Here is a 72,089-nt window from a genome sequence, read left to right as displayed (position 1 = left end):
TGCTCTATTTTAGCCTTGTTTTGTGCCATGCCATAAGGCATTCGAGCCAGTGTTTGTTTGGCCTTCCTACCACTGAAATCCAGTGGATTTTCAGTGGTGAGAATGTGGCTTTGAGGGCCTAAATCAGAGAGGGGTGACCCTCTCTCTTGTTGTCTTGTTTACTAGCATTTTTGGCCTACCGAAGGAGCATATGTTTATACCATTTGGAGGCCTAGTTCAGGCACTTTTTGGTGACTTCTAAGACCTTCCTAGGCTCTGACCATGGCTGGTTTGGTCCCCTTTTGCTTGTTTCTTGCATGTGTAGAGTAATTCCTTTCATGGCTTATCAAAGGGGCATGTCATTCTTGCATATATTGGCCTTGTTTTAGTGGGTTTTTGGCCATCATTCGGCATGCCATGACTCTGTTTTTGCTTGGTTTGGTAGTCCTTCACATGCTTTATATGCTTGTAGTGTAACTCATGTTCACTAGCTCACTATGCATGTTGTTTTGGCCCTCTATTCTAGCATATTTTGGCCATACTTCAAACTGATTTTGTTCATATTTTGGGCTGCCTTAGCTCTATCTTGAGGCCTTTTGGTCGAAAAATGCTAGCCATGCATACTTGTTGTGTAATAACATTGACTAGCTTTGAGTTTGGAGGTCCCTTGCATGCTTAACTTGAGCTATTTACATGTTTTGGCATCATTGGGCATGATATTTCAGAGCTTGTAGGGGTGCTACACTTCCATATTTTCCATGCTTTAAGTGCTTTTTAGAGTTGTGCATTTATACCCTATTTGCGAGCCATTGCATGAGCTTCACTTTTGTGCCTTTCAAGTCATCATCCCTACCCATTTTGCTACTGTTTTGGGCCTGCATAGGGTTTGTTTGGGGTTGGTTTCATCATTTGAGCATCGCTTTGCATGCCTATAGTGTAATGCACTTCACTAGTTTCAATGCTTGAGCCATTCAACATGTGTTGTGTGAGTTGTTTGCCTAATTCGAAGTCATTTTGGAGTCATGTTATATGCTATTTCAGAGCTGGAATATATGCCATTTTACTTTGTGTTTAGTCCTTTCAATGCATGTGCAAAGTTGTGTTTTTGTGCCTTAGGCTCGGGGCCATTGTATTGTGCGTGCTGGCATGAGTTTTGGAGCTTTGTTCTCATCATCTATGGCCACTGATTTGGGTGTGATTGAGGCCCATCCATTTCGGTTTAAGTCCATTTTGCATCAAGTATGTGACACCCGAATTTTTCTTTTAAAATTTCAATAAATAAATAAATAAAATATCAATCAATAAATAATAAGAATAATAATAAATAAATAAATGCATAATTTAGGAAATTGGGAATTAATCGATTAAATTGTTAAGGAAACAAATTGTGAGATACCACACGTTAAATATTTTAGAAAGAGGTAAGTGATGTTTTATAGTTTGGTAGTTAGGTTTTTAAATGCAAACCTAACTTTTGATTATACGTAATTTTAGGAATCATTGTGAATTACCAAAGAAGGTAATAACCCTTAGAACGGTAAAAGGGGCGAGGGGTTAGTGTTCCTCGGACGTTTCGTGGGCTATTTTCACAGGTGTTGCCACGAAGTAAAAACGTGTTCAAAAAATGGGCGACGTTGCAGCCATGGAGCTTGGGACTTGCTTAGCAAGCAAGGGAATAGAGGTTATAAATAGTGAATCACCTGTGAGCATCCAAGTAAGGAAACACATTGACAGAATAAGAGAACATTCGAGCAAGAAACGTGGAGAAGCTCTGAATAATTTAGGGGTAATTTTTAGGTGAGTTTTATTATATCTTGAGTTATTATAATGTATTTTCTATATGTCTTAAGTTACCATAATATATTTTACTAATGTTTTAAGTTACCACAATTTATTTTATATAATTTATGTTTTATGGTTAGGTTAATGTTTCATTTACGTGGATTATTTTCTGAGCTCTATTTGTTTAAATTAAAATCCATGGATATGTTTGTTTAAATTTTAGAGATTATTTAACAATGACCTTGTAAACAATTATTTTCTGTAAGTACCACCACGGGAGTCCCATGCCTTGGGGGACTTAAATAACCATTGACCCTCGTTTGACCACTTTGTGGTCCCCTGTTTGTCATGGATCCATTGACCCCTGTAGTGATTGTCACTTAGTGACCCCTGTTCTGTTCTGTTATATACCGTGGTTATAGTGATTTATTTCAGTTTTTGCCGCTTAATTAATTTGTGTCTTCAACTCAAATTATGTTAATGTTTTAGTTTAAATAATTATCCATGGCTATTTTGTGCCCCTACACTCACAGTATAATATTTCTCACTCTGCTATGTGCTTATAGCTGTTACCCCTTTCAGGTAACGAGGTTTAGCAGGATCAAGATGGAAAATGAATCACTGTGTTGTTTTTTTTTTAAATCTTTTTTTTATTTCTATCTATTTTGTTTTAACTCTTGTAATATAATAAAGTTCAAATGACTATATTTTATTCCCTTTTAAATAAGCATTTGGTACCCAATTATTTTATTTAATTTATCCGCTTGCGCTGCGACTACAAAATTATTTGAATTATTTTATTTTTATCTTGTTACGACGTCGAGACTTTGGGTACCGGGTTTGGGTCGTAACAGAGTATGCCATTGTAGTTCATAGCATTGAGTGCCATGTTGTCGCATGATTGATCACTGCATTGTGCCTGCCTTGTTCATCTCATTATGTATGTTAGTTTCCATGTGCATTGCGTATGCTAGCGTCATGAGCATTGTGCATGCCATGTAGTTTTAGCATTGTGTATGCTAGGTGCATGTTTCCATATTCATCCTTTACATGTTTGCATGGCTAAGTGGCATTGCATTAGGATTGCCTGCTAGAGTTGCAGTGGTGCATACCATGTTTGTTGCACTGTGTTTGGGATAGGAGTTAACCTAAATACGGGAAATGAGGGATGTTGCATACTCGAAGTGATGAAACATGCCTCGATTCCCGATCGCCGACACTCTTGACTACACATGATGGAGTTTAGGCATTTATGTGTTCATATGTGCATTCATTCTATATTAAGTTGTGCAATTCGTTTCCTCGGCCATCATGCATCGAGATGCTTGTTTGGTGGCCCGAGGATCGAGACCTACACTCCCTTGAGCTTGTACAATGATGGGGAAAGTGGTCGTGCACACACATGTTGAAAATACATTGCCATGCCTCTCTCTTGCTCCTTGTTGCAGAAAACCAAAAACCAGAGGCAGAAACTGGTCGGCCGACCAACTTTTCTGGCAGGCCGACCACCCCTTTTGGTTTCTCCCACAAAAGGTGGTCGGCAGGTGGTCTCCAAGGCCAATAGTTGGTCGGCAGCCTTCCTACAAATTCCCAGGGTGGAGTTTCAGCCTTCTAGAGCCTTGTGTAGTGTTCTGAGGTTAATTGCAAACAAAGGCAAGTCGGAGTGTCGCGAGGGATTTCCGAACAAGGCAATTCAAGCATGCATGCATCCTTCATCATCCAAGGCAGAGCTAAGGCAGTCTGTTTCATGTAGTTTGCATGATAGTTTAATTGCTTGCCTAGCTAATTTGCGAATTAGTTAGAGTTATGTAATAATTAGCTGTAATTTATTATTCATTTTGGTTGTGTAATAATTAGCTTAGATTAGCTAGTTGATTCTGTAATATTCATTCGGACCCTCCGTCGAGAAGGCAATGTTGTAAATAAGTGTGCGTGTGTGTGATGCATGTTTTCCAACCCCCATTTCTTTCTCCCTTTTATTTACTGGCTTATGATGGTTAGTTTTAGGGTATGTTTCAGTTAGCATCCTTATGCTCGCATGTTCGCATTCATTCATCTGTCTTGCATGCACTAGGCTCGGCGCATCATACTAACTGCATTGTATTTCAATTCTTATTTAAATAGATGTATCAAATTGCATTTCACATAACATTTTAGAATAGCCGAGCCTATCTTAGTTGCATCCTGCATGTGTTGCATTAGGCATCTCAGCATAGTTAGGATTCATACATGATTTCTAATTAGCTTCTTTCTTTGGCTTGGAGTACTCAGTGAGTGTTGATGCTTTAGCATCCTTGCATGTGTGTGAGTGACTGCCATGATAGCATGCTTGCCATGAGGCTAACTGCTTATGTGATATACCTGCCTGAATGCCTGTAGGTGAAGGTTGGATTATTTAAATTGGAACAATTCATCGATTGCGAGTTTTAAGCCCACTTAAGAGCGGCAAATCACTATGTTTTCTAAGCCCACTTGAGGGTGGCAAAATCCGCATTTTAGCCTACTTGCGAGTAGCAAACCACTTTCAAAAACAAACATGAGATGTTTTGTTCTAACTTGGACGATCTAATCTATACTTGTACGCTGTGCGCATCACATAGCAATTCTAGGCTAATAAACCAGAATAAGAGCACATATGTTTTCCAAAACAAGATATCATGTTTAGTAGTGGCCGATCTTTGATCGGGCGAGCGGGGGTGCTCATTGCATGACCTTCCCCAATCGTACCCAAGTTCTCGAGCCGAGACAACTTTGGTGATGACAGACACGTGGCCTTAGGGACGAGTCAGGGTTTCCTAAATTTTTCCAAAATAAATTATTTAGGTGGTGACTCTATATCTGGCAAAGCAGTCCATGATTGGCACTTCTTTCTAAAAATCAGTTTTTCAAAACGATTTGCCGGATTTGGACTCTTTGGTGGTTTATCAATCTCGTATTGCACTTTGCGAGATCAGATTAAGAACCGTGACGTTGAGTCCGAACTGTAGTGAGCCTAATGGACAAAACGGGATTTTTCCCGAGAAGTCCAGGGACGTCTACAGGGTGACAAATATATTTTTGTCTTGAAAGAATAAGTTGTGGGTGACGAAAATACTTTGTCACTAATAAATTCTCCCTTTGTAACAAAATCTTTTTGTTAAGTAGGCGACAAATATATTTTTGTCTTGGAAGAATAAGTTACAGGAGATAAGAATATTTTGCCACTAATAAATTGAACCTTTGTAACACGGATTGTGATTGATTGCGCAACAAATATATTTTCGTCTTATAAGGTTAAATTGTGAAAGACAAACATATTTTGTCACCAACGATAAATTCTCTATAAACGACACCGTTCTTGTATTTTTATTGATTTGGCAATGAACATATAAGTTTAAGCAAACGGAAATATTTTATCATTAATTATTTCTCTTTATTAAATTGCTGTCATTTTGTGTTTTGGAGCATTGAAACAGTGACTCGAAGACATTCACTCTCACTCTTATCACTCATTTTCACATATACAGACACTGAAGTCATGACCTAAGAAGACACTCTCTACAAACCCTTATTTCTTTCTTGCACTTGAGCCAACTCCTTTCTTACAAGCATTAAAGTCGTGACTCAAGAAGACACTTTGTATACCATTTCTTTTATTTCGCACTAAAGCCCCTGTCTTCTGTCTCACACTTAAGCCCATCGTGCATGCAAGCATTGAAGCTGTTATCCAAGAAAGACACCTTATACAAACCAACTATTCTTTCTCACGGTAAAGCCCCCTCTTGCACGCAAGCATTTTTTCTCATTGTCTGAACCAACTCTATCCTTTTCTGCTATAACACCCATTTTAGAAAAATCAAAGGCCAAAACTCCTCTCCAAAAAAAAAAAAAAAAATGTAATTAAAGTAGCTATTTTTTGTGAGGAAAAATACAAATGAAAAAAATAATAATTTGTTTCTAATTTTCAAAATTAATAGAAAACTTCACCTTGTTTACTATGGAGTTTTCAAGAATTGATTTTTAATTTTAATTTGTATTTTCTTAGTGAACATTTTTAATATTATAATATTTTTTTTTCTTTTTTACTTTTTAGATCACTTTAATTTAGATAAATTTAAAAAGTACAAAATTTATGAAAATATTATAAAAAAAATTCACTAGATACAATATATATATATAGAGTACATTGTCATTTTTTTTTTCATAAATATTTTACTTCTTAAGTATATTTAAATTAGGTGTATTTAAAAAAAATAACTTCAACTTGATTTTTTCATATTATTGTTTGCTATTTTTGAACTTTAATTTTTTTTTTGATTTAAATTCTCATAAATTATTTTTAAACGAGTTCTCGTTTGTCTTTATTAAACTTTATTTATTTATGTTTTATTTAATTTTTTATTTTTTACATTTTATATACACAACTAAAAGTAGAAAAATTGACTAAAATATAAAATAAAAAATCACTAAGGCTTATGATTCATTTAAAAATAGTTATTGAAAAATGAAACCAAACAAAACTTTTTAATTTTGTCATAAAAATAAAAAAAAACGGGTTTTCTTTTGTAGTAAATTTTTTTAATTTGGTAAGAAAAAAAATTTGTTACAAAAAGAAGCCAAATATTTGGCTCTAAGCATAACAATACACATCTAAAATTGGTGATTGGTAACAAAATTTATTTTGTCTTAAAAAAATACAAGAGTTAATTATCTAAAAGTCTTATTTATAAATGTTACTCCCTCCGTCCCAAAATATTGGTCCCTTTTGGGGAATCCAACTTTTTTTGGTAGTACACTTATTGCATTTGAAAAAAGTTGGTTTTCCAAAATTACCCTTTTGATAGTACATTTTTTGGGAATATCAATGTCATAATTGTACTTTTTAAATTGTTTATTAATTTAAAAGAAGGGCAAAATAGGAAATTTACATTATTTTTGTACTTGATTTATAAAGAGGGACTAATATTTTGGGACAATGAAAAATGAAATAAGGGACTAATATTTTGGGACGGAGGGAGTACGATAGATCAGGTCCTATTTAAGATTTTACCAATAAGTTATATTTAGTAAAATTGAGAATATTACAAGTTTTTTTTTTCAATTTTTAAAACTAAGAATATTTTCAATTTTGTATAGTAATGTTTTATATAATTGTTTCACTAACTGATAAAAAAAACTGAGTATGAGATTAAATGTTTTTGCCTTTTTAACTTTTTGGTTTGATTCAACTATTCAATAAAATCGACAAGATTATCAGTTTTTTTCAATTTTAAAACTAAGAACAATATGAGTTTTTTTCATTTTTAATTTTTTTTTTTGTTTTGCACATCAATGTTCCATCATTATACTTCTTTATAGACATAGAAGTTTGCACAAAAAAATCATTTAGGTTTTTCAAAAAAACATTTGTTTTTTTTTTTTTTTTTGCACATAACTTTTTTTAGTTTTTTTAATTTGAAAATTGATATTTTAAAATTTTAAAAATCAAAATAAATAACAAATTATGATGTTCCTTTATAGATAATTATAAATGTTGAAACGTCATTGTTTAAATAATAATTGTGACTATTAAAAATTTAATAAAATTTGAAGATTTAATATAACATAAGTCCATAAATTAAGATTTTTTTTGTAAATGTCTCAAAAAAAAAAAATTGGGGGGGCTTATTATAGAAAAAAAAAATATATTTGCTCACAAAAAAATATATAAAATAATTGATAGATATCAAAATGACAATTTATTTTCTTTGAGGTCTGAGAAGCTGATGGGGTGTGGATCTTCAGGACTCACAAATTTCATCTCTGTGTCTCCTCTGCTCTCTCTCTCTAACTTCGGTTTGCTTACCGTTGCAACCCACCAAGAGGGACCTGCTCTTTGCTGAAGCATTCCTCCACAATCTGATTGGAAGGGACTCTCACGATACATGTATCTTTCTCTATCTCAGGATTTAGGGTTTTATTTTCGAATTTTAATTCTGAAATCTTTGTCTGTGACTGATGATTATTGATTAGGGTTACTTCGGATTTTTCTTTGTTGGATCTTGTGGTCTTCCTGATACTTTGACGGATGGTTTGAAATTATTGATGTTTGGATGTTTATCTATACAATACAGGCATTTCTTTACTTTAGGGTCAATGAAGATATTGAGTTCTATTTTATTTGGATTTTTGATTTTGAAGTTTTTCTTGTGGACTTTAGCATGCCAATTATTCTATGATTCATTCACAGTTGGTTTGATTGCGTATTAGTTTTACCATTGAACAAATCGTCAGCCAAATTCTATAATATCACTAAATGCTCGCCAAGGGGTCGATCCTTCCTTACTATAGGCTAGGCTGAGTTGAAGAGTTATGAAAGATTTAAGATTTTGAATCAAACTCAAACCTAAATTCCCAAATATAATTGGTTTTCCTAGTAAATCTATTCCTAAATTCCTAGGAGCATTGGTTTAAGAATTTAGGTTTTAAACCAATTATAATTTAAGTTCTGTTTATCGTATAGTTTATTTAAATTATATTTGAGTTCTATTCCTAAATTTCTAAAACCAATTTGCAGAGCAGTGGTTTTCCATATTTCTGCCCCCAAGATTCTCCACTATGCACTGAGCATTCAAACCATCAGATCTGGGTTAAGCCCATATTTCCTATGGTTTGAAGATTTGATGAGAGAAATAGAAAAAGAAAAGGAAAGGTAATCCCACCTTTTGTTTGGTTACAATGGAATGCATAGGGAAAAGAAACGGAAAAGAAAGTGGGAAGGAAATGTAATCCCACTTTTTGTCTTTTAGGTTCACTTGCACTATGTTTGGTTGGGATTTGAAAAGGAAAAGAGAAAAGATAAGTAAAATATGAATAAAATATACCTATATTTTACTTAGTTCACACATTTTATCCTTTCTTTTTCCATTTCCAATCCCTTAAACACAGTGTTGGCCTCTTTTCTTTCTCCATTTCTCAACTCAACCAAACATAACTTGGAGTTCAAATCCTATCAATTTTTTCTCTTTCCATTTCCCTGTCCATTTTCCTTATCAAGTCCTTCAACCAAACCCTAAAAAATATTCCTAGGAACAAACTAAAAAAAGAGATAAGTTCAACAAACTAAAAAAAAACTAATCATAACTAAATAAGTAAATTAACAAACTAGAATGCACAAATTTTATGTGAAAATCATAAAGGCAATCACAAAAAGAAAACATTTTACAATTCAAACAAGGTTTAGTTAAAATATGGAAACACATTTCTAGGGTTCATCAGTCTTCAAATCCATTTACAAGAAGAGATAAGTTACAAATTTCAAAGAGAGGGAGAGAGAGATCTGAGAGTACGGTACCTGGTTGGTCGGAGCAAGTCTGTCGGTGCCGGAGAAGGTGAAGCCCTTCACTTTAGTCTTCTGTGAAATCGAATAAGCCCCAATTTTAACGAGTAAAGAGGAATCCTATATATATATATATATGTACTTAAACCACCCAAATCGTTGATTCAACCGGTAACCTGTTTAACCCGGACCGGTTCTCTAGAACCGTCTGGTTTTGGTATATATATATATAGGGTTCCTCTTTACTCGTTAAAATTGGGGCTTATTCGATTTCACTAAAGACTGAAGTGAAGGGCTTCACCTTCTCTGGCGAAACTTAGCGGCACCGGTAGACTTGCTCCGGCCAACTAGGTACTACACTCTCAGATCTCTCTCTCTCTCCCGCTCTCTGGTGAAATTTGTAACTTATCTCTGCTTGTAAATGGGTTTGAAGACTGATGAACCCTAGAAATGTGTTTCCAGATTTTAACTAAACCTCCTTATCGCTTTGTTTTATCTTGTTTGATTGTAAAATGTTTTCTTTTTGTGATTGTCTTTATGATTTTCAAGATCAATGAAAATTTGTTTGTTAAAAAATAAAATTTGTGCATTTTAGAAATTTAGTAGTTTGTTAATTTACTTATTTAGTTATGATTAGTGTTTTTTTGGTTTGTTCAACTTGCATGCCGGGGTCTCAATTGTTCTTATGAATATTTTTTAGTGTTTGGTTAAAGGATTTGATGAGGAAAAGGGAAGTGGAAAGAGACAGAATTAATAGGATTTGAATTCCAAGTTATGTTTGGTTGAGTTGAGAAATGGAGAAAGAAAAGAGGCTAACGCTGAGTTTGAGGGATTTGGAAAGGGAAAATGCGTGTGTGTTAGGTGAAATGTAAGTATATTTTATTCATATTTTACTTATCTTTTCCTTTTTTTTTCTTTCTAAATCCCCCAACCAAATACAACGTTAAGTAAACCTAAAAGACAAAAAGTGGGATTACATTTCCTTCTCACTTTCTTTTCCCCTATGTATTCCATTATAACCAAACAAAAAGTGGGATTACCTTTCCTTTTTCTATTTCTATTTCTCTCATCAAATCTTCAAACCATAGGAAAGATGGGCTTAACCCAGATCATAATACTTTGATGGTTGGAATGCTTAGTGGATAGTGGACAATCTTGGGAGCAGAAATATGGAAAACCACAGCTCTGCAAATTGGTTTTAGGAATTTAGGAATAGAACTCAAATATAATTTAAATGAACTATAGTTACTACCATAAATAGTACTTAAATTAGAATTGGTTTAAAACCTAAATTCTTAAACAATGCTCATAGGAATTTGCAAAGCATTGGTTTAGGAATATAATAGGAATTTAAGAATAGCCTTACTTGGAAAACCAATTATATTTAAGAATTTAGGTTTGAGTTTGATTTAAAATTTTAAATCTTTCATAACCCTTCAACTCAGCTTCAAAGAAAATTGATGACTATTTTTATAGTAAGGATGGATTGATCCCTTGGCGAGCATTTAGTGATATTATAGAATTTGGTTAATAATTTGTTCAATGGTAAAACTTTGGCCTAATAATCTTGAGATTATGGGTTCAAGTCTCAGGCAATCACTGTGTGCACTATGCCAAATATTAGGTGTGTACTCATCATTCTCCTCCCAAACAAACATTAATGTGTACTAATTGAGCGTTGTTTTTGATTTGTTCAAGCCGTTAGTAAAAGAAACTTATGTATTCTAAGTTTTTTAATTTACATTTGTATTTCGATTTTTCAAAGGGGTTGTGGAAATGATTTGGTTTCTAACTTGTATCCACAGCATGTGGGTATGGAACATAACTTACTCGTGAATTTATCGAGTTGATACACTAAAAGAGATCATTTGAATCTTCTATGTTACCCGTTGGTTGACTTGGACTATGCTATACTTTTCTTGAGTGTTTCTTAGGTATTTGGATTCTTTATAGATGTGTATCAGTTTATGCTTTTGACATTTTTGGTGATGCAAATCCTTGCACTTGCTAGCACTTCTGTTTCTTGGTTCAACTACACCAATTTTTTTTAGCCATATTCACATTTCGAAGATCTAATATAATAAGCTAATACAATTTCCAAAAGACCATTAAACAATGCCATTTTATATAGGTTCTTAAATTCTCTCTGCAAGCTTATTTAGGAAAACGATTAGAGATGGAGAACACATGCAAAGAGGAACCAGACTCTTTACCAACTGGGGTTTTCGAGCTATATGGGGAACCTGCTATTGTTATAAATGGTGTGCCTCCGTTGCCTTCAAATAATGAAACTCTAGTCCCCTGCGACATTGGAAGGGACGCTGAATCACACAGGAATGCAGGTTTCGGCGAATGGTTGAAGGGAAGAGAGGTTCGAAAGTTGTTTGGTGATCAGTTTTATAACGGAAAAGTAACCGAGTTTGACAAAGAAGCCGGTTGGTACAGGGTGGTATATGATGATGGTGATGTTGAAGATCTCGAGTGGCACGAGTTGGAAGAAGTGCTCCTGCCTCTCGACATTACGCTACCATTGAAAGGATTGGCACTGCAGATCATTCGGAAGAGACAGAGACCCACACAGAGATCCGGAAAGACCTTAACTAAATCTAGAAATCATTGAGCCAGACTCAACTCACGGCATGTGTTGTAATTTTTAGAAGATGCTCAATTTCTCATCTGGAATTTAGATGCTAGACAAGCTGTACATGTATTCACAGTATGTGATGTAAATTTTTGTGTCTCCTCTTACCCTCCCTTCCAAGGGTGGTGAGGGGATATATGATAACCTGGTTTCCCTGTTCAAAGTTCTGTAAGAAACCAGTTTGCTGATCTAAAATATAAGGTATGGCCTAGTCAAAAAAGGACTTTGCAATTGAGATGAGCCGGCTCATTTATTTTTTAAGTCTCTGTGTTTATAGATTTTGTGTGAAAAATTAGCATAATTTTATTTTGTAGATAAATAAATGGTGTATTTTAAAAAAAATAATTGTCATTCATTTATTTTAAAACAAAATCAATGAGATTATATGACTTAGGATTGTAAATGAACAAAACCATTTGTAAACATGCTCAAGTTTGAGTTTGGTTTGATAAGGATTTGTTTAAATTCGGTTTGTTAAATTTTTATAGCGTTCAAGTTGGAGTTCGAATTCGTTAAAATTTTAATAAATAAACCTAAATATACCAAAGTTTGGCTCGTTAGTTTGACTTGTCAACTGACTTGTTTAACATTTGTTTAAATAAAAGAATAAATATATTATTTATATATTAAATAATATAAAAATATGTATAAAAAATAAAATAAATATGTTATTTATATATTTAAATAATATAAATGTAAATAATAGTTAAATTTATTTGTATGTAGATAATAACTAACTATAAATAATATATTTATATAATAGTTGTGGTAGATATTATTATTTTGATAAGATATTGACTTTTTTTTAGTATGCTTATACATATTGTATATATAATTGTATAATCAAAGTTTCAATTGTAACTTCAGTCTCATACGCAAGTATGAATGTATAATTTCTTTGGCTCATGAACATGCTTGAGTTAAGCCAACTTAGCTCAAGCTCATTTCATTGAATTTTTATTGAGTTCGGATTCAAGTCTAAGGTTGTTAAAATATTAATAAATAAACCAAAACATACTAAAACTCAATTCGACTCAACTCGGCTCATTCACAATCCTACTTCTACTATATGAGTTTAACACTCTTGTAATTTGTGGGGAAGTGGTTTTAGGAAATACTCTTCTGATCCTGGGGGACGCTCGTGATCCACCGATAGGCACCTGAAAGGAAGTAAACAATCCGGTCGGGGGTGCCGGAATTAGCACTCCGACGGAGAAGTCAGTCTTTCGTTCTAGATTACTTATATTCTAAGTTAAACACCACAATTATCACATACCTTTCTCACTCTGTTATTCCTTTATTTATACTCGTTCTTTGGGCCTCGGGGCCAGGTCCACTTTTCGCTCATTATGTTCACATTTACCCGGCTCCATAGCTCAGTACCTATTCGGCCCATCTACCCTTTGTATTCGGCATCCTGATGGTTCTGGACAGAGTCGGGCAATACCTGCCTGTTAAAGTATGCCTCCTTTAAAATTCGGCTCGCAGAATTGCCCCCCAAACACCCTTCTAGCATCAGTTAGTCGGCATGTTTGGTTCTTGATTTGAAAAAACAGAAATTCGGCGATTAATCCTCTTCCCGATGCATGTCAGGACGCGTACATGCTTTTCGGTCACTGTAACACTTTCCCGCCTCATTCGTGCTTCTCTCGTATTTATTATGATTTGAAGTTTAAGTCCCTTCGAACACATACTTTTTCGAATATTTGAACCTTCTGGACCGCCTATCGATATTTCTTCCCCGACGTATTTTCTGCAACTCCTCTCCGTCTTCTTCTCGTTGCCTTTGCCTCTCGTAAGTCTTCTTCTCTTTTCTTTGCAATCTTACTTTCCATATTTATTTTTTGCTTTAGAATATCCTTGAGTTCTCTCTAGAATGGCTAAGCATTTGAAAGACCTCCTCTTTGAGGGTCGAATTTCTGGATTTCGAAAACATTTCTCTATTCCTGATGATGTTCATCTATCTCTAGTAACGGAGAGTTCCCTAGATATGGAGAGGGATGACCCAAATACAATTGTGTTCCCTTTCCTGTCCATTGCGGATAGTGGCGTTCGCTTTCCCCTACATCTATTTCTTAGGGCCATCCTCCGCCACTGGGATCTGATTCCCTCGCAACTCAATGTGAATTTCTTTCGAATCGTAATGGGAATTGTTGAATTGAACTGGCGCCTTAGGATCAACCTCGGTATTCCTGCGATTCGGCATTGCTACGCTTTAGCCAAATCCTCCGGTCGGCTCGGGCGTTACTTTCTCAGGACCAGGGACACTGACCATCACTTGGTAACCATGCTTGCCAACTCTGGCAAACAAGTTGATGATGTAATGGTCAATGTTCGGGCAACTGGGAATTCGGCGAAGGCCAAGATCACTCGGATCCTATTCCCAGACGGAGGGGTGAACCAGGTTGCCGTGTGATTCCTTGTTTGTTGAACTTTCTTTTATTTGGCTTCTTCTCCAAATATAATCCTCCGTTTTTGCAGGCAATAAGTTGAAGAGGGTTCTGACCTCGGCTGACGACGCAGTACTTTCGGACATTAAGACTGCGCTAAAGTATTTTGGCTGTCCAAACGTACCGAAACAAGGCAGAGCCGCCCATGTTCTTCTGAGGTACGATCCTACCTATACTACGTTCTCGGCCGCAGACAACATTTCGATCCCAATCGGCAAACAACACCATACGGCTCTTATCTTCCCCAGCTTCAAGTCCCCCGAGACAGATTGGTCTCGAGACTTCCGATTTGAAGCAAGACTTAGAGCCGGAAGTTGAGGTGGTTGCCGAATCAACTAGGGAGTTCATTACCGAGGCCGAAGAGGTCAACGAAGCTCTAAAATCAGCATTTGAAACTGCCGGTCTTAGCCAGCCTAACTCACCGTCCATTTCGGGTCAGGTAGAGTTTTCTTTCGGAGACATCTTTAAGGATTTGGGGGACCGTCTCGGCGATTTTTCTAAAGGCATGGCTGGGGAAAATCTCATGCAGATGGCGAGAAAGAGAAATTTCGAGCGAATGGCCGCTCGAAAGAAGGCAAAGGCCGCTCGTTCTGAGCCTGCCCCGGTTGAATCTTTACAACCCGTTACTGCGAAAGAAACGGGTCAAATTGTTTTGGATGAGACAGAGAGGGAGGCCGAACAGCAGGTCACGGAAGAACGACTGGTTCGTAAAGAACGGGGCAAAAAACGTACTGCTGAGGGAGACGTAGGCTCGGAGGATAGTCTTGTTGGCAAAAGGCCTCATTTAGAGGAATCCGACGTGATTGTTCCTTTTGTTGTTCAACCAAAGATCAAAAACATGCCAATCTCTAATGCCACATCCGTCATAAAGGATCCGGCCGTAGCGTTAAGCTTGGTCGCCTCAGTTTCATTGCCGGCTGATAAGGCCACCTTTCAAGAAGAGCCAGATTTGGAGTTTATAGCATTCGCGCCCAATCTGCCCTTCTGGTATGTATACAATATTCTATTTTCTGCTCGTTTGATTTGGTTTGCACACTATATTGCTTGATGTGATAATCCCGATTTGTTTTGCAGACGGCTGGAAGGATAGCCGAACTAGGCCGCCGGCAGCATGATGCCGCCGAAAGAATTGGCCGCTTAAAGTCTGAAGCTGAAGGTGAAAGGAGCAGGGCCGAGTTCGAGGTGATAAGGGCTGCTGTGGAAAATGCGCAGCCGAAGCGGAAATGGAAAGGGCTCAGACTGCTAACCAGCTCAGATCCGAAGCCGAGGATAGGGCAAACGCGAGCGAGGAATCACTCGAGTTAGCCAAGGAGGCGCTTGCCAAGGCAGAGGCTGAGTTAAAGGAGTTGAAGGCGGCCAAGGAAAAAGTCGAATCCGAAGTTTCTACGGCGCTTGAGGTTGGAAAGAGCGCCGCCTTCAAGGAATACGTAGACGAAGTCCCCAAATTCGAAAATCGGGGATTCAAACATGGGTGGCTCAAAGCCCTTGCTGCCGTTGGAGCTACATCGGTCGTGCCAACTCCATACGAGCAAGTGGACGTTGAGCCGCTTGAGTCTGATCCCAAGGATTGATCTGGGAGACATTCTAGTTTTCTTAAGTATATTCAATGTACATTTTTTGGATTTTCATATGTAAAATATAAGCTGCCAGCGCCCAGTTTATGAATGAAAATTTTATATGCTCTCAAGTTATTTTTTGTATTGTCTGTTATATGAGCGTATAGTTAGGAGAGTTAGTAGTTAGAACAAAATGTCAAGCATGCGTGAGACGGCAGACTTAACGGCCGATTAAAATTAGGGATCTGATTTAGTCAGAAACAAAATGAATTCAAGACTAGTGCTCAGATAAATCAATTCGTGGAACGGCTGGGGCACTCGAGCCGTATAGATTGATGAATCCGTCCTTGCCCTAGCTGGTTCACGAACGTAGAACGCCAAATAAAACGTAATAAATTTTTCACGCAAGAATCGATTCGTGAAACGGCTGTGGCACTCGAGCCGTATAGATTGATGAATCCGTCCTTGCCCCAGCTGGTTCACGAACGTAGAACGCCAAATAAAACGTAATAAATTTTGCACGCAAGAATCGATTCGTGAAACGGCTGTGGCACTCGAGCCGTATAGATTGATGAATCTGCCCTTGCCCCAGCTGGTTCACGAACGTAGAACGTCGAATAAAAACGTAATAAATTTTGCACGCAAGAATCGATTCGTGGAACGGCTGTGGCACTCAAGCCGTATAGATTGATGAATCTGCCCTTGCCCCAGCCGTTTCAAGCACTCAAGCCGTATAGATTGATGAATCTGCCCTTGCCCCAGCTGGTTCACGAACGTAGAACATCGAATAAAACATAATAAATTTTGCATGCAAGAATCGATTCGTGGAACGGCTGTGGCACTTGAGCCGTATAGATTGATGAATCTGCCCTTGCCCTAGATGGTTCATGAACCGAGAATGCCGTATATCAGCGGTTGATAGGCGATTGGGGCTTGTATGGGACGGTACAAGATGGGCTATTGACGCTTTATTATTAATGAGGTAGCCTTGGAGATGCTGCCCTTGTAGGGAATAAATGGGCGTGTACTTTGTGAACGAGGGTCCTATTTACGTGCTAAATGAGCATCTTAGTCCCGCTCTTTGAGGAAGGCGAAACAGGTGCGAATGTCGAATAAACTTTTCTTCAACAGCAGAGGTCAAGCGAAGACACTAGCTAAGCTGGGAGGTGCCATGAATCGAAGCGGTGAACCGTCACGCACGGGCAGTAACACGTTGAGGGGTCGGGAGAGACACCAATCTCCTCGTCGTCGAAGTAAATCGCCTAGGAGGGATAGTCAGCCACAGCATAAGTCTCTTCAATCTCATCCTGGAAGGGAATCCGACGCAACTCCTCGCCCATTGAGTTTTGCAGTCTTCGTGGGTAACAGACCGATGACGGAGGCGGATTCCATCATTCGAGACCCAAATTGGCAGTCGAGTTTGCTCGACAGATTTTTTCGCTCGAAGTTCAGCAGTCAATGGTAGGTCGTCCGGACTTCGAAGTGTTTCGTGAAGGCATTCACGGGGCGCTGAGGGGGCTTTACACGGCTTATGAGATCGGTATGCGTCTCCGCGCTACTCGTTGGGACATAGAACAGAGAGACGAACGTATTCGGAAGTTAGAAGCTCACGCCGAAAAGGCCGAGCGCGAGCTAAGGAAAAACAAGCCTGCGTCGCCCCAATCAGCCGTCCCCCCTAACCCGGTTGTCGCAGAGAGGGTTACTCAAGGGCTGATTAGTGATACGATCGCCGATTGTAATACGATGAGCATGTTTGCGATCGAGACTGCGAGAAACGTGGCCTATGAAAAGGGCTTTCATAACGGTCGACTGGTCGGAATTCAGAAGACCAAAGAGAAGCTCGCTGAAGAAGTTTGCCGATGTGAGAACCGTGGCTTTAAGCACGGTTGGATCAGGGCATCTCAAGCCACGGAAGCTCTCCGGGTGTCGGGAATTGATTCGGCGCTGCCACTCTACCAACGTAATGATTTTCCGTTTTCTGCTTTTGAAGTCGAGAAGAGTGAGGATGAGGACGACGCCGTATAAAAATACTGTGTAATTGTTTCCTAATCAAATAAAACGTCCTATTTTAAACGTTTCATTGTAATCTACATTCGGCACACACGTGTTTGGATATGTTTTCATTGTATAAACATTGTCTGGCTCAAGTAGCCATTTAATTCCGAACGGTTACGTGCTGGCTTGTCATGATCGTTCCGCCGATTAGGCTTCGAATTCGGAGACTTGTATCGGTCGGCATGATGCGTCGATGAGGCTCCGAATTCGGAGGCCTAATTGGCCGAAACGTGCCATGCTCCAGGGGCTTCGAATCCGGAATCTATGATCCCATCTTTAATTGCCATAATTAGTCCATTTTAACTCAAAAAAGCCAAAAAATTAGTACATGGAATGGCTATGGCAAACATCTATCGGCATCCATCTTTTGGAGTTCAGTATTAATGACGTTGCTTCGGGGTCACCGCAAGGATTAAAAATAGATTGCCTCGGACTTTTCACCCTAGTAATTTCACTTACTGTGTTCAGACTTGCTTTAAAACAGCTTTGTTGCATGGGGCAGACAAATGTGAATGTCAAATGGAATTTTCTTCAACAGCAGAAGAGGGGCTTGAAACCTGGCTGAGCTTGACACTGCAATGAATCGCAGCAAGAAACCCACCTGTGCGAGGGGTGGGGCGTTCAAAGAACGGGAAGAACGTCGACCTCCAAGTTGTCGAAGCAGATCACCCCGAAGGAAGGAAGAGGCCGACGTAACGCTACAACCGTTGAATTTTACTGTTTTCATGGGGAATTCTTTTCTTGTACTGGATCTTGGCTTTGACATTGTCTATGGTGTCAAGGCTCTCGACCTTGAGGATGATTGTCACGCCGATGTGAACATTGTGGGTTCAAGCGCGGTCAGATCGAAGAATTTCGAGCTACGGACGCTCTTTGGGCAGCGGGCGTCGATCCGGCGCTGCCGCTGTACCTTCACGACCACTTCCCCTCTTTTGCCTTCGAAATTTGAGAAGGGTAAGGATGAAGGTGACGCCGTATGAAAGTAGACTTTGTAATGCTCAAACGCGAATTGCGTTTTTGTAATTATTGTTTAATCAAATAAAATGTTTTATTTTAAAAGTTTGTATTTCATTGTGAATTTTTGTTAAGCATCTTATTTCGAGTGTTGGCACGTTCTGTTTCGTTTATGCCGTTGTGTCGGCCCGAGTTACATTTCCCTATTCTGATGTGCAGTGAGGGCGTTCCGAATTCGGAATGTTATTCGACTTTTGGAAGCTTTATTGACCCAATGCCATTATGCGTCAAGGGCGCTCCGAATCCGTAGACTTTATTGGCTTAACGGCATCATGTGCCGAAGGGGTTCCGATCCCTGAGGCTTTATCGGCCCAACGGCGTTATGCGCCGAGGGGGCTCCGAATCCGGAGGCTTTATCGCCCCAATGGCGTCATGCGCCGAGGGGGCTCCGAATTCGGAGGCTTTACTTGGCCAATCGTGATATCCACGAAGGGCGCTCCGAATCCGGAGGCTTTATCGGCCCAAAGGTGTCATGCGCTGAGGGGGCTCCGAATCTGGAGGCTTTACTTGGCCAATCGTGATATCCACGAAGAGCGCTCCGAATCTGAAGGCTTTATTGGCCCAACGGCGTGACGCGTCGAGGGGGCTCCGAATCAGGAGGCTTTATCGGCCCAAAGGCGTCATGCACTGAGGGGGCTCCGAATTCGGAGGCTTTACTTGGCCAATCGTGATATCCACGAAGGGCGCTCCGAATCCGAAGGCTTTATTGGCCCAACGGCGTGACGCGCCGAGGGGCCTCCGAATCGGGAGGCTTTATCGGCCCAACAGCGTCATGCGCCGATGGGGCTCTGAATCCAAAGGCTTTATTTGGCCAATCATGATATCCACGAAGGACGCTCCGAATTCGGAGGCTATATCGGCCCAACGGCATGATGCACCGAGGGGGCTCCGAATTTGGAGGCTTTATCGGCCCAACAGCGTGATGCGCCGAGGGGGCTCCGAATCCGGAGGCTTTACTTGGCCAATCGTGATATCCACGAAGGGTGCTCTGAATCCGGAGGCTTTATTGGTCCAACGGCATCATGCGCCGAGGGGGCTCCGAATCCGAAGGTTTACTTGGCCAATCGTGATATCCACGAAGGGCGCTCCGAATCCGGAGGCTTTATTAGCCCAACGGCGTCATGCGCCGAGGAGGCTCCGAGTTCGGAGGCTTTATCGGCCCAATGGCATCATGCGCCGAGGGGGCTTCGAATCTGTAGGCTTTACTTGGCCAATCGTGATATCCACGAAGGGCGCTCCGAATCCGGAGGCTTTATTGGCCCAACGGCGTCATGCGTTGAGGGGGCTCCGAATCCAGAAACTTTACGTGGCCAATCGTGATATCCACGAAGGGCACTCCGAATCCGGAGGCTTTATTAGCCCAACGGCGTCATGCGCCGAGGGGCCTCCGAATCTGGAGGCTTTATCGGTCCAGCGGCATCATGCGTCGAGGGGGCTCCGAATTCGGAGGCTTTACTTGGCCAATTGTGATATCCACGAAGGGCGCTCCGAATCTGGAGGCTTTATCGGCCCAACGGCGTCATGCGCCGAGGGGGCTTTTTGGTCGAAATGCCCTTTTTAATTAGATTTTGCAGAGGATGGGATTATATCTGCCCAACAAGAATCCTTGCATTTACAAAGGAGGAATACGTACATGCAGAATCATTTTAGAACTGAGATCATTCCCCGCAAGTCGGGTTTAATGACAATTCTCCAGTTCCAGGGCCGTAACGTGTTTCTGAGCCAATATGGAATCCTTCCGATGATGACCGTGTTAGTCGAGGATGTTTCGATTCGATATTTCAGGAGGGGGACATAATGCTGGTGCGGAGTGCCGAGAACCACGGATTTGCTCAATACCGTGTTGGGTAGGAAAGCGCAGCAGCTGATGGTAGGTGCTAGGCACGGCTTGGATAGCATGCAACCAAGTTCGCCCCATGATGATATTATACGGTGATGGGGGCTTGATGACCAAGAATTCTACATCCATCGTTCAGGAGCCGGCTCGAACGGGTAGTGTGATCTTCCCAAACGGATACTCTAGATTCGCGTTGAAGCCAAACAATGGATGGGAAGCCGGAGACAGGTCTGATTGATTGAAACCGAGTTTGAGGAAGGTTTCGTAATACATAACCTCCGAAGTGCTTCCTTGGTCTATGAAGACACGTTCAACGACGAATCGATTTACGTGTAGCTCAATGACCAATGGATCACTATGGGGGAGTGTTAAGGCCGATAAGATCGGAATCGTTGAAGATAATACTCGGAGCTTCGTGGGGCTACTTCGATAGCGTGCATTGCTTCTGGAGGGCTTGAATTACGTGTACGGCAAGTGGCGTTGGAAGGTCGTATATCATATGAATGATGCTGAACGGAGGCGAATACTGCCGAAGGGCAACAGTTTTGATTGCGTTCTTTCGTACGTGTTACTGAAGCCGACTATCTTGCACCAATTCCTCAAGGTGGTCTTTCAGAGCATAGCAGCTGTCCATATCATGACCGTGATCTTTGTGATATTCACACCGTCTGTCTCGTCTTCTCGTGTCGGGAGGTCCCACCATTTTGGATGGCCATTTAAAAAACGGAAGATGTTAGATTTGGGACATAATCGAGCTGATTGAATCTGACAGCTCTGTGTATTTCTTGTCGGCGCACTTTGTGCGCCTATTATCAACTTGCATTTGCTCATTTGTTCGGTGTGGGCACTGATTGCTTGGTCGGCGAGAATCTCGTTTCTTATCTCGTTTAGTCCGCTGGCGTGGTTCATGGCTTTGAGGAGGTACGGAACTTATTGGCTGGGCAATCTCAGGGGGGGCCGTTTTTGTGGTACTGTGTTCGGCTTTAACCTGCAAAGCGTCATCTTCTACTTTGCGGTATTCTTCTACTTTCTTCATCAACCCCCAGACAGTTTTGGGGGGGTCTTCTAGTCAAGGAACTGCGGAAAGCACTATCTGGGTGTAGTCCCATTTTGAAGGCAGTGATGGCCATGGAGTCATTGTAAGCATCATCTACAAGGTTAAAGCATTCCCAATATCGTGCCAAATATGCTCTTAGCGTCTTTCCTAGCAGGATTTGCATTGCCCAGAGAGAGTCGGCTTGTTTCGGCTGGACCTCATTTGTGATGAATCTGGCCCTGAAAGGTTTCTGTAATTGGTGGAAGGTTTTGATCGAAACCGACTCCAGTTTGTAATACCACCTGACAGCCAGTGGTCCCAAACTGCTGGGAAATATTCGGCACATGAGGGCTTCGTCATCTGCATGTAATGTCATGGCTTGCTTGTAGGGGCGGATATGATCAATGGGGTCTGATTTGCCATCATAGAGAGTAAATGACGGAGCTTTAAACTTTTTAGGCAAGATTGCCCTTGCGATCCGTCGCACAAAAGGATCATGCTGGTCCTCGTCATCTGAGCCGTTTCTTCTGCGCTTATGCCTTACGCGTGGGCTCTCTTCAAAGGAGCTGGAAGTTGTAGGTCGTCTTTTTTTTTTGGGCTCTGGAGATAGTGAGTCGGAGTCGCTATCAGTGTCTTGTTGCCGGGCTCGAGGTCGTCGACCACCTGCTTTCAGAGGTTGCTTTGGGTCTTAGTGCACGTCTTGTTTGGACTTTAGCACCTCCAGTGCCAGATCCTGACGGAGACGCTCGTTCTCAGTGATCATGTTCTCCAACCGTTGCTCGTTTTGCTTTGCCTGCTCTATGATCGCCTGCATTGCCTCATGTTTTAGAGTCGAAGGTGAACCGAAGTTCAAAGCGCGTCTTACTGGGTTAGGCTCCGGTCCGTGCGTGTTTGTTGGAGTGAAGTTGTCTATCTGTGTGGTGTCATCAGTGACTATTGGAGCGTCCTCCATCGCGTCTGCCATGGATGTGCTTGAGTATTCCCATAGACGGCGCCAATTGTGGGGAAGTGATTTTAGGAAATACTCTTCTGAACCTGGGGGACGCTCGTGATCCACCGATAGGCACCTGAAAGGAAGTAAACACTCCGGTCGGGGGTGCTGGAATTAGCACTTCGACAGAGAAGTCAGTCTCTCGTTCTAGATTACTTGTATTCTAAGTTAAACACCACAATTATCACATACCGTTCTCAGTCTGTTATTCCTTTATTTATACTCGTTTTCTGGGCCTCGGGGCCAGGTCCACTTTTCGCTCATTATGTTCATATTTACCCAGCTCCATAGCTCAGTACCTATTCGGCCCATCTACCCTTTATATTCGGTATCCTGATGGTTCTAGACAGAGCCAGGCAATACCTATCTGTTAAAGTATGCCTCTTTTAAAATTCGGCTCCCACATAATTTTTTCATTAATAATGTATACATGTTAATTTGGGTGAATTATACTTTACTCCTATTATGTTTGACCACTTTTTCATTTTGACCCACCGTCGCGTTTGCATCTATCACACTTTATGTTCACTTTTTAGTGTATCAACCACACTCTACTCATATTGTGCATTTATTACATTTTGTGTTCACCTTCAGTGTATCAATCACACCCTCTTCACTTTGTGTACCTATCACACTCTGCTTCGTTTAGTGTATCAATCACACTTTATTCATATAGTGTGTTCAGCACACTCTCTTCACTTTTGTGTATCTATCACACATGCTCGCTAAGATTGCACCATAACTGCATGAAATGTAGTTCGATTTGCATTTTTGCTTAAAACTGTTGCATCTATTTGCGAATACTTGCTTCATTACAGCTTGCTGCATTTGCATGACCATAAGTTATGTTCGGTTCCGTGCATATCGCTTTGCATTTTGCCCCCTTGCCTGCGGGCATGCCTGCGGGCACATCTCTGTTTATCTTGTGTGTTTGTCTAAGTCTTCAGCCTTGTCAAAAATGGGTTGTCTCTAGGCTTTGACATTCACTCCCGTCACTTGTGACTTCCGAGTTCTGTCAAAGAGGGGCAACTGTAGACACCCCATTTTTGACCAACCTTAAGACTCAGACGTCACCAGTTGAGCGCTTGGTGATATTGCATAATGTGCTCGTTCAGAAGTTTCAGAGTCTTGGCCGTTAGCCCTGCCTCCGGATTTCCGAACCCTCTTCTGTGCCTTGCCTCGGTTTGCGAACCAGCCTCGGTTTTCTCTGTTTCTTTTCCTAAGAGGAGGGAGAGGTCCTGTAGACCATCTCTTAGTGGCCGTGGGCTACATTTGGTGGCCGTAGGCCATTTTGCCCATTTCGGAGCCCGGTTTCCGATTTTTCGGAACCGTTGGCCGTGTGCCTCGGTTCGGGACCGCTTAACCATCTCCGTTTGCTCTAAATTTTGGCATACATCTTATTTTCTCCCTTTCAAGGGACACTGGGGTCTGAGAAACCCACTTCGTGGCCGAACGCCACTTTCGGTGCTTGGCAGCCCATTTTCGGGACCCCGAACTGCGTGTTTTGGCCCCCAAGCATTCGTTTTGCATCGGTTTTCGTTCATTTTTGGCAGGTGCCTCTGTTTCATCACCAGGAAGGTCACTGGAGGGTGGGAGGCCAGCAATTATCTTGGCAACCAGTTATATTCCATTTTCGCCCTCCGACACCCGTTTTTCGTACTTCCGAGCCAATGTTGAACACCTTGGGGCCACTTTCTTCAACCCCAAACCACATATTTGTGTTGTACACACATGGGAGGACCCTAAAAGTTTATGGCTGGCCAGAAACTCCAATTGAACCTTTTGAACCCCTCCTAAAAATGGCTTGTTCTCTCTCCTGTTTTAGAGTTTCCAAATTCGAACCACAGAGTTGTGATGAGGGGACCTGGGAGGCCACCTTTTTGTGGTGGCCGGCCACTAAGTGAACTTGACCCTTTTGACCCCTAGCCGGCCGGCTAGGGGGGGTGGCCGGCCGGCCACCTGCAACTCCAAAAGGTGGCCGGCCATAATCTTTACACTGTGGACTTTACAGCTGTATAGCTGTTTCCCCCAGAAAATATCTGTATCCGGGGGATATTTTTTGGGGGAAAGCCTTGGTCCTTTTCCCCCACCCTTTCCTTTCATGCTCCCCCTCCTTTTGGTCCTTATAACCAGCAGGCAACATTAGGCTAAAGGGTTAGAAAAATTGGTCTTCAAGCTTGCATGCAAAAATCCTCCTCCATCTCTCTCATTTCCTTGAAAACCTCCAAGTCCAACACCACCATTTCTTCTACACCACCAACCCCCACCATTCCATCCTCCATTCCAGAAGTTTGAAGGTGTTCTCCAAGGCCTAAGGAACCACAAACTCAAGCCAAGAGGCAACCAAAGTCAAGCCTTCAAGGGTAAGTAGTGTTTTTCCTTTTTTGAGCTTATTTTGGTATCTTTTCTTAGCCATATGTGCTTACTGATTTGAGCTCCGACCAAAACTGAAAAGGTCATTTTTTTGAGCTCATTTTCTTGTTTCATTAAGGTCTCAACCCTGTTTGAGCCCCCCATATTGCACTTGCTTCAATATCCCTCCTTGGTCCCCTTTTCTTGCATGTCTTGGAAGCCCATTATGCTTCCATTTTTGGGCATTTTACAGAGCTATAAAAATTCTTATTTTGACCTTCTTAACATGTTTTATTAAGGGTCTTTGCTTGTTTGATGAATGCTTTGTATACCTCATGTTATAGCCACTTTTTGAGCCTCATTTTGCATTGCATTTCTAGCATGTTTTTATACTGATTTCGGGGCTTCCATAAACTGTAAATGTGCATATTTTTGGTCCCTCTTCAATGTTGTAGAAGGGCATTTTTCAGTTTGGGCTTTGCATATACCACTTGCCTCTTTGGCCACCTTTTGGCCCTTTTTCTTGCATAAGAGCTTAGCCATATCTATATTTGTTTTTGAGGTTTTTACAGTTCTGTAAAGTGGCTTATTTTGGGCCCCTCTTCAATGTTGTTGAAGGGCCCTAACCTGTTTGAGGTCAGCAGCTGTGAGTTGCTTCATAATCTCATATTTAGGGCCATTTTTGCATACTAGTTTTGCCCTATTTATGCTTGCTGTTTGGCCATGATTTGTACTGGTAAAATGCTTATTTTGGGGCTGCCTTGCTTCTTTCTTTTCATTCCATGTACCAATTATGCATGCTTTGTATAGCTGTAGTTCATTTCATGTGCCTAATTTTGCATTTCGGGAGAGATTCCATGCATCGGGTGTGCTTTTGCCTCGTTTCGGGGTTGTTTTCCCCCACATTTCGGTGCTGAAATTCCATTAGCATGTTTGCATGTCATTCCCATATCATTTGCATTGCGTATGCCATTGCCTCGGTTTGCGTGTCCGTGTGCACGCATTTCGAGGCACTTCATTTTCATCCATCGGCCTCTTATGTGAGTGTGGTTGACGCTCTTTCATGTTAGTATAAGTCCATGTTGCATTCTATATGTCATTTTCATGCCATTGCATTGCATATGCCATTGCCTTGGTTTGCGTGCCCGTGTGCACGCATTTCGAGGCACTTCATTTTCATCCATCGGCTTCTTATGTGAGTGTGGCTGAGGCTCCCTCATGTTAGTGTAAGCCCATATCATTTTCCCATATCATTTGCATTGCGTATGCCATTGCCTCGGTTTGCGTGCCCGTGTGCACGTATTTCGAGGCACTTCATTTTCATCCATCGGCCTCTTACGTGAGTAAGGCTGAGGCTCTCTCTCATGTTAGTATAAGTCCATGTTGCATTCTATATGCCATTTTGGCCATAATGCATTGCATTCATGTATTTCCTCAGTTTGCGTGCCCGTGTGCACGCATTTCGAGGCATCTCATTTTTACAGCATAGTGCATACTAGGTTGTGTCTTAGATCGCATTCTGTTATTTTCTCGGTTTGCGTGCCCGTGTGCACGCAATTCGAGGCATCTCTTTTTTTTACAACATAGTGCATACTAGGTTGTATCTTAGATCGCATTCAGTCATTGCCTCAGTTTGCGTGCCCGTGTGCACGCATTTCGAGGCATCTCATTTTCACAGTATAGTGCATACTAGGCTGTATCTTAGTTACATTCATGCATGTCATGCATATTGCATCGTGTCCGGAATAGAAGTTAGCCCGGGCACGGGAAACGGGGTGCGTTTCGTACTCTGAGTAACGGAACGCGTCTCAATTCCCCAGTCACCGACACTCCGGATTATCCATGATGGAGTTAGGTTTTAGTTGTGTTTTCATGTGCATTCATCCAATATTGAATTGTGCATTTCGACTCCTCGGCCATCATGCCTCGGTATGCGTGATTGGTGGCACGAGGATCGAGGCATACATATATCTGTGAAAATACATTGCTATGCCCCTTTCCTGCTCTCTGTTGCAGCAAAATGAAGAATCAACAACTTTTCGGGGCTTGGCACGCTTTTCAAGAATAGTTGTAAACAGAGGCTAATTGGGGAATTCCGGTGGATTTCCGCGCAAGGCAGCCCAGACATGCATCATTCATCAGGAGCAAGGCAGTCCCTGGCTTGCACGCCAGTTTTACAGCTTTCTTAGTTAATTTGGTTAATTAATTAGGAATTTGTATATTATTTAGACTGTATTATTTGGACTGTACTATTCTTTTATTCGGGACTGTATTATTTATTCGGACCCTCTGCGCGAGGGCACAACTGTAATAAGTGTGTATGAGTGTGTTGTATGTCTTCCAACCCCACGTCTTTCTCCCTTTTATTTACCAGCTTATGATGGTTAGATTAGGGCATATTTCAATTAGCATACAGTATGACAGCATGTTTGCATCATTCATCTATTTTGCATGCACCGGGCTCGGCGCATCATACTAACTGCATTGTATTTTCAATTCCAAGATTGAATACATGTTAGCTGTAGCATTCCATATGCCATGTTTAGAATAGCCGAGCCTGCTATAGTTTGCATTCTTGCATGTGTTGCATTAGGCATTTCTGTATACTTAGGATTCAGGCATGATTTCTAATGAGTTTTTGTTTTGGCTTGGAGTACTCGGTGAGTTTTATGCTTTAGCATTCTTGCATACGTGTGAGTGACTGCCATGAATAACATGCTTACCATGAGGCTATTTGCTTATGTGATATAACTGCCTGAATGCCTGTGGATGAAGGTTGGGTTACTTAGATTGGAATAAATCATCAACTGTTTGTTTCAAGCCCACTAGATAGTGGCAAAACCATCTTTTCCAAGCCCACTTACGGGTGGCAAAATCTGCATTTTAAGCCTACTTGCGAGTAGCAAACCATCTTTCAAATAAACAAGCATGAAATGTTTTGTTCCAATTCGGGCGACCCAGTCTATACTTATATGCTGTGTGCATCACATAGTAACATAGGCTAATAACCAGAATAAGAACGCACAAAGTTTTCAAAAATAGATATCACGGTTAGTAGAGGCCGATCTTTGATCGGGCGAGCGGGGGTGCTCACGAAGTGACCTTCCCCAATCGTACCCAAGTTCCCGAGCCGAGGCAACTTTGGTGATGACGGACACGTGGCCTTTGGCACCGAGTCAGGGTTTCCTAAATTTCCCATTTAAAAAAAACATTTAGGTGGCGACTCTGTATCTGGCAAAGCAGTCCATGTTTGGCACTTCTTTCAAAATCTGTTTTCTCAAAATGATTTGCCGGATTTAGACTCTTTGGTTCAGACTTAGAACCGTGACAAATTTGAGAGTCCTGAGCTGTAGTGACCCCAATATGAACGGAACGGGAGCCCGTTCCTCCTGGGGCGTTCGGGGACGTCTACACATATCCTTTTGCCTCTGGCCAAAACCTCCTTCATCTTCTTCTTCCTCTACTTTCTTTCCCTAAAAATTACCAAACCCATCACAATATTGAAGCAAACCCACTTTCTCTCTCTAAAAACTATGAAACCCATCACAAAACTAAAATCAAAATCAAAATCAAAATCAAACCCACCCACCCACCGATCAAACACAAAAATCAAGCCCAATCAAACACAAATCAAACCCACCCAAAAAAAAATCAAACCCACCCACCGCGAGAGAGAGAGAGAGAGAGAGATCTTTCCAACAATGGCTTCCATTTTAGCCTCTTAAGACCCCAGGTATAATTTTAGCTTCAGATGAGAGAATGGTTGATTTTTGGGAAGTAGGTTGATTTTTAGCAGGTTGAAAGAAGAGAGAAGAGAATCAGCCTGCTCTTTAGCTTCGAATTTTTAGCAGGTTGAAAGAAGAGAGAAGAGACTAAAATGAGAGCAGATGAGAGAATGGTTTTTAGCTTCCGATAGAGGTAATTGTTAGAGAAGAGAGAAGAGAAGATATGTTTTTCGGGCCACTCCCGAGCCAAATAATTTTGAGTTACGAGTCTTTTTCCATATGAATATGAATTGAATTGTCTTTTAGTTGGTCAAGTAAATTAGATTGTCTAGTTTGAGCCTTGTGAGTTTAAATGACTTGTTTTTGATGATATGAATCGTCTAATTGTGAGACTCACTAAATTAGATTATTTATATAAAAAATTAAATTAATCTTATATCATTAGTTACTTAATTTGATTATATTTATTTAGAACAAATAGATGAATTACTTTTATTTTCAAAATTATATTACAGTTTAATTATTTTTTAGATAAATATAATCTGAGTAAATAGATATTAAAATTCGATCAATATAATATTTTATATGAATGAGTTGATCAACAAACTCTAAAATAATAATAATAATAAAAAAAAAAAAAAAATTTGAACCGTGGAAATAAGTTGAAAATGGATCCACAAGGTCTGGATGGTCCAATTAGCTTGGTTAATTAATTAAAGACAATCCAATCCCAATAAATATAATCCCTTGGAGCTAATGAAGATAGTTTATTCGAATATAAATGCTGTTCTTCTTTCAGCTTTGTTTAGTCATGGTTTAAAAATAAATTTATTGACTAAAAAAATATACAGTATTTCATTAAAAAGTCTTAATCTACCTCACAAATAAAATTTTCATCAAAAAACCTACTTTACCCACACTAAAAAAAATCATTAAAACATCAACAAATTAAAAATGTGCCAAATTAATTAATTTTTTTAAATGAAATTTACAATTTATCTGTATTTTAAAAATAATACAAATTCATGAAAAAAATTATATTTTTTAACTATTAATATTTGTAAAATTTACTACTAATCTAATTTTTTTTTTATTAAACCACTTATTTATAATTTACTCTTTTTCTTTTTTCTTAAACATAATATATATTTTAGTCAATAAATCATAAGTTGTTAGCTAAATCCCCAAAAGAAAAAAAAAATATTAAAGAGTAATGTTACATACTGAATTTGGTCTTTTCGAAATTGTTTGAATTTGTGTATGCCAATCATCTAGCTGGTCATCCGACATATCCCTATTAACAAAAAGTGACAATCACAGATCCGAATGATCATCCAACTTACATAATTCGGAGGATCTCAAATTCGTGTATCAATAATTTTTGTTTGTTAAAATCAAATAATATTATATGCACCAATTGGTATACCAATTAGTGTATTAACATATGATATGACATAATTTTAGAGGTTTTAAGTATTTGTAATTTATATAATAAATGGAGTAATAACATCGTAACATATGTTAGTACACTAATTGATATATCAATTGATGCATGCATCACCGATTAAAATATCTCTCTTATGTATTTGTCCATATTTGTATTTTCATCTCCATTTCCTTTTACAGGAGTGCTGCTATTAGCCCTTATCAATTATTTTGGATTTCCAATTTCTTTAGATCCCCACTTATAAATTCTAAAACTCTTAAAATTTATTTTCTCTCCCAAATAATATCAAAATTATCCTTGTAAAAATATTTCACCTATTCAAATGCATGCCCCCCACCCTAAAAAGCTTTTCTTCCAAAACCCTAATAGAATCCATGATAGTGGAACCTCCCAAAGCCAATAAAAAAAATTGTGGTGATTAAAAAGTTTTTTCTTTGTTTCATTACCAGGTTTTTTGTCAATCTATTTGATTTTTTTTTTTTTTTTTTGCTATTACCCCTTTTCACACACATAACACAATTTACTTTCATACTTTTTTGGTTGATTTTTTGTGATTCATCCATGGTTTCATTGCACTTATATACTTTCCGTGTGAGCAAAACTAGGTAGAATTTTACCTCCCGGTCAATCGGCCAATCAACCCCTAAGGGTGGTCCTATCTCTTTGTTTGACTGCTTCGATTATCTATTCCCAAACAAATAAGAAACGTTCATGTTCCTGAACAAATGAACAATGTTCAGACCTGTGTTTCTAAATTTCGGTTATATGTTCGGGAATTCAGTCTCGGAAAAATGAAGAATAATTTATATTATTTTTCCCATTGTTTTAAAGAAATTTAACCTTACAAAACCAATCTTTTCTAAATTAAGAATATCATCTAAGTTATGAACTATTTTTTAACTTTTATTGTTGTACTCCTCTCATCTCATGGACTTGTGGTTGCTGAAAAACTTTCATTTATTGTCATTGTCGGATAAGTGTATGTAATCAAATGGTTATCACTGTTATTGTTGTAGAAATGTTGCTGTTAAAGAGTTTTCAAGATTTTGAGGGTGGATAAATTTTGAAAGTGAGATTTGGGAAAGATGAATGGGCAATAATAGAGATGAATAATCTCATAAATTCTAATTCATAATGTAGTAAAGTGTATGAATTTAATTATAAAATGGGATATTCAAAAAAATTTTATATCTATTTTAATAATTTTATTTGAAATTATTATTATAATAAAAAAAAGATAAAAAATAAGAATCCAAAATAATTGATGGGTACTTATAGTCGCCGTCTTTTGCAGTCCTCATCATCCGGCCCCCTTTTCCCCCCCACGTCAGCGTCGTCGTCGTCGTCTCCTCCTCCTCCTCCTCCTCTCTCTCTCTCTCCCCTGTCAATGACTCTGTTTTCGCAGTTCACCATTTAGTCAAAAGATCGGTGCTTAAGCGACCACTTCAACTTCGAGTGCTCAGAGTACGTATCGTTCATTCCGATTCCTTCTTCTCTATCCTTCTTCATTTACATTTTTTGCGTCGATATATACCATTTTAACTACTTTATTAAAGTTGGGCAGCACTCCGTTTGCATTATTCATAATCGATTTTTTCTTTTCTCTTCTGTTTGGTTGCCGAGAAAACTATCGGAAAACAAAAAAACTAGTTTTTATTTTTATTTTTATTTTATTATATTAGAATTGTGTTTCTTATTATATTGTTAATGGAAAAAAAATGTGTGTGTGCCGAACAAATGTATCAAAATGCGAGTGAAGATTTCTGATTTTGTCTGTGTGCGTTGTGTTTGTCTATTCGAATTCATGATCAAGAAATATGATGATTGAAGCACATTTTGTATATTCACCCCAAAAAAAGGCACATTTTGTGCGTATATACATGTTGCCTGCCTTTTCTATCAGTATATAAACACATTTCTTTGTAAATATGCATTTTCTGTGTGTGTGTGTGTTCGCGCGCATATCCTAGTTGTCTGTATAGCTTATCTGTGTATGTGACCAATGTATGTTTTTATCGATTTATCCATCTATTCATCATTGAGGAATTTTGGGTGTGTGTATATTTAGCAATCCAAATAGTTGAAATTGCTCTTTTGGGATTTAATTTTATTTTTCAGTCATTGGATTGAGCTTTTACAAATGGGCGATAGTGTTCCTAGTGGCGTGTCTCTCTAGAAATAGTTGTAAGCCTGCATACATCTCGCCCCCTCTAGACATTGCTTTAGCGGGAGTTTCATGCACTGGGTCGCCCATTAGTTTGAGTTTTTCTACAAATGAACTTTTTTTATTTTTTATTTTGAGTATTTTTTCTAGGGTTCATATTTTTTCTGGCCGTAGGTTTTGTGGGAGCACCAAAAACCTGTCATGGGTCATGGCCATGGCAATGGATTGGATGTGCCTCCAAAATATTCAGAAGCTCAAAAACACGATATACAGAATAGAAGTGGAATGTTGAAGTTTGTCGCATCCATGAAAGACTTGGTATACCAATTTCCTTTTATTCTAATATTTAAATTTCCCTATATATGCTGTTCCTTTTCCTGAAAAAATCATCATTTTCCCTCATTGGATTGGTTGAATTTGGGAGGTTATCTTGACATTCATTTCTTGTGTTTAATTGCATGTCATTTCTTATCGCCATCTCTGAAGAAAGGGATAAAAAAAAGTGAAGGAAAAATGAGAAAATCATTTTGTGAAGATGCCTTTTCCAGTCGATGAGTTGTCATTTTTGCTAAAGACATTATAGTAAAGACAAAATATGCAAAAAAAGCTTGTATTAATTTTAAGCTACACCTAAAAAATGGTTTGGGTCAGACCAAATATCATAGCTATTCGCATTTATTAAGAACTCCAGTAGTCAAGGATTTGAGCTCAAATGAACTCGCCAGTAACATTTAAAATTAAAATTTTCGCGGAATATGAATTTGTAATGTAGATTGTAAATTAAAAACAGATTCTGAATTTGCATTTTGTTTCTGAATGGACATTTGCTTTTGTTTTGCAAAGTTGTTATTCATCTTGTACATGATGACTTGGCAAGCAAAGTGCATCCGCACTGGTACACGAAAGGTTTAATATAAAATATAACTTGTGGTTTCATTTTGGATTTTGCTTACTAGGATGGTCACGTGGCACAGATAAGAGGCAAGAGTGAAGAAAAACTAGCATCATATGAAATGGCTGACGAGAGAGATATTAATGCAGCACATGTTTTGGTAGAACTGGCCAATTGTGTTTCGGGTTTGCCTAAGAACTGCTTACAGTCTTTTAGAAGGAGCTCTAGTGTGTTTCAGATTCCAGAGAATAAGTTATTAACTACAGTGTTAGCAGATGGTAATAGCAAAGATGCTAATAGGTTGGGAGGAGATGGCAAGACGAAGAAGCCAACTGGTGTAAAGTTACAATTTTCATTGTCGAAGGCAAATGACGTGGAGAGAAAGCAGAAGAAAAGGACAGTCGAGAATAATTTCTCTTTGCCCCATTCAAAAAATCAATTCATTACCGAGGAGGAAGAGGATAGTATGCATGGAAGGTGTGGACTATCAGATGGATGTCGGTTGACTAGTAGATCAGGGAAAAAAGGTTGGCAAAAAATTGAAGCTTTTGTGAGTGATGATCATGATGGACTAGGCATGGCATCTTTAGAAAGCAAGAAGGCGGCAAAGAAACAGAAAACAAAAACTGATGAAACATACTTGGAAGGATGTTATGAATATGATCTTTTATGTTCTAGATCGAAACAGTTTATTGATAAACCTATTCCTGTGAAGAAGAGATCAGGATTACAGAAAGTGGATGTTCAAACTGTATGTTTAGTGCGTGCGGTAAGTGGTGATATGCTCCTTTCAGCAGATGGATCTGTGGATGCTGAGGTGTCCGTTGTGAAACCAGCAAAGAGGAAGCAATTTCCTTTGATCACTCCAACCATTCATACTGGTTTCTCATTCTCCATCATACATCTTCTTTCTGCTGTTCGCATGACACTGGCGACCCCACATGATTGCAAGGATATTCCAAATGAAAACCCTGTATTTGTCAATGGGTTTCATTCTTGTGAAAACGAGGGTGTTGTAAATTCAGAGCAGGCAGAAGAAAGGAATATACCTTCTCTTACTATTCATGAAATTGTCTGGCGTTTGAGATTGAAACCTGGAGATCCTTGTATTCTTGAAACCGAGGAGACCCTTCCGGATTTAGTCAGAGGTGTACTAAAAATATTCTCCTCTAGAACAGCACCTCTAGGAGCAGATTCCTGGAAGCCTCTCACAACGTATGCAAAACCTAGCAAAACGTGGTCTTGGGTTGGTCCTCTATGTTTTAATTCATCTAGTGATGATTGCACGTCTTCTGAAGCATGGGGTCTTCCTCACAAAATGCTTGTAAAATTAGTTGATTGCTTCGCTAACTGGCTGAAAAACGATCAAGAATCACTCAAACAAATTGGTTCTCTTCCTGCCCCGCCTGTGGCATTATTGCAACCCATCGACGGAAAGGAAAGATTCAAAGGCTTGAGAGCTCAGAAAAGTCTAAGCACTATTAGCCCAAGCTCTGATGAAGTGAGGACTTATTTCCACAGAGAGGAAATTCTGAGGTATTCAATTCCCGAGAGGGCTTTTTCTTACACAGCACTTGACGGTAAGAAATCCACTGTTGCTCCTCTAAGAAAGTGCAGTGGTAAGCCATCAGCAAGAGTTCGTGATCATTTTATGCTTAAAAACAACCGGCCACCCCATGTAACGGTTCTTTGTCTGGTGAGAGATGCAACTGCTAGATTGCCTGGAAGTATGGGTACCAGAGCAGATGTGTGTACTCTGATTAGAGACTCGCAGTTTGTTGTGGATGAGATTTCTGATTCTCAACTTAACCAAGTTGTGAGCGGAGCTTTAGACCGCCTGCACTATGAACTCGATCCTTGTGTGAAGTATGACAGAGATCGGCACTTGTGGGTTTACTTGCATGGGGAACGCGAAGAAGAAGAGTTTGAGAGTGATGGTACCTCTTCCAGAAGAAGGTGTAAATGGCTGGACAGCAATCTGGCTTGAGACGAGTTTTCATTCCTTCACATCTCTCCAGTGAGACATGTTCAGATCTGTTCTTCTCGAGCCCCTTGGACGGCTTGACCATCGACATTTTTTGAAAGAAAATGAAGTTCGAAGGTGGACCAAATTGTTGGCTTGACTTGACTACTGCAGTGGTGAGTTTTGTTCAAATTTGAATCCAGAACTCCCAACTTTTTTTATTCATAGCGTAGATAATGGCTTTTAATACAATTGATCTGTGGTGTTGTGAATGTTTGGAGAATGAAGATATAGTTTAGAATATCAGTTATTTAGATGTGCATTCTATTTAAACCAAATTTTAAACAACTTGATCTGTTTAATGACACTGTTGGTGTGTGATATATTAAGTTGGTCTCCTTTTACGATGGTGGTGATGATAATGGTGGCGACGGCTAGTGATGACAGCAGTGGTTATGAAGTAGTGGGGTAGTGGGGGCAATCGTGATGATAGAGGTGGAGAGGTAGCGGCAGTGGCGGCCACCATACCATTAGGAGTCCTTTAGGTGTCCAGAGAGTGAAGTTCTCTAGAGTGATCCTGCAGTAAAACAAAACGATGGGATTTTCACTATAAGAAAATCTGATAAGCTATGTAAGCAATCATCCATTCAAACTGTTCACATGATTTACAAAACAAATAAATGAGAGTGAGATTGGGGGGAAGGGGAGTGAAATCAAACACATTACCCTTCTAAATTTTGTTGATGACCTCTGACCTCAATTCATGAAGCCTCTTGACAAACTATAAATTTTAAGATATAATACAAAGCAACCATCCCAGCAAAAGGAAAGAATGAAATTAGGATCTTATGATTCAGTTGTTCAAAGATACACGAGTGATGCACTTTTTCAAGTGCATTCATTGATTTTTAGATATACAGGTATCTATCAAACACAATCATATTCATTTGAGATGTAATCAACTGAGAAATGTGCTTAGTTTTTGTCATTCTACTTTCATGATGGCACTGGTTTTGATGCTTGAGCTGCAAAGTTTGTTTATGCTCCAGGAAGTGGCTAATAAGCTAGCTTATTGGTTTTTTGACTTATTTGATTCACATCACCTCTATATTTTTTGCACGTCTTTTTTTAATAAGTAAAAAATAATAATAATTTGGCACTTCCCAAAACAACCACCGAGATGGAAATGGAGGGATACTGTAGTTTTCTGATGGGTTTTGCAGAGAGATGGAGAGGGATAATTGGTGCAGGGATAATTCTTGAGAGAGAGAAAAGGGAAGAAGACATGTTGGGTGATTGATGAAAATGATTTTGGAAAGAACAGAGAATAGAAGAGAAGAAGAAAAATCGAGAAAGAGAGGATGAATCACATCACCATTGTCGTCACCATCTCTTGTCTCAGCCAATTTGCATTTGAGGCTACCTGCTCGTCTGACTCTACAAATCAGCCTTTGAAAACCTCTAAATCCTCCAACTCCACAGTTCTGCTTCCACCTTTAAATCCTCAAACTCCACCATGACAGATTCAATTTATAGTTGATGCTACAACCAAATTAAATTGAATAGAATTGCATCCCACATGTTGTAGTACAAATTTAAATTGTATACCAGTAAAATGACATTGCGAAAAAAAATAAAAAAAAAAACTACAAGGAAAAGCAGCGGAGAGTAGGCCCAGACACCTAGCAAAATACTCAACCAAAGGGCCTTCTACAATCCAAAAATGTTGACAAGTCAACAACACTTCATAACAGCTCTTTAGATAACCCATCAAAAACTTCACCAAAGAAACCCGACGAAAAATAGAGGCTTTTGTTTGGACATATATATATATATATATTTTAATACTTTTGACAAACTTTTTCATATTTTAATTAATTTGTTTTTAGAAATATTTAGATTAAGTGCATTTAAAAAAATAAGCTAAAATTTAATTTTTTTTTTTACTAAAGATGAAAGAAAACTTGACAAAAATAGAGATTTTTTTTTTTTTTTGTATTTTTCTTTTGGTTCTAGAATTTTTTTTAATTTTTATTATTTTAAGAGTAATTATATTAGGTAATTAATTTTTTTTTTTTTAAAAAGTACAATAAAATTTCTAAGTATTTGAGTCATTACAGCATGGTGGAAAAAGGGTATTATAGTCATTTTACTCAATATAAATGTACGAAAAATGTCTAAAATATTTTTTTTTTCATTAAGTTTAATGACAAAAATATTATTTTTAAATAAATAATTTAAATTGAAAATAAATCAAAAAATTATTGTTTAAATTGATAAAATAAAAATTAAGAATTTATTTTGTTACAACTCACTTGGCTCAAACTCTATTATGTTTTGTTCTCAATATTTTTTTTAAAAAAATTTACTAAAAAAAAGAATAAATTACATTTAACCCTTTATATGTTTGAACATTTTTTCATCTTGACATTTAAATTTTTTTCCCATTTTGGCCCTTTATATTTTAAGTTTTTTTTTTCAATTAACTCAAAAATCTAACTTGTGTCCAAAATTAAATAGAGAATGATATATTACAATAATGTGTTATAAAAATATTTGATTAGAAGTTTTTAAACATAAACAGAGCAAATGATTGGTCTTGTTCAAATGATTATGCACATGATTGATTTTGCGATGCTAACTATGGAAGTTGAATATCGATACATGCCGGAAAGTCGAATGAATCTGAAGAAAATCAAGATATATATTATATTCGGCTCCGTCCTGGACGGAGCCAAAGCTGAATAGATTAATCGGCCATAGAACCAATTGAACAAAAATCCGAGTGAGAATCGGCATACGACAGAAGGGTCGAATGAGCAATCATGCGATGGATTAAAAAGTGGGCCCGACCCTAGGGCCCAGAAGCGAATATAAATAGAGAAACATCAACCAAAGAGAGGTATGTGAGAACAGATCCAAGAAACTTAAGACATAAGCAAACGAGAGACATATACTAACTTGTCCGTCGGAGTGCTAATTCTGGCACTCCCGATTGGAGTGTTAATCCCTTTTTCAGGTGGCAATCAGAGGATCAGGAACGTCCTTCAGGATCCAAGAGTATTTCCAAACCACTTCTCCACAATTGGCGTTGTTTGTGGAAATACTCAAGTACATCCATGGCAGGTGTAACAGAAGATCCTCCGACAATCGCTGACGAAACTGCGCCAAGAGACATACTTGGACCGGAGAACATCGCCGCACGACGGACCTTAAATTTCGACTCAGTAGCTCAGACCACACCCTCAACTTCAGTACATGAGACAATACAGACGATTATGGATCAATCAAAGCAAAATGCGTAGCGGCTGGAGAACATGATGGCTGAGAACGAGCGCCTGCGCCAGGATTTGGCCTTGGAGGTGGCAAAATCTCAGTAGGTCGCATGCCAAGACCGGGGTCGATCTTTGGGAAAAAAGGATGGTCGACGACGTCGACTCCGGAAACGCGATAATTACAGTGATTTTGGCTTATCATCCCTGAAGCCTAGAAACAAAGGATGCGTTGAGGTATCCAGCTCATCTGAAAGAAGTCCATATGTACGACATAAATAAGGGAGAAGCAATGATTCGGATGAGGAAGATAAACACGACCCTTTCGTGCGACGAATTGCAAGAGCTATGCTACCCAAAAAGTTCAAGGCACTGTCGTTCACCCTCTGCGATGGAAAATCGGACCCCACTAATCACATTCGTCATTATAAGCAAGCGATAACGCTCCATGCTGACGAAAAGCCTTCATGTGCCAAATATTTCCAAGCAGTCTGGGACCACTGGCCGTGAGGTGGTACTATAAACTGGAGCCGGCATCAATTAAGAGCTTCCACCAACTCCAAAAGTCATTCAGGGCGAGATTCATCCCTAATGAGGACCAGCCAAAGCAAGCCAATTCTCTCTGGGCCATGCAAATTAAACTGGAAGAAACTTTTCGTGAATATTCGGCCCGCTATTAGGAGTGCTTTAATCTGGTAGATGATGCTTGCAATGACTCCATGGCCATCACTGCCTTTAAGATGGGATTGCATCCTAATAGTCCCCTCCGAAGTTCATTAACCAGACGGCCCTTCAAAACCGTTTGGGCGTTAATGAAGAAGGTCGAAGAATATTGCAAAGTGGAAGACGATGCCCTGTAGGTCAAAGCCAGACGTAAAGCCGTTGAGACGGCCACGTTGGGAATTGTTCAGCCGATTAGCGTCGTGCCATCAAGAAGCCCCGAACGGCGGAATCAAGCTAAACTAGACAAAAGGCGTGACTCGTGCCAATCAAACGACCAATGTTCACGAGCTAATAAATAGTATCAAGTGGATAGCAGGGGCACAAGGCACTCAGGTAAGAAATACACGGAGCTAGCAGAGCCGATCTGTTAGATTCTGTCGAAAGTTCAACACCTTCCGTTCTTCAAGTGGTCGCCCAAGATGACGGGACCTCCCGATGCGAGAAGACGAGATAAACGGTGTGAGTATCATAAAGACCACGGTCACGACACTGATAGTTGTTATGCCTTAAAGGATCACCTGGAAAAATTGGTGTAAGACGACTGTCTTACGTAACACATCTGAAAGAATAATTCAACAAATACAGTAGCTCTACGGCTGGAGTTACCTCCTCTTGGTGTAATTCATATGATATACAACTTGTCGGCGTTATCTGAGGTGCATACAATGCAGTTGCAGTCTAGCCCCCATAGCCTAATGACGCCAGCGAAACGGCCCCATGACACTGGAAGGGTTAGTTTCGATGATAGTGACTTAGTTGGAGTAACTCACCCCCACACTAATCCCCTCGTTATCGAGCTACGCGTAAATAGATTCACCATTAAGCGTGTTCTTATTGACCAGGACAACACTTCGGAAATAATGTATTACAAAACTTTCGTCAAACTTGGCCTCACCGATTCGGACCTATCTTCGGCTGATTACCCGTTATTCGGCTTCAATGCTAACTCGGAGTATCCTTTGGACAAAATCACACTACCAGTACGGGCCGGCACCAGATCAATAGATGTAGAATTCCTGGTTGTCAAGCTTCCCTCGCCGTATAATCTCATCATGGGCAGAACATGGTTACATACAATGCAATCCGTGCCAAGCACCTACCATCAACTACTTCGTTTTCCGACTGAGTACGGTATCGAACAAATTCGCGGCTCTCAGAAATCGACACAGGCATGATATTTTCTTGCTGCAAAGAGACCAAGGGAGCTGAAAGTGCATTCAATTGAGGTACTGGATAGGGAGAGCCTCGAAGACGTTGGGAAGATCCCAAGTGAAAAGGCAACTGAAGCCCTGGATCGGGTCGAAATTGAAGGAAGTCCTGACAAGTTCTTTATGATCGGCGCTTTCTTAGATAAAGTTGAAAAGCAGGATTTGGTATCCTTCTTACTCGACAATATTGATGTATTTGTACGGTCCTCATACGAGATGCAGGAGTGGATCCATTTGTGGCCCAACACCGCTTAAACATTGATCCAAAATGTAAGCCAATTATTCAGAGAAGTCGGCGGTCAGCCGTGGAGCATACTTCGGCCGTTGTTGAAGAAGTAGATCCGCGAAGTAACCTATCCTACATAGTTGTCCAATACTGTGGTTGTAAAGAAGAAGAATGGCTCTTGGCGTGTTTGTGTGGATTTTACGGACTTAAACAAAGTTTGTCCCAAGGACTGTTTTCCCTTGCCCAGAATAGACCAACTTGTAGATGCAACGACACATCATCAACGCATGAGCTTCTTGGATGCCTACAAGGGCTATCATCAAATTGCCATGCATCTGGAGGATCAAGAAAAAACCACATTCCTCATCCCAAGAGAAACCTGTTGCTACAAGGTCATGCCTTTTGGGCTGAAGAATGCGGGGGCAACTTATCAAAGACTAGTGATTGCCATGTTCAAGGAACAACTCGGCTGTACCATGGAAGTATACATCGACGATATAGTGGTCAAATCTAAGGAAAAACACTCCCATCTAGCCGATTTGACAGAGACATTTGGCATCCTTCGAAAGTACAAGATGAAATTGAACGCCTCAAAGTGTGCATTCAGCATTAGATCTGGCAAATTCCTTGGCTACATCATTAACAACCACAGAATTGAAGCCAACCCGAGGCAAATAATGAAAATTCTAGAGCTTGGCTCCCCTCGGTCAGTCAAAGAGGTTCAGAAGCTGATGGAAATGGCCACTGCACTCAATAGGTTTATTAGCCGTTCCACAGATCGCTGCCGACAATTCTTTCACACACTTCGGCAAGGCAGAGCATTTGAATGGACCCCCCCAATGCCAGGCCGCTTTGGACGGCTTGAAGTCTTTTCTCCAATCAGTACCACTCTTGGTAACACCTGCGGCAGGCGATCCCCTCATCTTGTATCTGGCAATATCCGACCAGGTGGTCAGCACAATATTGTTAAGGGAAGAACTTGGCGAGCAGTGACTAGTTTACTATGTGAGAAAAGCAATGGCCGATGCCGAAACACGTTACCTTCTATTGGAAAAGCTTATCCTTGTTCTCGTCATGGCTGCAAGAAAACTGATGTATTATTTTCAGGGGCATACCATTAGGGTACTAACGGACTATCCCCTCCAGTCAGCGCTCCGCAGCGCGGAAGCATCGGGGCGTGTTTCGAAATAGACTCTAGAACTCGGCGAGTATGATATCCAGTTTTTACCCAGAACTTCCATAAAGGGGCAAGTGCTCACTGACTTTGTAGCCGAATTCACAGGATCCCTCGCCGACTTTAAGTCTGATCAAGTGCAAACTAAGCCCAACTGGAGAATGTATGTTGGCGATGTTTGGCAGATGTATTGCGATGGGTCATCCAACCAGCATGGCAGTGGGGCTAGCATAGTAATCATGACCCCCGAAGGGGTAATCATCGAACAGGCCATCAAACTGGGCTTCGATGCATCGAACAATGAGGCCGAATACGAAGCACTGTTAACCGGCCTATGGAATGCATTTCACCTCGGTGCGTGGCGTCTGCTTGTTTTCTGTGACTCAAAGTTAGTAATCAACCAGTTAAAAGGGGAATATGCAGCCAAAAATGACAGCATGGCAGCCTATATGAAAACTGCGAATTTTTTCTCGCAAAATTTGATCACCACAAACTGAATCAATTAACCCAGGATCAGAACACACATGCAGACGCCCTGGCTTGCTTAGCCTCTGCCATCAACTCAGAAATTAAGCGGACAATCGAAGTAGGGTTCGTCCCTGAGCCGAGCATTGCCTCTTCAGAATCAGTTCAGATCAACGTTATGGAACCGGGTCCAAGTTGGATAGACCCTATCGCCGTATTTCCATCTTCAGAGCAGCTCCCGATGGATAAGAAAGAAGCACACAAATTGCGAAATAAAGCCCTTTGATACTATTTGCATCCGTAGGGCTCTACAAAAAATCTCTCTCTGGGCCGTACCTAGAATATGTTCACCTGAATAAAGTCAAGGAACTTTTGTCTGAAATACATGAAGGTAGTTACGGTGCCCATTCAGGCGGACGTTCTCTGGCTCATCGAGCCATAATGCAGGGGTACTATTGGCCGACCATGCGAATTGATGCCGAGTGTTATGTCGAGAAATGTGAACAATGCCAGAAGTTTTCCTCCTTAACTCATCTGTCTGCCGAGATGAGTTAAACTCTATCACTAGTCCTTGGCCATTCGCTCAATGGGGGCTTGATATCATTGGACCATTACCACAGGCCCCAGACAACAAGCGATTCTTAATTGTTACGATGGATTATTTCACAAAATAGGTCGAAGCGGAGGCACTAACACATATTCGAGATTCCGACGTTAAGCGTTTTGTATGGAAAAACATCATAACGAGATTCGGCATACCACGAGTGCTTGTTTCAGACAACGGTACCCAGTTTGATTGTGGCGTGTATCGAGAATTGTACAACACTTATGGTATCTAGCCCTACTTTTTCTCGCCGGCTTACCCCAAAAGCAACTGTCAAGCGGAGGCCACCAACAAGGTTATTTTGGACGGCATCAAGAAAAGGCTGGAGAAAGCTAAAGGCAGATGGGTCGAAGAGTTGCCCAGCGTACTGTAGGCTCATCCTACTACTCCAAGGCGATCTATTGAGGAAACGTCGTTTGCTCTGTGCTTCAAAACCTAGGCAATCATTCCCCTGGAGATCGGCCTTCCAACCTTGAAATTAAAGGTTTTTGACATGGGCCGAAATGACATGATGTTGGCCTTGGACTTGACTCTGATTGAAGAATGCCGAGACCGTGCCCTTGCTTCCATGGCACGGTACCAGCAACAGCTCGCTAAATCGTATAATCAACGTGTTCAGCTACGCCGTTATACACCAGGAGAATTGGTCCTCAAGAAAGTGCTTCCCACTACTAGGAATCCTGCTAACGAAAAGTTAGGTCCTAACTGGGACGACCCTTATCAGATTAACTTAATCGCAGGGACAGGGGCATATCGGCTCAAAGACATGGATGGAAGAAGTTTGCCGCATCTGTGGAATTCCACACACTTGCGCAAATTTTATCATTAAGCTAACTTGTATGGCACAACAACATGTTTTGAATTTACGCCGTATACATCTTTCTTTTTTCAATACAATGATTTCTTTCCTGCCCAGTGAGTTATGGTTGTCAAAAAGCCTCCGAATTCGGAGCCCTATTCATGAATGACACGCTTGGGCCGAATAAGCCTCCAAATTCGGAGCGCCTTTCGTGGAAATCACGATTGACCAACACAAGAAGCCTTCAAATTCGGAGCCCTATCCATGAATGACACGTTTGGGCTGAATAAGCCTCTGAATTCGGAGCGCCCTTCGTGGAAATCACAATTGGCCAAACACAAAGAGCCTCCAAATTCAGAGCCCCATCCGTGAATGACACGTTTGGGCCGAATAAGCTTCCGAATTCGGAGCGCCCTTCGTGGAAATCACGATTGGCCGAACACAAAAAGCCTCCGAATTCGGAGCCCCATCCGTGATTAACACGTTTGGGCCGAATAAGCCTCCGAATTCAGAGCTCCTTTCATGGAAATCATGATTGGCCAAACACAAAGAGCCTCCGAATTCGAAGCCCTATCCATGACTAACACGTTTGGCCCGAATAAGCCTCCGAATTCGGAGCTCCCTTTGTGAAAATCACGATTGGCCAACATAAAAAGCCTCCGAATTCGAAGCCCCATCCGTGAATGACACATTTGGGCCAAATAAGCCTCCGAATTCGGAGCCCCATCCGTGAATGACACGTTTAGGCCGAATAAGCCTCTGAATTCGGAGCACCATTCGTAGAAATCACGATTGGCCAAACAGAAAAAGCCTCCGAATTCAGAGCCCCATCTGTGAATGACATGTTTGGGCCGAATAAGCCTCCGAATTCGGAGCGTCCTTCGTAAAATTCACGATTGGCCAAACACAAAAAGCCTCCGAATTCAGAGCCCCATCCGTGACTGACACGTTTGGGCCGAATAAGCCTCCGAATTTAGAGCGCCTTTCGTGGAAATCACGATTGGCCAAACACAAAGAGCTTTTGAATTCGGAGCCCCATCCGTGAACGACACGTTTGGGCCGAATAAGCCTCCGAATTCGGAGCGCCCTTCGTGGAAATCACGATTGGCCAAACACAAAAAGCCTCCAAATTCGGAGACCCATCCGTGACTGACACGTTTGGGCCGAATAAGCCTCTAAATTCGGAGTGCCCTTCGTGGATATCACGATTGGCCAAACACAAAAAGCCTCCGAATTCGGAGCCCCATCCGTGAATGACACGTTTGGGCCGAATAAGCCTTCGAATTCGGAGCGCCCTTCGTGGAAATCGCATTGGGCCAACACAAAAAGCCTTCGAATTTGGAGCCCCATGTGTGAACGACACGTTTGGGTCGAATAAACCTCTGAATTCAAAGCTCCTTTCGTGGATATTGCGATTGACAAGCGCCAACGCGATTGACGTAAGGTAGTAGATGGTCATAACCTAATTTACAAGCATTGACTGAAATAACATATAGACATTCAAAATAAAATGTTTTATTAAATAGATCGTGAGTACATGCTTTACATAAAAACGGAGCAATGTACATAAAAATTGTTCGGCTCCATCCTCGTCATCAGTCTTCTCGGCGTCGAAAGCCTCGAACGGAAAAGTATAACTATGATATAAAGGTGACGCCGGATCAACGCCCGCGGCTTAGAGAGCCTTGATCCATCCATGCTTAAATCCGTGATTTTCGCATCGACAGACTTCCTCGGCTAGTTTTTCCTTCGTCTTCTCTATTCCAATTTTTCAGCCTTCATGGAAGCCTTTTTCATAGGACCTGGTCTTTGCAGCTTCTATAGCGAACATACTCGCCGTTTCTTGGTCGGTAATCGCGTGATCCAAAATTTGCCGATTTACTCGTTCCGCGTGATCCAAAATTTACAGCTTTCTTTAGCTCACTTTCGGCCTTCTCCACGTGGGCTTGCAAGCTCCGAATGCGAGCGTCCTCTTGCTTTATCTCTCTTCGCGCGGCACGAAGACGTATGCCAATTTCATAGGAGGTATACAAACCCTTTATTGCTCCATGGATGCCTTCCCGAAAAACTTCATAATCAGCTCGACCGACCATAGACTGCTGAACTTCTGGCAAAAAAATCTGTCGAGCGAACTTGACTGCTATATTTAGGCCGCGGATAATCAAATCCGCTTCCATCATTGTTTTGTTCCCAACGAAGACCGAAAAACTCAACGGGCGCAGTGTCCTATTGGTTTCTCCTCTCGAACGAAGGGAGTTACCTTGTTGCTGTTTTTCCTTCCTGGGTGACCTACTTCAACGACGTGGGGAATGGTGCCTCTTACGCTCCCCGGATGTCCTACTCTCCGTATGCATAGGCTTGCCACCTCGATTCATCTCTGCGTCCAGTTCTGCCAGTGTCCTACCCTCCCATCTACTGTTGAAGAATAGTCTTCTTGTCATCCACAGTCCTCTACACTGCTTTTTTTCTCTCTCAATTTGTTGGATTTGAACGCAACAATGGCACCTCTGCGCATGCAGCCCCCACCCCATTTATTCATTACGGTTGCAGCACTCCCGAGGCGATTTCATCAATGCTCTGCGCACCGATATTCGACGTGCCCCAGCCAATCCATGAACCACCGATATTCGGCATTCCAGTTCATGCATTAGCTGGGGCAATGACAGATTCGTTAATCTAATCGGCTAAATTTCAAGGCTTTGCGCTGCTAAGTTGTGCCCCAGCCAATCCATGAACCACCGATATTCGGCGGTCTAGTTCATTCATTAGCTGGGACAAGAAGCGGAGAAGACAATGAGAAATGGGAGAAAGTTGCAAAGGTAGTGAAATGAAGGAGGTATACTGAAAGGCAAACCAGAAACTTTGCGTATTCAACAAAACATACATTCGAAGGGACAACATAGTTTCAAATCGCATTAAATGAAGGAGGTGTATGAAGGGGCGGGAAATTGTAATGATGCCTAAAAAGTGTAGGCGTTCTGACACTTATGTTGGAATGAGGTTAATCGCCGTATTTTTTGACTTTTCAAGTTCGAAACCAAACATGCCAACTAACTGGTGCTAGTAGGATGTTTGGGGGACAATTCTGGGAGCCGAATATCGATACACGCAGGAAAGCCAAATGAATTTGAAGAAAATCAGGATATATATTTTATTCGGCTCCGTCCTGGAAGGAGCCGAAGCCGAATAGATTAATCGGCCATAGAACCAGTTGAACAAAAAGCCGAGTGGGAATTGGCATATGACAGAAGGGCCGATGAGCAATCATGCGAAGGATTAAGAGTGGGCCCGACCCTAGGGCCCAGAAGTGAATATAAATAGAGGAACATCAACCAAAGAGAGGTATGTGAGAACAGATCCAAGAAACTTAAGACACAAGCAAACGAGAGACATATACTAACTTGTCCGTCGGAGTGCTAATTCTGGCACCCCCGATTGGAGTGTTAATCCCTTTTTCAGGTGGCAATCAGAGGATCAGGAACGTCCTTCAGGATCCAAGAGTATTTCCAAACCACTTCTCCACACTAACTTAGTTGGGATGTAATGTTTTGATAATGATACAATTTACCTAACGTTTCTATTGTATCTGTTTGGTTTATTCTTAATAAAATAAATTTCTTGGTTGATTTAAAAAAAAAAAAAATCGGAGCAAAGTGTAATTTAACCAAAAATAAAAATCAAATCTAATACGATGTTTTTGAAAGTCAAACCAAAGAAGGTACAAAGAAAAAAGTTTTGAATCCTCAATTAGGAATAATAGGATTAGGAATTTAGGACATATTTAATTGACATGATTAAAGTATGAGATTGAGATTATTTAAAGTTTGAAGGTGGTAGTGGTCACCTTTGCCAAATGAAAAACTAAAAAATGAAAAATTATGAAGGTTGAATATACATCCTTAAAAAAGTTGATATGTTGTGCATCTAAATTTTCAATCACAATAAATTATAATTTTCACCAGTTTAGGTTGGAGCCAAGTCGAAATTGGCATGATTGCATAGACTTTCTTTTTAATAAAGTGAAACTGACCAAAATTAATGTATTTGGTTAATACATACAAAAATAAATTTACATTTTAATATAAAAAGGAAGACCAACATTTTTTTTCTTCTTTTTTCATTTATAATACTAAAGAATTATTAATAAAAAATAATCTAATTTATGAATTAAAAACCTTAAGAAGGAAGTGGAGTGCCGCAGGTGTACCGGAGGGAGTTTGTCGGTCATCCTTGTCACCGTTCATCAGTCATCCCCCTGGTTTTAACCTAGATTTGAAATACAGAGAGACGTAAAAGCAAGGAAGGGGGAAAAAAAAGCAGCTATTTTGTTGTTTGACAAATCAATCATTTTGTTATTACAACCCATATTCAATAACTTTTCTTATTACAACTCAGGTTCAAAGAGAATTACTTTATTTTTTAAATTGATTGAGTGTGAAATAAGAAAATAGACTTTGACTTGAATGCAAAATCTGGTTTTGAACCCAGTAATGCCACATACACACAATCAATGGTCTGACATCGGATGGCCCACAAATGGTTTTGGCCCACCACTTAGAGCCCAACTCATAGTTCAAGCACTTAAAGCCCAACACCCTCGAGAACCCAGAGTTGAACTACCCACCAATGGCATCCAAACACGTGTCAAGTAAGGAACCAGCCACATAAGCAGACAAAGATCCTGAAGAGTTATTGCACCACACATCAACCATTAATGAGGCTCTTGCGGCATTAAATGCGATAAACCCTTCACGTCAAAACGGGCAGCCTCACCATGAACAAGGCGAGCTAGAGCATAGACTTTCGGTCAACATGACAGGTCGGAGTGAACAAGGAGATGATGAACAAATGATATAAGGAGGCTTCCAAGACACACAAAAGGTTAGGCTCTCAATTCTTACTTTCCCTCTCTTTCTCTACACAACTTCACTCACTTCTAACTTGATTGCCGGAGGGTCTGTTGAGGGACTCCCGTTTCCCCGTTGGACACTTTTGTAGGTACTCCAGTGAACTCCGTGACCGGTAGTCGGTGTAGGAAGCGTGGGTCAACCCGACTCGCGCTCCAAGACTAAGCAGTATCATCAGTTGGCGCCGTCTGTGGGAACGCCACTCCGGGTAACAGTTGTGCTCATTGTTGCCGGAGACCCGTTTCCGATAACTCCTCATCGTCGGCTATCAAGGTGGATGGTCACAACGAGATCCATGGCTTCTCAACACAACGTCGTTGACCCTCAAGCCGACCCTCCCAACCCAAACATCCCACCTTAATACTTCACAGAACTCACCAACAGCATCAACTGTTTGGCCAAGCAAAACCAGGCCTTGATCAATGCCTTGCTCCAGCGAAACCTCCTTATACCTCCTTTACCACCACAAGATATCCCTCCCAATTGAGAATGAACCCCGAGCCATCCTTTCCAACAAGCTCACCTCTCAAACTTAGAGGGTCTGCAGCCTCCGCCTCAAGACATGAACCCGCCACCTCGAGGTTTTCATCCGTTAGTTCAAGCACCTGCTCCTGAAGGAGAGGCTAGTAGTGTTCAACCCCCACTGCACTCTGGAGGTGACAATGTCCCTATCTGGGATGCGGAACTCCGAGCCATGAAACTCCAGCTTCAAGGAGTCATGCAGAACATACAGAATAAACCTTTCACAATAGCCAATTCCCCATTTGTCGCCTCCATCAGGGACAAACCCCTACCCCCCAAGTTTAAAATGCCCTCGATCGACTCATTCGATGGCACAACGGACTCGGTTAACCATTTGGAGACTTACATGACCCTCATGATTCTCCATGGTTTTCTTGATGAGATCATGTATCGGGCTTTCCCTGTAACACTTAAGGGGTCGGCTCAGCTATGGTTTAGTCAGCTGCTATCGGACTCTATCTCCACTTTCCAATACCTAAATGATTCCTTCTTGAGCCACTTCATTGGTGCTCAGCGCCAGCGGCGTCCGACAACTCAACTGCTAAACATCCGTTAGACGGAAGGGGAGTCACTACTTAGCTATGTCACCCGTTTCAACACTGAGGCCTTACAAGTAGCAGAAAACGACGACAAGGTCATCCTCATAGCCTTCATGGCCGGTTTACGATCATTTGATTTCCTTTTCTCCCTTTCTAAAAACCCTCCAACCACCATGGCTACCCTCCTCTCCAAAGCCCAAAAATATATGAATGCCGAAGATTCTTTGGCAGCCCGCCAAGATACTACAACTAAAAATCCAACCCCCAGAGAGAAGAGAAAGGAATCTGAAACCAGACCCTCCCAATATACACAGCAAACCCCTCAGTTTACCGACCGACTCACTCGAGCCGACCGACCGACACCTACCCGATCGCCTGGTCGGTTCGAGCGATACACCCCCCTCAATTCTCCCATGGAACAAGTTTGAACCATTACAACCTAAAATGGCCCCAACCGTTACGGTCTCCCTCTAACCAGTGAGATCAATCCAAGTACTGTCGTTTCCATCAGGACCACGGCCACAACACTAAGGAATGTGTTAATCTTAAAGACCAGGTAGAGGATTCGATACGATAGGGTTGCCTCAGCCAGTTCACAGTAGCCCGTCCCCAGCAACGACCTAGGACCAACCCCCTTGGGGGGCACCACCGACATACCCCTCCCCGACAACCCGCATAACCCAAGCGGGATAACGATCGGCCCTCACTACAACCCCGAGCACAAGACAACCCAGCCCCCCCGGTCGCAGAGATCAAAGTCATTGTTGGCGGGCTCGCATGCGGAGGTCCATTCCGTTTGGCCCAACGAGCCAAACTCAGAAAAATCAGACAGGGCTCCGATAAGGAAGTCGTGACATTGGATCGCCCCTTCAAACGCCCCAAGCAGTGGACTGAACCCATCACCTTTACAGAGGCCGATTACATAGGCATCTGTTACCCTCACGACGACCCCCTCGTCATTTCTACTCTCCTATCCAATTACAAAGTTAGACGGGTGCTTGTCGACAATGGCAGTTTCTTAGACATTATTTTCCTGAACGCCTATCGCCAGCTCAAGGTCGGAGAAGAAAAATTGTCCCCTCTCCAGACCCCGCTAGTTGGTTTCACTGGCGACCGGGTGACCTCCATAGGCTCTATCGATCTCCTTATCACCGTCGGAGAATATCCACGGCAGACCACCAAACTACTCATTTTTCTTGTCATCGACTGTCCTTCTGCTTATAATATAATCCTCGGGCGCACAACTCTTAACGCTTTCCAAGCTGTCACCTCCACATACTATTTAGCCATAAAATTCCCTACTGACCTCGGGGTTGGCACTATGAAGGGTGAGCAGACGATGGCCAGAGAATGCTACATCGTCTCACTAAAAGAGGTCAAGCTGAAGGAGGCTATGATCATCGAAGGACTAGACATCAGAGATGAAGAAGAATTAGTTAGAGGGGAACTAGTGGAAGAACTTGTTAAAATCTCTATCGACCCTACCAACTCAGCCAAAACAGCCAGGGTCTGTAGCTAACTATCCTCTCAGGCCAAGGCCGACGACCTCACAGCTCTCTTAACAGAGCACAATGATGTGTTTGCCTGGACCCATTCCGACATGCCAGGCATCGATCCCTCTTTCATCATTCACCGTCTTAGTATCGAGCCCCACTTCTGACCTTTTCTCCAGAGGTAGCGTATCTTTCACCCCGAGCGCAATGCCTTCATCGCCTCCGAGGTAGACAAACTACTGAAGGCGCAATTCATCAAAAACATGGACTACCCCAGGTGGCTATCCAATGTAGTCCTAGTCCGCAAAAACAATGGTAAATAGTGACTCTGTGTCGACTATTCCGACCTCAATCGAGCTTGCCCCAAAGATAGTTATCCCCTCTCCCGGATAGATCTGTTGGTCGATGCCACAGTTGGACATCAGATGCTCAGTTTCATGGATGCCTTCTCTAATTACAATTAAATTCTGATGCACTCGGCTAACCAGGAACACACCTTCTTCATCACAGACAGAGGAACTTATCACTATCGCGTTATGCTGTTCGGTTTGAAAAATGTCGGAGCAACTTACCAACGTTTGGTCAATGCCGTCTTTCACCACCAGATAAGACGGAACATGGGGGTCTACGTTGATGACATGCTGGTCAAGAGTAAACTCTCTTTTGATCATCTGGCAGACCTGCGAGAAATCTTTGAAACCTTACGCAAATATCAGATGAAGCTGAATCTGGAGAAATGCGCCTTCGGCATAGGATCCGGGAAGTTCTTGGGCTTCATGGTCAACCGACGGGGCATCGAGGCCAACCCCAAAAAGATCAAGGCCCTGATAGAAATGTAGTCTCCTAGAACGGTCAAGGAGGTTCAACGGCTCACCGACAAAGTTGCCGCCCTCAACCATTTTATTTCTCGGGCAACAGACAAATGTCTTCCATTTTTTAAAGTCCTCTGACAGGCTTTTGAGTGGAACACCGAATCTGAGGAGGCCTTTCAACAACTGAAGCAGTGCATGGCCAACCCTCCTTCCTCTCTCAAGCGCTCTCAAGTGAAACCCTCTTCCTCTACTTAGCTGTATCAAACACCGCAGTCAGTGCTACCCTTGTCAGGGAAGACAGCTCAATCCAACGTCCGGTCTACTACATTAGCCATGCTCTTAAGGGAGCAGAACAAAACTATCCTCTGCTGGAAAAAATGGCCCTCGCCTTGGTCATAACCTCAAGGTGACTCCAACCTTATTTCCAAGCTCACTCTATAGTGGTTCTCACTCATCAGCCTTTGAAGAAGGTTCTACAACAGCCGGAGTTGTCAGGAAAACTTATACAATGGTCCGTCGAGCTCAGTCAATTTGAAATCTCTTACCGACCTCGAACAGCGATCAAAAGACAGGCCGTCGCCGATTTTATCTTGGAATTCACCGATCTCCCTCCGAACGTGCCCCCTCTGCCAACTCAATTCAACGCTGAGGTAGAAGACCCTAATTTCTGGACCCTTAGTGTTGATAGATCATCCCGGAAAGAAAGCAGTGGGACCGGTCTCATCCTCACCGCCCTTGACGGTGAGTATTTCAAGTGTGCCTTCCGTTTCCTATTCGACGCAAGCAATAATGAAGCCGAATATGAGGCCTTGATAGCAGGTCTTCGATTGGCCAGAGACATTGGTGTAAGCCATATTTAAGTGTTTAGTGATTCCCAATTGATCGTCGGACAGATTATTGGAGAGTTCGACACAAAGGAAGACACGATACAAGCTTACAGGGACATTGCACTCCCTCTTGTTCGCCTTTTCAATACTTTCCAGATCAGACACATCCCTAGGTCAGAAAACTCTAAGGCAGACGAAATGGCCCAATTAGCCTCGGCCGACCAGTCAGATCTCAGCCATTGCATCCGTATCAAATACCTGACCTATCTGGCTACTTTACCAAACCAGCAGGAGGTTCACTTCCTCCAAAACGAACCTATCCCATGGGCTGTAAACATCCTTTTGTTTTTGACACGAGGGGAGTTGCCAGACGATAAACACCAGGCCGCCAAAAGTCAAAGCCCAGTCATCTAATTACGTCCTCATCAGCGGCCTACTCTACAAACGAGGTTTTTCACGACTATACCTTAGGTGTCTCAATCCTACTCAAGCAACCTATGTGATGAGAGAAGTCCACAAGGGCATCTGTGGTAATCATTCAGGTGCAAGGTCTTTGGCCCATAAAATCCTCCGCATCAGTTACTTCTGGCCTACTGTTAACCAAGATGCCACCGAATTTGTGCTTAAGTGTGATAAATGCCAGCGCTTTGCCAACATCCTCTATGCTCCACCAACAGAACTAATTATGCTCAGTAGTCCCTACCCCTTCGCCAAGTGGGGCATCGACTTAGTCAGTTCTTTGCCTACTGGTAGAGGCCAGACCAAATTCGTTATGGTTGCCATTAATTACTTCACCAAATGGGTAGAAATAGAACCCTTGGCTACAATCACTGAGCGAAACACCACCAGGTTCATCTGGTAGTCGATCGTGTGCTGATTTGGAATCCCTCAAGCCATCGTTTTGGAAACGACAAGCAATTCGACAATGCCAAGTTCAGGAAATTATGTGCAGAGCTCCACATTAGGCCATGTTTCTCTTCCCCGGGTCATCCCCAAGCTAATGGGCAAGTCGAAGTCACCAATCGCTCCCTTCTGAAGATCATCAAGACTAAGTTAGAAACTGCTCAAGGACTCTAGGCTGAGGAATTACCGAACGTGCTCTAGGCTTATCGGACGACTACCCGAACCCCTATTGGGGAGACCCCTTTTCGCCTAACATATGGTGCTGCGGCAGTCATCCCAGTGGAAATCGGCATGCCGACCTCTCGGGTTTTACACCCGAATCCAGAACTAAACGAAGAGTTGTGTCGGGCTGACTTGGACCTGATTGAAGAGCTTCGAGAGACAATTGCTGTCAGACAGGCGTCATATTAGCAAAAAATGAGAACACATTATAACCGCAAAGTCCAACCTCGAGTGTTCGCAGTGGGCGACCTAGTCTTGCGCGAAGCAACCCTCGCCACTAAAAATCCGACCGAGGGCAAGCTAGAAGCTAAATGGGAAGGACCTTATGTTGTCAAGGCCAGACCTCACCTGGGCACTTACCGTCTCCAAGATATGGAAGGCAGAGACCTCCCTCATCCATGGAATGCTGAGCACTTGAAGCGTTATTTCCAGTGAAATGACGTCTCCTATTTTTGTATTGTTCAATTGTTGTATGTTCTCTTTTGCCAATCTGCACACTTGTTCATTTTCCCCCTTTTTATGCCTGGTGTAAACTTGTGATCAACAGGTTGTGCCTTAAATGACAACAATTTGACATCTCCATTATCTGTATTGTGTTTCAATAACAACTTTTTGTCTAAGCCTCAGTCAGACTGAGCACGAGGAGCTCAGCTCGACTGAGCATGAAGAGCTCAGCCAGACCGAGTTAACTAAAGCCTCAGTCAGACTGAGCATGAAGAGCTCAGCCCGACTGAGTTAACTAAAGCCTCAGCCCGACCGAGCCCTTCAAGTCTTAGCTAGACTGAGCAAGAAAAGCTCATCCGGACTGAGTTAACTAAAGCCTCAGCCCAACTGAGCCCTTCAAGTCTCAACCAAACTGAGCAAGAAAAGCTCAGCCAGACTGAGTTAGCTAAAGCCTCAGCCCGACTGAGCCTTTCAAGCCTCAGCCAATCTGAGCATGAAGAGCTTAGCCAGACTGAGTAGAAGAGCTCAGCCAGACTGAGTTACTCAAAGCCTCAGCCCGACTGAGCCCCTCCCAGCCTCAGTCAGACTGGGTATGAAAAGCTCGGCCAGACCGAGTCAACACTTGTCTCCTCCAGACAACGCATGCAGTAACAATTAGTCATCATTAGTCTTAAACAGACTGGTTTCAATCTCAGTTCATGCTTACCCACTTTTTACCATTTATGTAAGTTAGGTCACTTATTCATTTTATTTGTCCACTACTTACCATTTTGGGCTCTACCATTTCACATTCAAAAAACTTTATTTGTTCATTTTACTTATCCATTTCTTACCATTTTAAGCTCTACCATCTCACATTCACAAATTTTATTTGTTCATTTTACTAATCCATTTTGACCACTTGAGCATTACCATTCACCAAAAAACAACATCAACAATAATAACACAACTCGTTGTTTTATTAACAAACTTACGCTTTTATACAATTCGTGACAGAAATTACACTTACTTAAAAAAAAAAAAAAACACAAACGACAAAAACAAAAATTTTTACACTTCACTACATTGATTAATCTCCCTCGCTGGATACAAGATCTTCCTCTTCAACCCCCTCATCCAAGGGAGTCTGGGCAACGTCGTCTTCCCCTACCTTCACAAGACTGAAGTCCACGTCTGGGAACAACTCTTGTGCCTTATACTTGAAGCTCATCCAACTACTGTCCCAGTACTGGCTCATCTCGTGCTTGTAAAAGTCTGATCACTGAAAACTTTGGATCACTTCTTCTTCGCTCCTACCTTTAGCGGCCACTCCTAACGGCCCAGCACCCCCTTCCCACTTCTTCGCCAAGCTCCTGGCGACCGCGGCATCAATGGCCATCTGGAATTCGGCAAACCTCTTAAATTGCTCTATAGCCGCCACGCATAAGTCAGGGTACGCCGCCCTCTCAAATGCCAATTTGGCCCTCTCTTCTGCCAGTGCCTTCTCTAACTCTGCGATCCGACCATTTGCTTCTTCTTTGTCCTTGATTGCCTGGTCGCGCAAATCTTCATTGTTGGAAACAGCCTCTTCCTGTAGAGACCCTATTTTTTGGTAATTACACAAGAAACCCTGAGCCTTAGTTTAATAGCATTTTAGCACCTAGTTTCGTAAAAATCTGCAAAATAGCCCAATAAATAATAATTTTCCTGTATATTATCAAAATTAAACCGAGAACACCACCTTATAATTAGAAATACCCTAAAACTTGATTTTTATTTATTTACCCCTTAGTTTATAAATTAATTCAAACATTTTATTTTTATTTTTATTTTTGTTTTTGTTGTTCTTTTATTTATTATTTATTTGAATATTTATTATTTATTTGAATAGAATATTATTTATTTGATTATGTACATAGGTGTCACAAATAATATTTTGGTAGAAAATTGATTGAAAAACAAAATAAAAAAAATATCTAGATATTTATGCTTCCTTAGTCATTAAGCTAAGGCCAAGCTTATTTCCTATAAATTAGGAGCCTTGTCTCAATTCCACACACACACACACACACACACACACATACCAGGAGCCAAGGAGAGGGTGAGAGAAGGAGAGTGTGATTAGAGGGAAGTAGAGAAGAAGAAGAAAAGAAAAAGAAGAAAAGGAAAGGAAGAAAATGGTGCCTTCTAGGGTCAAGGTAAGAACACACCTTTCCATGTCTTCTCCAATTCTTTCACCCATCTCATCCTATTGTCTAGATACCCTCTTGTGTTCCATATTAATGGTATATAGGGTTTTTGATGTGTATGAAAGTGTGGGTTTGATTTAGTGACTTTGCCTTACAAATTTTCCAAATTATGCACTGCTGGAATTCTCTAATTTAAAAGAAATATCAAACCTATTTATTTTTCAAATCTGAATTTAGTGTAGGCTATTTGGTGTGTTTAGAGCTTGTGATAATTTTACTATCCCCTAATTATGTGTTTTTAGCGCTTGGATATTTTATTTAGAAATCTGGTCCTGAGTCTCTGAAAAACAGTCCACTTCTTTCAATTTTATAAACTTCCATAAAAATCATCTCTTGTTGATTCTTCACTCAAAATTTATAACTCTGAGTCCTCTTTCCAACCGATTTTATTTGAGTGAAAACCGTCGGGTAGATTGAGAGAAAAGCTAGTTTTCCTAAAGGGTGACAAATCTGGACAGGTTTTCGAATATAGTTTGTAGATGAATTTTTGGAGGGGCTGTGCAACTTCTGAAAATTGAAACTAAAACTAGACAGATTGAATACTGTTTCTGTGCAATTTCAGCCCCTAATTTGACCTAGAAGTATTTTTACCAAAGCGTTCTTGTTAGCACTGCAGAATCGAACAGTGCTGGAAATTGTGTTCTATTGTGTTATTTGTTTCTAAGTGTTTCAAAGCATTTCTAATGTTGTTTTCTTGCCTTACTATACTTATGTATGATGATCATGGACTATATTTCCTCTCGTATGTTTTTCTCATACTCTTTTATATGACCGAATTACCGAATGTGACTAACTTACCTAGCAAAAGATCTAATAAACGGGAAATGATAAGGGGTTGGCAATGGGTGATGTTCATCTTAGTGTTTTAGAACAATTTTATACATATGCATGACATGAATTATGATGGGATTAATACCAAATGAGTTAAGTCTTGCGTAAGCGGTTTAAGCGAGCCCTAGGTTGACCCGGATGTATTCAGACTCTATGCGGTGGTTTCAGGGTGTAAGCGAGCCCTTTGGTATGGTATGTGCAGGGTGTAAACGAGCCCTAGACACGATTTGGGATGGTATGTACAGGGTGTAAGCGAGCCCGAGGCACGATTTGGGTGTAAGTGAGCCCACTTGTTGGTCGTCCCTTTTGAGGTCCATCAATGCCACTGACAGGTAAATAATCGGAAGGTGGGCATAGGTGGTAAGGTCTGCAAAGCAGCAAAAGGGGGAGTTCTGAATAGTTCGGTGTTCAATCCTTGTGGTTGGGTAGAAGGATCTCTTTGGGGGGTTCTAGATGCCTAGTCTAACTACTAATTTATAAAACCTTATTGTAAGTATGTTATGTTACCTGAATTGTTTTGTGTATGGTTGATTGGTTGATAGAAGATATGGGGGTGTGTGTGTGTTTTTACTGGGCATTCCAAGCTCATGGCGTGTCATGCCAGGTGATGAAGCAGTTTACAATGGTGAAGGTTATTTCGAAGGCAAACAAGATGAAGTGTTGGAGCTGTGGTTCATTTGAAGACTTAGACTAGTTGTTTTTTTTCCTTTTGACTTTTGGTCTGGCAATGTTTTGGTAATCCTGTAATGGAACATAAACGAATTATTTGTGATATTAACTCTGGTTATATGTGTATATTAAGATGTTCTGGTTATCTATCCTACTTGTGTTGTATTATTGTGTGTATTTAACGGCTCGGAAGTTGGGGCGTTACAGAATGGTATCAGAGCTTAGGTTCAACCCTTACCCACGCGTTTTGACTTCAAACAATTTGACGATCACCTGCAAAGGGAAGTGGTTTTAACTTTGAATAGGCAACGTGTTTAACATTAGATACAATATAGAAGTAGGAGATACTATTATTTCTATGAGTCTTCTATCGATCGTCATACCCTCATTTCATATTTGTAACTGTGTTTGATGTTGTTCACTTTCAAGATTAAGTCATTACCATCTAGTCTTACTTTGTATTTTTCAATTATACCATTTGCTAGATTGACAACCTTGTGCCTTGATTATGCCATCTTGTACGAGAATTTTTCTGAAAGTTGCAATTTCTTCATTTGGTGATGAATCTTGGATATTCAGTTTGAAACGCAGATGGCCGACGCAGTTTCAAGTTAAATATCTAACTTAGTCACTATCTCTGTACCTTGACCACATAAAAGTCTTAAATCATAACCCATCCGTATTTCCGACGATCCTTGTATTAATTGATGCAATTACTATAATATTATTTCATCTCCACTTCATATTTTCCTTTTATTAATCCAGTTTTCAAAGTCTTGTAGTTATTATTTTGCCTATATGTATGTGTGCTTCCCTAGATTTGTTATTTACTACTTGATCTTATTGCTTTAAACATCGTAGGATAATTAAACCATAATTTTAAGATTAGTTGATTACCCTTGAGAATTGCCTCCATAATTAGACTCAAACTTATGCCTCACCTTGTACTATGAACAGAAAAAAAAAAAAAAAAAAAATTGTGAACCACACTCGAGCCAACGGCTACACCGAGACAAGCGATAACACACAAGCTCGCGAGCAATAACGCAATAAGAATGAAGTATCATGTAATTGAAACCCTGAGAATGGACCAATACCAGCAGCTAAAATCTTGAGCTGCATTGGAAACCAGATTCTTGAACAATTGGATCAATTGAGAGGGAAAATGCAAGAAAGTTTGAATGGGAGCTAGACCCTATGATCAAAGGAAGAGGACGAAGACCCGTTAGTAATTAGAGATAACATCGCACTCTATAATTCTTGGGTTCACGCTTTATCCGATTATGGCGCACCATTTTTTTTTATTATAAAAATATCATGTGTTAAATCGTTAGGTCTTACATGTGAACCTTTAAAACTACTTTAAGTATCGCATCACCTTTGGGACGAAGTGTCAATGCGAATTAGAAGTGTCAGGTTTACACTTGATTTGCGACCTTGTGGTCAGGGACATATTCGATTTTGACATAATCTTAGGTATAGAATGGCTATCTGCCCATTGAACGGTGATTGACTACTACCAGAAGAGGGTGACAACTTACACACCTGATGGGAGGTGTTTCCAATTTAAGGGGGTAGAGAGGAGGGTTTGAGCACGACAATGCGGTGGCATAATCAACTTGCTGCGAGTTCTGGTTGAAGGAAGTCAAATTTTGGGACACATAGTGTCTGAGCATGGGATTGGAGTTGACCCAGCCAAGATAAAAGTAATATTAGATTGGAAGCATCCAACCTCAGTATTTGAAGTTCATAGTTTCTTAGGGTTGGCCGGTTATTATCGACGGTTTATTCAAGATTTTTTTTTAGACTGGAGAAGCCGATGACTCGTCTAACGCAAAAAAAAAAGGGGTAAAATATGATTGGGATGAAGCATGTGAACGATCCTTTCAAGAACTCAAGAGGAGATTGACTAGTGCCCAATACTCATCATTTTAGAGCGAGACGAAGGATATATAATGTATTGCGATGCATCTAAGGATGAGCTGGGCTGTGCGTTAATGCAAAATGGAAAGGCGGTGGCTTACGGCTCCACGCAATTGAAACCGTATGAAAGGAATTATTCGACACATGATCTGGAGTTGGCAGAGATGGGTTTTTTTTTTTTTTTTTGGCTAAAGCAATGGCGTTAATATGGTGAACAGTTTGAGATTTTCACGGATCATAAGAGCTTGAAGTATTTGTTCACACAGAAGGACTTGAAGATGAGACAAAGACGGTGGATGGAATATCTCGAACATTACCATTTTACTGTATCTTATTATCCTAGCAAAGCTAATGTGGTGGCAGATGCCCTAAGTTGCAAGAACCAGGGGATTATTGTTAGTCTGGCACTCAAGGAATGGAACATGGTCGGAACACTTAATGAGCTCGGAGTACAGATGAAAGCTTACGACGAGAAGGTATACCTTGGTGCTCAAATCGCTATGCCTAAATTACTAAATGAGGTAATAGAGTCACAGAAGTATGATCAGGAGGTGGCGTGCATAAAAGTGCGAATAGCATCTGGCGATCCTATACTTGATTGGACGATTCACTCGGATGGAAGTTTGAGACATCAAGGCAGCGTATTTTTGCCATAAGATGAGTCACTTAGAGAAAAAGTTCTGAAAAAGTTCCATCATTCAGTGTTTGCAGTGCACACAGGAGGGATGAAAGTGTACCAAGACTTAAAATACCAATACTGGTGGAACAGAATAAAGAAACTACAGAAAAGGTGAAACTTATTCGACAAAGATTGGTGACAGATCAAGATCGCCAGAAGAGTTATGCAGATAAAGAAGACCTCTAACTTTCATTGTCGGTGATGTTGCCTTGAAAATTTAGCCCTGCCGAGGTATCATTCGTTTTGGAAAGAAGGGAAAATTATCACCTCGATATGTCAGAACCTTCGAGATAATTTAGAAAATTGGAGAGGTTACGTACAAATTGGCTCTACCCCCGCAATTGGCTAGAGTACATGATGTTTTCCATGTATCTATGTTAAGGAAGTACACAATGCACCCTACTCACATTATCAACTGGGAAGAAATCCAACTCAACGAAGACGCTACCTTTGAGGAGGGACCGGTAGCAATTATGGATAGACAAGAAAAAAACTTGCGAGGAAAGACAATTCAACTTCTTAACATACGCTGGAGTCACCATGATATTGAAGAGTTCACCTGGGAATGTGAAGACGCGATGTGGGTAAATTATTCATAACTATTTAAGACGTGAGGTACAATTTAATTTCGAGGAAAAAATTTATTTAAGGGGGATAGGTTGTAGAGACCCTTTTTTTGGTAATTACACATGAAACCCTGAGCCTTAGTTTAATAGCATTTTAGCACCTAGTTTCGTAAAAATCTGCAAAATAGCCCAATAAATAATAATTTTCCTGTATATTATCAAAATTAAACCGAGAACACCACCTTATAATTGGAAATACCCTAAAACTTGGTTTTTATTTATTTACCTCTTAGTTTATAAATTAATTCATACATTTTATTTTTATTTTTATTTTTGTTTTTGCTGTTCTTTTATTTATTATTTATTTGAATATTTATTATTTATTTGAATAGAATATTATTTATTTGATTATGTACATAGGTGTCACAAATAATATTTTGGTAGAAAATTGATTGAAAAACAAAACAAAAAAAAATATCTAGATATTTATGCTTCCTTAGTCATTAAGCTAAGACCAAGCTTATTTCCTATAAATTAGGAGCCTTGTCTCAATTCCACACACACACACACACACATACCAGCAGCCAAGGAGAGGGTGAGAGAAGGAGAGTGTGATTAGAGGGAAGTAGAGAAGAAGAAGAAAAGAAAAAGAAGAAAAGGAAAGGAAGAAAATGGTGCCTTCTAGGGTCAAGGTAAGAACACACCCTTCCATGTCTTCTCCAATTCTTTCACCCATCTCATCCTATTGTCTAGATACCCTCTTGTGTTGCATATTAATGGTATATAGGGTTTTTGATGTGTATGAAAGTGTGGGTTTGATTTAGTGACTTTGCCTTACAAATTTTCCAAATTATGCACTGCTGCAATTCTCTAATTTAAAAGAAATATCAAACCTATTTATTTTTCAAATCTGAATTTAGTGTAGGTTATTTGGTGTGTTTAGAGCTTGTGATAATTTTACTAGCCCCTAATTATGTGTTTTTAGGGCTTGGATATTTTATTTAGAAATCTGGTCCTGAGTCTCTGAAAAACAGTCCACTTCTTTCAATTTTATAAAATTCCATAAAAATCATCTCTTGTTGGTTCTTCGGTCAAAATTTATAACTTTGAGTCCTCTTTCCAACCGATTTTATTTGAGTGAAAACCGTCGGGTAGATTGAGAGAAAAGCTAGTTTTCCCAAAGGGTGACAAATCTGGACAGGTTTTCGAATATAGTTTGTAGATGAATTTTTGGAGGGGCTGTGCAACTTCTGAAAATAGGAACTGAAACTAGACAGATTGAATACTGTTTCTGTGCAATTTCAGCCCCTAATTTGACCTAGAAGTATTTTTACCAAAGCGTTCTTGTTAGCCCTGCAGAATCGAACAGTGCTGGAAATTGTGTTCTATTGTGTTATTTGTTTCTAAGTGTTTCAAAGCATTTCTAATGTTGTTTTCTTGCCTTACTATACTTATGTATGATGATCATGGACTATATTTTCTCTCGTATGTTTTTCTCATACTCTTTTATATGATCGAATTACCGAATGTGACTAACTTACCTAGCAAAAGATCTAATAAACGGGAAATGATAAGGGGTTGGCAATGGGTGACGTTCATCTTAGTGTTTTAGAACAATTTTATACATATGCATGACATGAATTATGATGGGATTAATACCAAATGAGTTAAGTCTTGCGTAAGCGGTTTAAGCGAGCCCCTAGGTTGACCCGGATGTATTCAGACTCTATGCGGTGGTTTCAGGGTGTAAGCGAGCCCTTTGGTATGGTATGTGCAGGGTGTAAGCGAGCCCTAGACACGATTTGGGATGGTATGTACAGGGTGTAAGCGAGTCCGAGGCAAAATTTGGGTGTAAGTGAGCCCACTTGTTGGTCGTCCCTTTTGAGGTCCATCAATGCCACTGACAGGTAAATAATCGGAAGGTGGGCATAGGTGGTAAGGTCTGCAAAGCAGCAAAAGGGGGAGTTCTGAATAGTCCGGTGTTCAATCCTTGTGGTTGGGTAGAAAGATCTCTTTGGGGGGTTCTAGATGCCTAGTCTAACTACTAATTCATAAAACCTTATTGTAAGTATGTTATGTTACCTGAATTGTTTTGTGTATGGTTGATTGGTTGATAGAAGATATGGGGGTGTGTGTGTGTTTTTACTGGGCATTCCAAGCTCATGGCGTGTCATGCCAGGTGATGAAGCAGTTTACAATGGTGAAGGTTATTTCGAAGGCAAACAAGATGAAGTGTTGGAGCTGTGGTTCATTTGAAGACTTAGACTAGTTGTTTTTTTTCCTTTTGACTTTTGGTCTGGCAATGTTTTGGTAATCCTGTAATGGAACATAAACGAATTATCTGTGATATTAACTCTGGTTATATGTGTATATTAAGATGTTCTGGTTATCTATCCTACTTGTGTTGTATTATTGTGTGTATTTAACGGCCCGGAAGTTGGGGCGTTACACTTCCAACCTTTCATTGGCAGTGGTGCAGGCCTGTTAGACTACTCTTAGCTTCCTCTACTTGCCTGCCAACTCGAACTCCAGGGATATGGCCTTGTGGCGTGCCGCTTCCAGCTCTGATTTGGTCACGGGGAGCTCGGTGGCAGCACGCTCTGCCAAGTGGCTCTGCACCACCGCCAGTACTTCCATCTTCTTTGCCCTTTGAGCATACTCCAGCCCCTTTGCACATGCACTCCGAGCGACTTTCCTCCAGCTCCCTGTCTCAACCCTTAGGTTTTGCAACTGCGCTTTCACCTCTTCTACCTCCACCTTCGTGCGCGTTGCCTTATTCATTAAGGTGGCTGCCAAGGTCGTCGCCTCCATCTGCGCTAAGCAGAACCCTCTCAGGAGGTCGGCCTCTGTTAACCGCGCCATCGACCGCACGGCCACATCCTCTACTGCCCCAACGAGACGGTCGGCAACGACCCTGGCTTCGCCCCCTTCTTATGCCGACCGACTCGCCACCGCACCCACGTGGTACATGGTGGTCTTCAACGTAGAACTCGTCTCTGATTTGCTAACCCCAACTTTCCCTTCACCAGGACTGGGGGACGCTTTTGGCACAGGCCCCAGCTTGAGTGATTGCGGCGCCAACCTCTCACCTACTGCCACTTGTTTTGACTCCGCCATGCTCATCACCACTTGGGTATTTGGGGCCATGGCTTCTTCTCCCTCCATCATTGTTTCCTCCATCTTTACTTCTGGGGCTCCTTCCGCCCTCTCCTCCTTTGTTTTCTTCAAAACAGGGCCACCCTTACTCCCCTCTGCTGCCACTCTCTTTCTCTTCATTTTCTTTAACACCTCCTCCACCTCCTGTTTGCCCCTCTTCTTTAGGGGATCCACTAGGGGCAGCAGCGGTGTAAAATCAGTTAGACCTTTCTCTCCCAACGGCTTGGGGTGTGGTCGGACTCGCTCCCTCATGTCCAACTTAGGCGTAGGGCCTAACTGCGATTCTTTATACTTATCCGCCTTGGCAAAAGTTTTCCACTCTTCTGCCACCTGCGCTTTCCTTAGAGCCTCTAACTCCTCCAGTGCAGGATCCTCCTCAGTCGACTGCGGCCCCGAATTCAAGGAAAACAAGGTCAACGGGCGGATAAGGTCATCCCATTTCACACCTTTCTTCTCCCTCCACTCCTTCACCTGCTTCACTCTATTATTAGCCTCTACCTCCAGCCTTGGCTCTATCAACTTCGTAGGCACTTTCCACATTGGGCGCACCCTACTCCCGCTATTCGCTAACACGTAGAACTATCTCGGTCTCCACCCCTTCACTGACGATGGCAAACCCGCCACTAACCCTCTGCTCGCCACCGCCTACAAGGTCACCTATGTTTCTTATTGACCCACCTTATAACATGAAAAAAACTCCCCCACTATCATTTTTGCCCTAATCGCCCGTGGCCATGCGATTGCACAGGCTAGTAATATCTTCCATGCATTGGGCATCAGCTGCCCTGGTGCCACCTCCAAACGGTTCAGCCCATCCACAACTATTTGTGGGAGCGATAACCTCAAACCCCCTCGCAATACTTCCTCGTACAACGTAAATTCCATCAGACGCGTATCCGACGCCCTCTTCTTAGACGTGGGCAATTTCAACTCTATCTCCGTCAGGATCTGGTACTTCTTACGTACCTCTTCCAATTCCTCTACCGTAAACGTTGACTTATTGGCCTTGGTATGCCAGTGGTCCGGTTGCACTTCGCTAATCGGCTTTTCGGCCACGATCATGGTAGACAGTCGGACTCGGACTGCTTGCTCCCTACATTTTTCTCCCGCCTCTCCATCCTGTATTGCTCTGCTAACTCCACTGCATTGTCTTCACCCAATGCTTCTAGCCTCATGGATGACGTTTCACCTCGAGCCATGTCTTCTACGTTTCTGTGTATTACTTCGGATGCCGGTGCGAGGAAGTTCACAAAGTGTTGGAGGGGCGTGTCACACAAAACAAACAAGTTCAACTCTGGGACGTGTTGGTTTTTTGAAAAGAGATATGTAAACCGAATAACCCTAAATGCCCACGGTTTGCCTATATTCCAAGGATCGAAGTTAAATTTTGCTAGTTTGAAAATTTCAAAAGTTTCCAACCCTGCCTTTTGCACATCCCATCTTAGTTCTAACCCTTCACCTCTTGCTAACGCATCACTTCCCTCACCGCTGGATCATGCTACGCGTACAACCATGATCCATCACCCTTTTCTCCTTCCCCGTCTATTCCATTTCACATCATCACGTGCTCCGTTACTCCTCGAGCCCCGAGCGTCGTCACCATTTCTCGTTTGGCCCCCCTCTTGCAGTCGGCTCTCCTCTCGGTCGGTCCTCTTGCTCGGCCCCCCCTTTGCGATCGGCTCTCCTCACCGTCGGTCCTCTCGCTCGGCCTCCCCTTCGTGGTCAGCTCTCCTCTCGGTCGGTCCTCTCACTCGGCCCCCCTTCGCGGTTGGCTCTCCACCCAGTCGGCTCTCCCACTCAGCCCTACACCCCTCCATCCTCCTTCTTATTCCCTTTGTTGGACTGAAGCTGCACTTGGGAATAGGGGACTACTGACATCGGTTGGCCCACAAATGGTTTTGGCCTATCACTTAGAGCCCAACTTACAGCTCAAGCACTTAAAACTTAACACCCTCGAGAACCCAGAGTTGAACTACCCACAAATGGCATCCAAACACGTGTCAAGCAAGGAACCAGCTATATAAGTAGACAAAGATCCTGCAGAGTTATTGCACCACACATTAACCATTAATCAGGCTCCTGCAACATTAAATGTGATAAACCCTTCACGTCGGAATGGGCAGCCTCACAATGAACAAGGCAAGTTAGAGCATAGACTTTCGGCCAACATGACAGGTCGGAGTGGGCAAGGAAATGATGAACAAATGATATAAAGAGGCTTTCAAGACACATAAAAGGTTAGGCTCTCAATTCTTACTTTCCCTCTCTCTTTCTACACAACTTCACTCACTTCTAACTTGATCGTCGAAGGGTCCGTTGGGGGACTCCCGTTTCCCCGTTGGACACTTTTGCAGGTACTCCAGTGAACTCCGTGACCGGTAATCGGTGTAGGAAGCGTGGGTCAACCCGATTCACCCTCTAGGAATAAGCAGTATCATCAAATGGTACCATAAACAATAAGCCTTGAAGACAATAAAGATGATGAACATAACCTCCTCTTTGATTTTTGATTTCTTTGGTTTTATATGATCTTTCATTCACCTGATTTTGGGTGATTTGTGAGATGGGTTTATGAAATTTTGGGTATTTAAAGTGTTAAAATTGAAATTGCCAGCATGAAGAAAAGTGAAGTTTCCAAATATCTTGTCCTACTTGGCCATTGAAACTGTTGAGTGAGATCCAAAATCAAATGGAAAGATTTGTGATCAAATTCATTCATTTATGAATTTAGGAAAGGAGAGAGGCTTGTATAAGTGGGAAGAGAGAAGCATGTGGGTGGAGTTGGGAGACGTTAGCCGCCGCCGTCCCTTTTCGTCTCTATGTAATGAAGACCCAGAAGAAGAAAAAAAATGAACTAGAGAGAGAAAGAGAACGCCGGATTCTGCCATCCCAACCCCACTCTCGCCAGTGGTGGCTACCCTTACTTGAGTCACCGCCATCCCCTTCCAAACCCTAAACCCTCCAGCTTCCATCAGTGGTTTGAGAGCGCTGAGAGAAAAGAAAAGATGGCGTAAGGGAAGAACAAAAAAAATAAAAGAAAACAAGTTCTAAAACGACGTTGTTTTGGAACTACTGAAAGGGTGAGTTTCAGGAAACCATGTCAGAGGATTCGGACTACTCAAAAAATATCTAAAACAAAGTCATGCATTATATGAATTGAATTTGAATATTAATAAAAACATGAAATGAATGTTAACAAATTAATTGAGGAGTAATGTTAGAGATATCAAAGATTTTATTAAAATTTTTATTAAATATCTCACATGAATGTGAGATCTACACAATGTGAGTCCCATACCCATATGAGACATTTGATAAAATCTTTAATAGAATTTTTAGAATCTCTAATTTTATATATATATATATATATATATTTTTGAGACCTAACTTTCGAGCATGAAATAGATGTTAATAAATTAGGAGGGCATGAAATGAATGGATTTGGGATATTTGCTATGTGGTTCTATAGGCTTATTTTGGGATCCGTTTTAATAATCTGAATCGTTCACATTTTAGAATATATCGAGTAGAATATATATGTAAAACATTAAGTTAATCGGATATCGTTAACCATTTCATCCACTCACATTTATACCTTAAAAAATAAATGATATTGTGATTTAAAATATTAAAATGAATATAAATGTGAGTGGATAAAACGGTTAACGATATCCAATTAACTTAACGTTTTACATGTATATTTTACTTAATATACTCTAAAATGTAAATGGTTCGAATTATCAAAACGAACTCCAAAATAAACCCATAAAGTTGCACACCAGCAGGCATCCCAACTCCAAAATGAATGTTGTGGGCGCATGAAATGAATGTTAAAAAAGCATGAAATGAATCATCAAAGTGTTGTTTTGGACTTAACTTTCGAGCCTGAAATGAATATTTTATAAAGGTAATGGCTTCCTCAAGTTATTGATCGGATTGGATGGTATTATTAGGTATGTGGACAGTGGCGGAGCCACGTAAGGACTAGGGGTCATGTGTCCCCTTGAATTTTAAGATTTTTTTTTTATAAATATAAAGAAAATATTTTAAAGAAAAAAAAATTACAAAAATATTATTAGAGTGAAATGTCAATGACATTTTAAAAATTATAAAAATAATAATGGTTGTTTTGATTGAAAATGAAGAGATTACTATAAATTATATTATCTATGAAAATTTTATGAAAATTTTTGAATGTAAGGGTGATTTCATTATTATTGATGTGCAAATATAAATAATCTCACTATAAAGATATGAAATTTATTAGATTATTAATTACATTTGACATGTGAGATTCACTCTTTATGTGTTTATTTACTATTAGTTGGTGATATCGCATACTAATGATGACGTGGTATTACCATTATATTGAATTTTTAATCAAATTTTGTATAAAAAAATAATTTATCATTATATAATTTATTTTAAGACTTATATCTATATTTTTTTATATTGTCCATGATACACTAGTTATAAATAACATTTATTTTTTGATATTTCTTGAAATCAATTATAAAAATTTGCGTGAAATATTTTTATAAAAATTTTCGATATTGTAATTAATAAGTGCTCCATAATTTAACTTTCTGACTCCGCCACTTCCTGTGGGGCATACCATAGGTCCTGTTTCAATAATCCAAACTGTTCAATGTGTAGAACTTGCCGAGTATTATATGTCTATTAAAAATCATGTTGAACAGATATCAATAGTTATGTGATCAAATCATATTTTTATAAGCCGTTTATTTTTCACCATCTATTTTTTTCATACAAAACTGATTTGATCACATAACTATCGATATCTGATCAACGTGATTTTTTATAAGTATATAGTACTCGACAAGTTTTATACATTGCACGATTTGAATTATCGAAATAGAACCCGTGATAGGCCCCTATAGGCCCAATAGTACCATCCAGTCTGTGATTGGACTGAAGGGAAGCTATTCCCTTTTATAAATTAGTTGAATCATCAAGTGTTGCTTTTGGACTTGACTTTCGAGCATGAACGGAATGTATTATAAACTAGTTGAATCATAAATTAGTTGATTCATCAAAATTGTTGCTTTTGGTCTCAACTTTGCAGCATGAAATGAATGTTTATAAACTAGTTGAATCATCAAAGTTTTGCTTTAGAACTCAACTTAAATTTCATCGTTCACCCTAACATATTACACATTTCTGCTTGAAATTTCCTGACTGTAGCAATAAATTCCTATAAACCCATAAACTCATATAAATCCATGACCATTAGTACATTCAATTGGTAAACATAGTTGGATGTATCAATGTTGATGATATGATGGGTTGAATCTTGTAGTCAGCTGATATTGGTTTATGATATTTTGCAGAGTATGAAGCTAGATTTTCTTAGGCCTCTATTGGAACAACATTGGCCCAACCTGCAAGGGAATGACATGAGGTTTTGGAATTATGAATGGGGCAAACATGCTTCATTTCAACATTGAACCCATTATCTTTTTTCTCAACATGCCCTTCTTCCGAAGTTGGAAATTGATTCTTTCATAACTTCTTCTCTGTATCCTAATGACAATGCACCATTGGTCCGAAATTTTGATCCTACTCAAGCATTGAACCCATTATCTTTTTATGAACAAGCCCTTCTTCTGAAGTTGGAAATCGATTCCTTCCGAACTTCTTCTCTGTATCCTAATGGCAATGTACCATTGGTCCGAAATTTTGATCCTACTCAAACAGTGATGTCAAGAAGTGGTAAAGTATTTATTATTTAATGTTGTTTTATATATTTTATTTGCCCTTTTCTTTTCATTTTGGTTCTAACTTTGCATATTATTGGTATTTTTGATGAAGCAGGTGTTGTACCAAGTAACCCACAGTTTTATTTTCCAACGGGACTTTGTGTCGCGAATAAGCCAAAATATGTACATAAGGATAATCAAATTTCAGGAATTTTATTTCTGTTGAACATTAGATGGGATGCTTATCTCTTGCAATAAGAGTTTCAATATTTTCATATCCCGCAGTAACACCGTGAGATTTACTCAATGTAAGTCTATCTTTAAATTCTTTTTTCTAATTTATAAATTCAGTGAATCATTTCCTTGTGCGATTATTATTATTATTATTATTATTTTAATTTATAAATCCATTGAATCATTTCATTTTCTAAATGTAATCAAGGATTTTTTATTAGCTTTCTTTTAGCATACTATTAAAATGAATCATTTGGCATTAAAGTTTTCCTTTTTGTAATCAATCTGTATTTTGTAACAGCTTGACCACAGGAATTACTTTCGTTGGCATGGATGAGTTCAGTATTTAAATGGGAACTATTTGATTTGTTGGCATCGACGAATTTAGTATTTAAATGGGAACTATTTGATTTGTTGGCATGGACGAGTTCAATATTTAAATGGGAACTTTAGGATGACGTTGAACATGCGCACATAAAGATTTTGTATTTATTAAAGTCAAGGAGGATGATGCCGAATATGCACATGAAAATTTTGTATTTGTTGTTTTATTTTATTTATTTATTTTAAATTATAGTTTAGGTAACGAGTTCTTTAGTCGAGGAGAATGACGCCAAACGTGCACATATGAAGATTTTGTATTTATTATTTTATTTTATTTATGTAAAAAATTTATTTTGATTAGGAGTTTAAAGTAATATTTATTTCCCTATTCTACTAGGATTTAGTTTCCTAAAGTTCATTGAGTTTTAGTAAGGTGCCGTTTGGTAACACTTACGTTTTCAATTTTCTATTTATATTTACAAAAATTTAAAAAACTCAAATAAAAACTTGTTTGGTAAAATTTTTGATTTATAAATCAGTGGTCTCAGTTTATAAATTTGGCCAAAAAATGAAAACACAAAAAATGTGTTTTCATTTTGAGCTTTCAGTTTTTTTTTTATCACTCAACATTAGCCACCACCCGCCACCATTTTCCACCACCGTCTTCTGCCACCACCACCTACAACCCACCCTCCACCACCACCTGCTACCACCAGCCACCACCCGCCACCACCACCCACCAACCTGCCACCCACTCGCCACCACCACCCACCAACCTGCCACCACCATCACCCACCACCTGCCACTACCATTCACCGCCCACCGCCGCCACCACCATCAGCCATTTACTTGCCACCACCACTCACTACCCACCTTCCACCACCATTCACCACCTGCCACCACCACCCACCACCCACTCGCTACTACTTACCACCCGCCACCATCACCCACCCACTCACCACCACCACCACCACCACCCACTCGTTACCACCTGCCACCCGCCACCGTCACCCACCCACCCACCACCACCACCACCACCACCCACCACTTGCCGCCGCCGCCACCACCACCACCACCACCACCACCCACTCGCTACCATCCATCACCCACCCGCCACCACCCACTACCACCCGCCATTCGCCACCCACCCGCTGCCGCCGCCACCACCACCACCACCCGCCACCGTCACCCACCCACCCGCCCGCCACCACCACCTCCCACTCACTACCACCCACCTCCCACCACCGTCACTCACCCACCCACCACCACCACCAGCTACCCACCACCCACCGTTACCACTTTGAACCACCGTCTTCCGCCTCCACTTGCCACCACTTGCCATTTCTCACTCTTTTTTATATTTTTAAAATTTTTTAGACATTTTGTCAATTACCAAACACATTTGTAGTTTATGTTTTTTTAAAAATAAACAAAAACC

The 72,089-nt window shown here is 40.8% G+C and overlaps 1 protein-coding gene, 2 long non-coding RNA genes and 1 other non-coding gene across 4 annotated transcripts; all 4 read left to right on the top strand.

The window, feature by feature from the left end:
* Positions 1-7,471: 7,471 nt before the first annotated feature.
* On the top strand, positions 7,472-11,934 carry LOC114305008 (uncharacterized). The gene is made up of 2 exons (XR_014363625.1): positions 7,472-7,666; positions 11,190-11,934. It is a non-coding gene; the product is annotated as an uncharacterized LOC114305008 (transcript).
* A 19,536-nt stretch (positions 11,935-31,470) lies between these two features.
* Positions 31,471-35,547, top strand: LOC114305009 (uncharacterized). The gene is made up of 3 exons (XM_028250148.2): positions 31,471-31,626; positions 32,501-32,644; positions 33,283-35,547. The coding sequence occupies exons 2-3, from the start codon at positions 32,528-32,530 to the stop codon at positions 35,203-35,205; spliced, it is 2,040 nt and encodes a 679-aa protein (XP_028105949.2). The 5' UTR covers positions 31,471-31,626; positions 32,501-32,527; the 3' UTR covers positions 35,206-35,547.
* Positions 35,548-56,351: 20,804 nt separating this feature from the next.
* Positions 56,352-58,038, top strand: LOC145820935 (uncharacterized). The gene is made up of 2 exons (XR_014362977.1): positions 56,352-56,498; positions 57,985-58,038. It is a non-coding gene; the product is annotated as an uncharacterized LOC145820935 (long non-coding RNA).
* Positions 58,039-61,666: 3,628 nt separating this feature from the next.
* On the top strand, positions 61,667-63,579 carry LOC145822401 (uncharacterized). Its single transcript, XR_014363624.1, has 2 exons — positions 61,667-61,909; positions 63,397-63,579. It is a non-coding gene; the product is annotated as an uncharacterized LOC145822401 (long non-coding RNA).
* Positions 63,580-72,089: the final 8,510 nt, after the last annotated feature.

This window comes from Camellia sinensis, chromosome 3 (genome assembly GCF_055761805.1).
Source record: "Camellia sinensis isolate YWXY chromosome 3, ASM5576180v1, whole genome shotgun sequence".
Classification (NCBI taxonomy): Eukaryota; Viridiplantae; Streptophyta; class Magnoliopsida; order Ericales; family Theaceae; genus Camellia; species Camellia sinensis.
Note: the sequence above shows the minus strand (reverse complement) of the source record. Positions and strands in the feature narration are given on the sequence as shown.

What these genes read in the sequence shown, in the direction of transcription:
- LOC114305009 (XM_028250148.2), top strand. Translation starts at nt 32,528, where the DNA reads ATGGGTCATGGCCATGGCAATGGATTGGATGTGCCTCCAAAATATTCA. An exon ending in TCGCATCCATGAAAGACTTG is followed by an intron (nt 32,645 to 33,282) that starts GTATACCAATTT and finishes TTTGCTTACTAG; the next exon opens with GATGGTCACGTGGCACAGAT.